General features: G+C 34.8%; 3 protein-coding genes, 1 long non-coding RNA gene and 2 other non-coding genes across 6 annotated transcripts; 5 read left to right on the top strand and 1 right to left on the bottom strand.

Moving 5' to 3' along the window:
- Positions 1 to 296: 296 nt before the first annotated feature.
- Positions 297 to 404, top strand: LOC112719284 (small nucleolar RNA R71). Its single transcript, XR_003161591.1, has one exon. It is a non-coding gene; the product is annotated as a small nucleolar RNA R71 (small nucleolar RNA).
- A 7,907-nt stretch (positions 405 to 8,311) lies between these two features.
- On the top strand, positions 8,312 to 11,665 carry LOC112715823 (protein CPR-5). Its single transcript, XM_025767643.3, has 5 exons — positions 8,312 to 8,769; positions 9,076 to 9,132; positions 9,428 to 9,463; positions 9,610 to 10,350; positions 10,811 to 11,665. Exons 1-5 carry the CDS (start codon positions 8,413 to 8,415, stop codon positions 11,339 to 11,341), a joined length of 1,722 nt encoding a protein of 573 aa, XP_025623428.1. The 5' UTR covers positions 8,312 to 8,412; the 3' UTR covers positions 11,342 to 11,665.
- Positions 11,666 to 20,118: 8,453 nt separating this feature from the next.
- Positions 20,119 to 21,456, bottom strand: LOC140175859 (uncharacterized). The gene is made up of 2 exons (XR_011866685.1): positions 20,609 to 21,456; positions 20,119 to 20,468 (listed from the first exon to the last, which is right to left on the bottom strand). It is a non-coding gene; the product is annotated as an uncharacterized lncRNA (long non-coding RNA).
- A 16,498-nt stretch (positions 21,457 to 37,954) lies between these two features.
- LOC112715821 (probable inactive receptor kinase At5g10020) lies at positions 37,955 to 43,426 on the top strand. The gene is given in 4 exon segments (XM_025767642.3): positions 37,955 to 38,745; positions 38,747 to 39,282; positions 40,105 to 41,706; positions 42,610 to 43,426. Coding segments are annotated over 4 exon segments (3,108 nt in total). The 5' UTR covers positions 37,955 to 38,353; the 3' UTR covers positions 43,188 to 43,426.
- A 4,813-nt stretch (positions 43,427 to 48,239) lies between these two features.
- Positions 48,240 to 50,111, top strand: LOC112715820 (LOB domain-containing protein 15). Its single transcript, XM_025767641.3, has 3 exons — positions 48,240 to 48,767; positions 48,843 to 49,095; positions 49,183 to 50,111. Exons 1-3 carry the CDS (start codon positions 48,754 to 48,756, stop codon positions 49,591 to 49,593), a joined length of 678 nt encoding a protein of 225 aa, XP_025623426.1. The 5' UTR covers positions 48,240 to 48,753; the 3' UTR covers positions 49,594 to 50,111.
- A 17,740-nt stretch (positions 50,112 to 67,851) lies between these two features.
- Positions 67,852 to 67,959, top strand: LOC112719556 (small nucleolar RNA R71). Its single transcript, XR_003161854.1, has one exon. It is a non-coding gene; the product is annotated as a small nucleolar RNA R71 (small nucleolar RNA).
- Positions 67,960 to 72,089: the final 4,130 nt, after the last annotated feature.

Here is a 72,089-nt window from a genome sequence, read left to right as displayed (position 1 = left end):
ATTCCAGACAGACTTTGAGAAATCATATTGACTTGTTGAGTCAATATTTTATTCTGAGCCAATATGGCATTCAGAGTGTCAATCTCAAGAATTCCTTTCTTCTGACTAGTCCCATTGTTCACAGGATTTCTTTTAGAAGTGTACATGAATTGGTTATTTGCAACCATTTCAATCAGTTCTTGAGCTTCAGTAGGCGTCTTCTTCAGATGAAGAGATCCTCCTACAGAGCTATCCAAAGACATCTTGGATAGTTCAGAGAGACCATCATAGAAAATACCTATGATGCTCCATTCAGAAAGCATATCAGAAGGACACTTTCTGATTAATTGTTTGTATCTTTCCCAAGCTTCATAGAGGGATTCTCCTTCCTTCTGTCTGAAGGTTTGGACTTCCACTCTAAGCTTACTCAATTTTTGAGGTGGAAAGAACTTTGCCAAGAAGGCATTGACTAGCTTTTCCCAAGAGTCCAGGCTTTCTTTAGGTTGAGAGTCCAACCATGTTCTAGCTCTGTCCCTTACAGCAAAAGGGAATAGCATAAGTCTATAGACCTCAGGGTCAACCCCATTAGTCTTGACAGTGTCACAGATTTGCAAGAACTCAGCTAAGAACTGATGAGGATCTTCCAATGGAAGTCCATGGAACTTGCAATTCTGTTGCATTAGAGAAACTAATTGAGGCTTAAGCTCAAAGTTGTTTGCTCCAATGGCAAGGATAGAGATGCTTCTCCCATAGAAATCGGGAGTAGGTGCAGTAAAGTCACCCAGCACCTTTCTTGCATTGTTGGCATTGTTGTTTTCGGCTGCCATGTGTTCTTCTTCTTTGAAGAATTCGGTCAGGTCCTCTAAAGAGAGTTGTGCTTTGGCTTCTCTTAGCTTTCTCTTCAAGGTCCTTTCAGGTTTAGGATCAGCCTCAACAAGAATGCCTTTGTCTTTGCTCCTGCTCATATGAAAGAGAAGAGAACAAGAAAGTGTGGAATCCTCTATGTCACAGTATAGAGATTCCTTAAAGTGTCAGAGGAAAAGAAGAGTAGAAGACAGAAGTAGAAAATTCGAACGTATCAAAGAAGATGGAGTTCGAATTTTGCATTAAGGGATAGTGTTAGTCCATAAATAGAAGGATGTGAGAAGGAGGGAAGTAATTTTCGAAAATTAAGTAAGAAATTTTGAAAACATTTTGAAAAACACTAATTAATTTTCGAAAACCAAGAGCGGGAAAGAGATCAAGTGATTTTTGAAAAAGATTTTGAAATTAGAAATCAAAAGGATTTGATTGAAAACTATTTTGAAAAAGATGTGGTTAAGAAAATATGATTAGTTTTAAAAAGATGTGATTGAGAAGATATGATTTGAAAAACATTTTAAAAAAAAAAGATTTGATTTTGAAAATTAAAAACTTGACTAACAAGAAAAGATATGATTCAAACATTAAACCTTCCTAAACAGAAAAGGCAACATACTTGAAATGTTGAATCAAATCATTAATTGATAGTAAGTCTCTTTGAAAATGGAAAGAAATTGATTTTGAAAACACATGATTGAAAAGATATGATTTGAAAAAGATTTGATTTTGAAAAACTTTGAAAACCTGAAAAAAAATTGCATTGAAAAACAGAATCTTCCCTCTTGTGCCATCCTGGCGTTAAACGCCCAGAATGGTGCACATTCTGGCATTTAACGCCCAAAATTATACCCTTTTGGGCGTTAAACGCCCAACCAGGTACCCTGGCTGGCGTTTAAACGCCAGTCTGTCCTTCTTCACTGGGCGTTTTGAACGCCCAGCTTTTCTGTGTAATTCCTCTGCTGTATGTTCTGAATCTTTAATTTCTCTGTAGTATTGACTTGAGAAGACACAAATAAAAAATATTTTTGGATTTTTAATAATAAGGAAAAATTAAAATGCAACAAGAATCAAATAACTATGCATGCAAGACACCAAACTTAGCAGTTTGTATACTACTGACACTAATGAGAATGCATATGAGACACATAAAACACCCAAGTCAAGAGAATTCAAAGATCAGAGTAAGAAATCATCAAGAATTATTTGAAGATCCTTAAGAACACATGAATGGATGCATGCAATTGACACCAAACTTAAGATGAGACACTAGACTCAAACAAGAAATTTTTGGATTTTATGAATTTTTTGATTTTTTTGTGTTTTTCGAAAATTAAGTGGAAAAAGATATCAAAATTCTTAATGAGAATTCCAGGAATCATGCAATGTTAGTCTAAAGCTTCAGTCTAAAGGAATTAGACATGGTCAGCCAAGCTTCAGCAGAACATTGCATTCAAGAGCTAAATTGATGAAGATCAATCAGCTTTGGTGATGATAAGAACATCACCTTGAAACACTAGAATTCATTCCTAAGAACTCTGAAGAAAAAATACCTAATCTAAGCAACAAGATGAACCGTCAGTTGTCCAAACTCAACAATCCCCGGCAACGGCGCCAAAAACTTGGTGCACGAAATTGTGATCAATACTTTTCATAAATCAAATAATCCCCGGTAATGATACCAAAAACTTGGTGTTCAATACCATGGCATAAACACAACTTCACACAACTAACCAGCAAGTGTACTGGGTCGTCCAAGTAATAAACCTTACGCGAGTAAGGGTCGATCCCACAGAGATTGTTGGTATGAAGCAAGCTATGGTCACCTTGTAAATCTTAGTCAGGCAAACTCAAATGGATATGGTGATGAACGCATAAAAACATAAAGATAAAGATAGAGGTACTTATGTAATTCATTGGTAGGAACTTCAGATAAGCGCATGAAGATGCCTTCCCTTCCGTCTCTCTGCTTTCCTACTGTCTTCATCCAATCCTTCTTACTCCTTTCCATGGCAAGCTTATGTAGGGTTTCACCGTTGTCAGTGGCTACCTCCCATCCTCTCAGTGAAAATGTTCCTATGCTCTGTCACAGCATGGCTAATCATCTGTCGGTTCTCGGTCAGGCCAGAATAGAATCCAGCGATTCTTTTGCGTCTGTCACTAACGCCCCGCCTGCTAGGAGTTTGAAGCACGTCACAGTCATTCAATCATTGAATCCTACTCAGAATACCACAGACAAGGTTAGACCTTCATTCTCTTGAATGCCGCCATCAGTTCTAGCCTATACCACGAAGACTCTGATCTCACGGAATGGTTGGCTCGGTTGTCAGGCGAGCACTCGGTTGTCAGGCGATCAACCATGCATCGTGCAATCAGGAATCCAAGAGATATTCACCTAATCGAAGGTAGAACGGAGGTGGTTGTCAGTCACACGTTCATAGGTGAGAATGATGATGAGTGTCACGGATCATCACATTCATCAAGTTGAAGAACAAGTGATATCTTAGAACAAGAACAAGCGGAATTGAATGGAAGAACAATAGTAATTGCATTAATACTCGAGGTACAGCAGAGCTCCACACCTTAATCTATGGTGTGTAGAAACTCCACCGTTGAAAATACATAAGAACAAGGTCTAGGCATGGCCATGAGGCCAGCCTCTCAATGATCTAAGATAGCATAACAATGAAGATAGCTACCCCTCGATGTCTCAATACAATAGTAAAAGGTCCTACTTATAGAAAACTAGTAGCCTAAGGTTTACAGAAATGAGTAAATGACATAAAAATCCACTTCCGGGCCCACCTGGTGTGTGCTTGGGCTGAGCAATGAAGCATTTTCATGTAGAGACCTCTCTTGGAGTTAAACGCCAGCTTTTATGCCAATTTGGGCGTTTAACTCCCATTTTGGTGCCAGTTCCAGCGTTTAACGCTGGGATTTCTGAGGGTGACTTTGAACGCCGGTTTGGACCATCAAATCTTGGGCAAAGTATGGACTATCATATATTGCTGGAAAGCCCAGGATGTCTACTTTCCAACGCCGTTGAGAGCGCGCCAATTGGGCTTCTGTAGCTCCAGAAAATCCGCTTCGAGTGCAGGGAGGTCAGAATCCAACAGCATCTGCAGTCCTTTTCAGTCTCTGAATCAGATTTTTGCTCAGGTCCCTCAATTTCAGCCAGAAAATACCTGAAATCGCAGAAAAATACACAAACTCATAGTAAAGTCCAGAAAAGTGAATTTTAACTAAAAACTAATAAAAATATACTAAAAACTAACTAGATCGTACTAAAAACATACTAAAAACAATGCCAAAAAGTGTACAAATTATCCGCTCATCAATCGACCAAAGTCAGGATGCTTGAGCACGACTTCCCCAAAGAGATCGAAGCTCTGAAAGCACGATCTCACGGAAAGGTCCGAACTCAAGCAGGGGCACTGTTCATACATTGGTTTGAGCTATAAAGGACCGGGTTGGCCGACCTCTTGGAAGGTTGACCCATGACCGACCTCTTCACAAAGAGCTCGGCCAAATCACCATAAGAGGCCCAAGCAGGCCCAAACAGAGGAATTCAGTCCAATCTAAAGACAACCAAAGCCTAGGAAGATAAAGGCGGTTCCCCTAAAAAGATAAGATGACTTCACTCAAAGATAAGATAAGATAACTATCTTATCTCCAGAAAGGTCACTCCACACTACTATAAATACACTGGAGCACCCAGGTATAACTCATACTCTGATTCTACAAAAAACCTGCCTAAAGCACATGCTAACTTAAGCATCGGAGTCTCTTGCAGGTGCCACCACCCTCCGATAATCAAGGATCAGCAGCTCCACCAGATCCAACAAGTCGGACAAGACAGCACCAACCACCACCGCAGATCTTGTCCGAGATCGACCTATAGTTTCAAGTAACCCTCGGAACAGTTTTGAACTCAATTTCATATGAAAAGAACTGTGTCTTAAGTTTGATTAAAGAATCCCATTTTTAGAAGTTTTGGTGAATTTACAGTATTTAATTAGATCGGTGAAGAACGATTATTTGGGTCTTTTAAAAATTATTGAACTTAAGAATGAAGTATACTTGTCTAGATAGATGCAGTGGTATGATTTCATTTGCTGTGGGATATAGTGAAGTATAATTGTCTAGGTAGATGCAGTGATGTTATTCTACTTGCTTCGGGATGTAGTAACCTAATAATGATAATGGATCTGAGTTTTAAATACACATGCCTGAGTAGACGTAGTAGAATGATAATGATATTGGATCTGAGTTTCAAATATACATACATTGCCATCAGCATCACCATGTTTACGTTCGTCACCACCGATTTATTCGCCACTACAAACACCCTGAGCCCCACCATTACTAGTAACACATAGTTCAGTTGCACATGAAACATGACTGTCACCAAGGAGCAGTACATCATTGGTTTCGTCACTTTCAAGAACACCCTCAATAAATACAACAAGGTGTTTGTTAAAAGCTCTATGATTTTTTTGAAGTTCATCCTGAGAAGATTTTTGGGGATGAATAGCATTATTTTGACACAAGAGAATTTATGGGGATGAATGGCATTGTTTTGACACTAATGATGAATTTAGGGATTGGTGTGAAAGTGAGGTTGTTAGAGAGGAATGGAATGGAAGGATTTTAGGAAAATAAAAAATAATACCAAAAGGTTGGAAGGATTTGAAAAAATTGAAATAAGAATAGAAAAATTGGGGGTAGAGGATTTGGAAAGGGAGTTGGGAGTTTGGGGGTGATAGTTAATAGAATGAGAGAATGAAAATAGGGTGATTAGGTTAGTTTAGAGGAATAATTTAAAAATTTTGATAGTTTTTTAAAGTTTGAATAGGTTTATCTATCAAAGTTTATCTTAAGTTAGTTTTAATTTTTTTTATGGTAAGATTTATCGGCATCAAAATTTTTTATGGTTAATTTTGGTACTTTACACTATTTTATTTAATAATAGGGGTATTTTATTAATTATTCTTGTTTCAGTCTCGATATTTAGCTTACACCAAACAAAATAAAAAGACACAACTCAGTCTTATACACTACAAATTAAATATAATACAGAAATTTAATGAAGTCTCTATCTCCTAGTCTCTATCTCTCAGTTTTAGTCTCCTTTCCAAACGCAATTTTAGGATCCAGACCTATCCAACCCATATGAAAAAGAAAGAGCAATTATTCAAATCAATCCCTGAGATTTTTAAAACCGGACATTTCAGTTCCAAAAATTTTAAAGCACATAAAATAATCTCCGAAGTTTACCTCTGTATGACAATATAGTCTCTCATCAATTTTTGCTATTAGTCAATAATCTTGACTGCTGACGTAAAAAGTTAACTTACATACGTGGCCATTAAGTATCCACGTGTGTAAAGTGGACAATTCAGTCATTGGACTTATTAACAAAACAATGTCATTTAAAATTCAATCCCATTCCTCTCTTTAAGCATGTTGCAAAGGAAAATGAGAAATCCTAATTCATCCCCTAAAGTTACTTTGTTTCAATGGCCAATAGTAGATAAAGATTAGTCAGTTCTAACTGCTCTAACTGCTGTAGAGGAAAGTCAGCCACAATATCACCAATAACAAGGGATTAAGTAAGGGACAATTTCTGAAGTGTTTTTGTGAGTTATATGTAATTATTGCCAAATCAAACACAAAAGAGAATCTCATAAAGTTATTCTTTGGAGTCTAATATATAAAATAATTAATTCTATTCTATTGTGATTTTACATATGATTTAAATATGTAATGTTTTTGAGTTTTATGTTGCTGCAGAAAAAATAACCTCATTGTAATTTCTTTGCTCGATTTAATACGGTCTTTGACATTAATATGAGAAAGGTACCATGGATGATGTTGTGATGTTGATTATTTGGATGGTGTGGTTGGTGGATTTAAAAAAAAAAATTGATTGAGTAGGAGAGGGTAGTTGTATTAAAACATTCACCAATTACACCATCCAATTAATTATCTTTTTAAGTATATACCCATTTTGGTTCTCAAAAATTTTTAAATTGGATACTTTAGTTTCCAACTAAAATTAATTACTCGATTGGTCCCTAACAATTAACTCCGTTAGTAACTTAGGTCCTTTACTCTATTAATTCTAACGGAGGACAAAATAATCTCTGACAACTTTAACAAGGGACAAAATGGTCCCTGATCTCCTCTATTCAGAAACGACACTGTTCTCTCTCAATTTTCATCATATCTCGCATAACACTAACAGTCTAACACTGTAACTTCAAACTACACAATGCACACTCTATAAATTTAATGTTCACAAGAAAAAAAAACCTCAACTTGTTCTCAACCAATTCATATTCAGAAACCAATGCCTATGTCTCTCAACTAGTTGTGGTCTTCGATAAATCCCATAAATCCAGACAACAAGTCTGATTTGTTAAGACTCATCGTCGTCGTTGCCACCTCCCTCCTCTTCTGCCCTAACATCTCCATGATCACATTGTCCACCACTCCAATCGTTTCTTTTAGCTTCTTCTTCGAACCAATGTTTAGTAATCGCTTCAGTTTCCATATGAGCGGCAACGGCAACATTGCTCGTTGTAATAGCTTGGATGCGAGGTCGAAACTGTCTGCCAACTTGGACTCCGGGAAAAAAGGAATGAAGTACTCGGTGTCTATTTCAAATGAAAATTTGCATATGATGTCGAAGGATAATCTTCTCATAATGTTCTAATGTCTAACAATCTATATTACTTGTCGGAGAGTGGAGAAAGGTGTGCCCTTGGAGTAGTTGTGGAACTTGATCTTGAGGATGTCGTAGACGTTGTCGGGGGTTGGAGGTGATGTTATCAAAGACGTGAAAGTGTATGCTTTTGGTGGGTGAAGTACAGAGGAAGTAGATGTACCCGTCACAAAGATTTAGGAAGTGTGTGGTCCATGACATGTTGAGATAGGTACGACACGTGTGACAATTACACCATGGCTTAATCTTGGAGTTAAAGAGGAAGAAGGAAAAGATGGAAAAGAAGACTGTGAATGTGAAGAATGAGAGTATGAATGTTAGGGTATGCGAGATATGATAAAAATTGGGGAAGAACATTGTCGTTTTTGAATAAAGGGGTCAGGGATCATTTTGTCTCTTGTTAGAGTTGTTAGGGATCATTTTGTCCCATATTAGAGTTTTCAGGGACCATTTTGTCTTCTGTTAGAGTGGATGGAGCCAAGGACCTAAGTGACTGACGGAATTAATTGTTAGGGACCAATCGAGTAATTAATTTTAGTTTGGGACTAAAATATTTTATTTAAAATTCTTTGAAGACCAAAATAGACAAATACTCTATCTTTTTTTATATATATGAATTTAATTTTTATGTATAGATAATATTTTATAAATTTATATAATTATAACTATCTATTTAAATAATTATTTACGTAGTTAATATAAAAATAATTAATTTTTATTAATATAACAAATTAACAATTACACATTATGTAATTGAATGTAGTGTCAAAATTAAATTCTATTTATATGCAGTAAGTTAATAACGTTGGAGCTTTTGAAATTTTAGCTGTTATTCCTGCGGCGTTTTGATGGACGCTCTTGCTTCTCCCCGCCACCGCTCCACAATTGAAATTCCCAGCGCAGAACACAATAGCGAGAATCAGAAGGACACCGATTGCTCGAGTCCTATGCCTGAGATCGTGAATTGCGCCTCGGAAGTAGCAGAACCGATTAACAGATGCGAGAACGGAACCCTAATGAAGAGAAGGGCCAGCCTTGGTGATTCCGAAGCGACGTCGTCGACGAGTTCCGTGCGGAAAACGAAACGCAAGGGGGTGGCGTTCAAACGACGGAACTCTAGAGTCGCCGTTGCTCGCCGGAAAAGGGGTAATGTGGACGAAATTGGCCTTCCTCTTGGAATGTCGTTTGCCGCCGTTATGGCTCAGGTGAATAATGAAATTCCCTTCAACCTTATTTCTGTTTTGAATCATTTTCAAGTACCTTGTTTCTCTTTGCTGATAAAAATGAAGACTTGTATTTCTGTTCAATTGTTACAAACTAAAAAGATCAAGTTTTTAATTCTCTGAGGTACTGCTTTTTTTTTCTCATATAATTATTTGTCTTCGGCAATTATTGTTTAATACCAACTCTTATAAATGTGCTTGTTTTCTTTCATAGTGCTTTAACTTCGTCAATTATTGATTAATCTTGTGCTTCTTTTCTTTTTCTCTTTTCTTTTCTTTTTGGTTTAGGTTCTGTATAGAAGAGATGCAGCAGCTGAAAGCATGTCGCCCACTCATCTTTCGTCGGTAATTTCCTCTCTCTATATCTATTTCTTGATGCAAACTTAAATAAAATTCAATTGGTATATGCGACCAGAGACTACGGTATATCATTTATAAAGGATTTCCAACAGATGAATCATTCAATTATCTGTTACAATTGTGATATCTTTGGAAAATTAAGTAATGGAATTTATATTACTGAAATCATGTAGGTGATGATGCATGTGTTTTTTATTGGCTAAACCTTACACGCTTTATTGGCATTGCTGATAACTTCATTTTCTGCCTTAACCAATTTCATTGTTCAATTACGTTGTAGATGTGCACCTCAGCTATCAGAGAATCGCTAGCCAATGTAAGCCAGGCAACAATTGCTGATTCATCCTTGATTGCGGTTTTTCTACGTTTCAATAGCAGTTCATATCAACAGTAAGCAAAGTCCATTTTGCTCAAGCGAATTTTTTGGGTCACTTGTTGTGACTATTGCATATTGTCCCACAGGTTTTCGGAGACAAGCTGGATGGCCTGACGAGGAATTTTGAGCAGTCTTTTGGTAGCACATTGAGTACACTTAGATTAATTTATGAATCATCTACAAACAATGAAGGGAATAAAGTTAATGATATGAAGAAGGAAATTCCAAATCCTAAATTGAGTCTTGACAAAAAGGATTTCTCAAGAGATATTGTCATTGAAGATGGAAATTCTGGGGCAGCATCTCCTACTGAATATGTTAATCGCAATGGGATGAAGGAGAACATTCATGTGGATTCAGTTAGTCGTCATATGGATCCAGTTGATCGTGGTCTGATTTTGCATGGGCAACAAAATCAGTTGATATCTTTTTCTCGAAGCTCTTCTGGGTCAGTAATTGATAATCCTATCGTCAGTGTTTTTGAGAAATCTATTGTAGAGCAGTCTCGTTCTAATGACCTCAAGGAAATAGAACTTGGCTTTACAATGAGAAAATTGAAATTGAAAGAGGCACAGTTGTCTCTCAACATGGATTCGAATAACCTAGAAAGATCTAAGTTAGCCATGGGAGCATCAAAGGTGTCTTTCAAAGTTGAAAAGTTTAAGAACCAGTTAGAAGATACAAAATATGGAGAGCTGAGTAAAAAGTGCATAGATTGTCTTATTGCTGGTCTGTTTCTTATGTCATCTTCACTGCTGTATGGTGCTTATGTATACTCCTATGAAAGGATTGTTGAGGTCACCGAATCATGTTCGCCATCAACTGAGGTACGCATAATCTTTCTTCTCAACATTTTGGTTCAGTGCGGTTGAAGCTACTTTGTCATGCTTTTTTCACGAAATGATGATAATCCTTTTCTTGTTTTAAGGACCAGATAGTAATTTTATGGATAATGGAATCTGAGAAATACTTTTTAACTAAATTTACAGAGTGAAAAATAACTGAAACTCCAATAGGAAGGATATCATTGAAAGTTTATTTACAAAAAAGGAAAAAAATCATCAAACTTTGTGATTAAGGTTTATGTGTCTAATTGCAAGTGCTTATGTCATTGCTTGGGGTTAAAAATTGATCATCATTTTCCTTGTTATAAGATTTAAGATTTAAGATGAGTAAAATAAAGGATGCAATCATGGCATTCCTACAGCAATCTAAGCTGTATACTATTCTAGCTCTGTCTTGGCTTAATTTGCAAATACTAATGCCACTTTTTCCTCCCAATTTTAGGACTCTTCCTCTTGGTGGACTCCCAAATCAGTGTCCTATTTCAATTCAAGGTTGAATATTTTGTGGTGTCAAGTTCAAGTTATGAGCCGAATGATATTTGGTGTCTTGATGATATTTGCAATTGCATATTTGCTCCTCATGAGGTCAACAACATCATCACAGAATATGCCAGTTACTTTCATCCTTTTGATGTTAGGAGTTGGTTGCGGATATTGTGGCAAGCTGTGTGTAGATACATTGGGAGGGAATGGTTATGTGTGGCTCTTATATTGGGAGACGCTGTGCTTGCTGCATTTCTTCTGTATTGGCTTCACATCCGTTTTCTACCAAGTCCTTTATGGACCCGTTACGCCAGCACAAACATTTAAGGAGAATCCCATTATCCGGTACTGGATTCGCCGATTTCTGTTCTATGCTACTTTGCTCGCGTTTCTTCCGTTGCTTTGTGGTCTCACGCCTTTTGCAAGCCTATCAGAATGGAAAGACCATTTATTATTGAAGGTGTCAGATTTTAGCGAAATCGATTCCTAAATCCTTCCTCTTTACACCTTGTGCCTTACTATGAGATGCCTATAGAATGTGGTAAACCAACAAGCCAAGCTCCATGTATTTATTGTATTTGTGTCCATATTTTACCTTTTTGCCTGAGTAATGAGTATGCTTTGCTTGTGGTAAGTGAACAAGCCAAGTCGTGTTATGCTAATTATTCCCCGTACAGTGTAATATTGTAAGTTATGCAATGAGTATTGCATTTGGCAGCCATGTTTTGAATTGGATAAATTGATCCTTGTTTTGTAATTTAAGTATAAGAATACAGGAATACGATATAGTACGGGTGTTGCAAGGTAGAACAAATAAGTATGCTTAATTGCATAAATCAAAATAGAAATATTTAAGTTAAATTTAAATTGTTCTACGGAATTATGAAGTTCTCAAATCATTTTTGGTATTAAGTTTACGTGAATCAATCATATGAAAAAGTGAAAATAATGGGAAAAAATAAAGTGATTAGGGAGTAGGACCTGTCGAAATATTATATTGACTAAATTTTTGAATTGGTCCTCAAATATGTTTTTGATTTGCCATTTTAATCTTTTAATTTGTTTTATACTTTATTAGTCGATTACTTTCTGATCTAGCTAGGAAAATATATCATTGCACCTTAAAGAATCAGTCTAAACATCCAAGGTTTGGTCGAAGTATTTTATGGAGTTGAAGTATTTTATGGAGTTGATGAGAAGCTGATGACCCGTCATTTTAAATAATTTTTAAAATTTTTTTCTATGTTTTTTTAGATTTTAATTAATTTTTTTATATTTTTAAGTAAAATTTTATAAATAATCAAGTATTTAGAATTATATTAATATTTTTGTGTTTTCAACAGTTTTTGTATCAAAATAACAAAAAATTAAAAGTCTTTTTAACAAACAAAAAAAAAAATACAAAACCAGTTCAAGAAGGTTCATCCGGACTTAAAACACATAAAAATCGGATGCCCAACGACTTATCTTGCAAGTCCGGCAGCTCTCTACGCCCAGCAGCCTTCCTCCAATTTGCACACAAGCCCGGCATCCTTGGTGCAAGTAGGCCCACGCCTAAATTTTCTCACTCCAAGTCTGGCGTTCAACTTCTCAACTCCCAAGATGCAACACTTAAAGCCAAAATTTAATTATACAATTTATAAGAAGCCTTAATCTCATCGGAAGATTCAAGATTCAAGATATTGGTTAGCATTAATTCCTTTTAGAAAAATAAAGATTCAGTTGTTAGGATTTATTTTTAGATTAGATTTAAATTGTTGTTAAGATTTGATTTGAATTTAAGTAGGTAATTATCTTATTTTCAGTTTTTAAATTTGAATTTAAATAGAACTTAGTATATAAATAAGTGAACAAGGTTCACAAGAGAGAAGAATCTTGAGAAGGATCTTCGGATCCCAATCCATCGGATCAAACATCTCTCTCATTATTAAAATTAATTTCTTTTTCTATCATGAGTCACTAAACCTCCCCTGTTGAAAGGTTAGGAATTCTGTTTGGTTTTAGGATTAATAATATAGGTATTTTCTTTATTTTAATTCATGCTTCTTTACTTTTTCAAGATTGAGTTTTTTTCTTCATCACTAAAGGTTAGAACTATTGGAAAATTTACTAATTTTGTCTTGAATTTTAATTTTACATTTAAAAATTTAATTTTAGAATTAGCTTAAAACTCATCTCACAATCTTCATTTATCTAGAGCTAGTTCGAATAAGTAATATATAATTCGGCTAGGGATAGTTATTGAAGATTGTATGGCTTAAAATCGATTTCGTTCTTCACCTCTTCCCTCGATTAGTTGACCAAGCGATTGACGATTAATTAAGTTTAGAGAAACTAAATCACCAAAAGATTGGGATTTGATTATAAATGATTTGCTTTGAAAAGATTTTTTGCATGAATTAAATAAGAAAGTAGAAGCATTGTTCTTCCAAGAATCAAACATCTTCGAAGTCTTCAACACTCTCATCTATTGATTTTCTTCCAACTTCAAGCATTCTCCCAAGTTTCTTCTTCTATTTCTTCTTTTATTAAATATCCACAATTCAAAATCTAAGGTTAGATTGATCTAATTAGATATTTAATTAGACGTTACTTGCCTTAATCCGTTAATCCTCGTGGGAATGATATCCACTCGTTGTGGTATTACTTAAACAATCCAGAGCACTTGCTAATATCTGTGAGTTTTAATTTTCGCTTATAAAGTTTTTGACGCCGTTGACGGGAATTAATTGAGATTGACAACATACGTCTAGTTAAATCCTAACTTAGATCTTGTTTATTTTATTTTCTGTTATGTTCTTTTATTTTATTTTCTTTTTTGTTTAAATTCTTCTCTTCTTTTTTTATTCTTTCTTTTATTCCACAAGATACGTTTGATCTTTTCTTCTTGTGTATTTAAGAAAATGTTAAATGCTATAGAGAAAATTCTATCAAACAATAAACTCATGATTCAACAACTTTTTTTACTCATAAAACAAGTGGAACAAACGTAGTATAAGCCATTAAGATATTTTTCAAAGCCAATAAATTACTCATCTAAATGGTAAAATCACCCCAATCTTGGTTGGAAAATCAAAGACAAGGAACTTTAACCCAATGCAATCCTACAATCCTCAAAACCTTCGTCTTTTGAGATTGTCGTAGAAAATTTGTGTCAAATCACCTCGTTTGTTTAAGAAGCTTCCGTCTCATCTCTTAAGAGTGTCGTGAAAAGACTGTCCCACACCACTGTCTTCTTCATGCAACAAACTCAAAGTTTGATGGAAAAAATAAGAGCAAATTTAAAAAATCAAGAAATTTTAATAAAGAATTTAGAGGTGTACGTGAAACATGTTGTCCAACAATTGGTAGAGAAACAAAAATATTTCCTCCAAAATAAAACAATGTTAAATCCCACGGAAGATTTTAAGAAAATCAATATAAGGGTCTATATCTCAGTAAAATAGAAGAAAGCACAAAGAGTAATTTGATTAATTCATTAAATCAAGAAGCCGTTAATAAAAGAGTCCTTAAGAAAAATTCACATTCAAAATTTAAAGAAAGGAAAGAGCCAAAAGATGAATTGGTGAAGAGAATAACTCTCACCATGTGCATGCACAAAATTTTACTGGAAGAAGATTCTAAACCTATGGTGCAATAAAAAGGCTTAATCCAACAATAAAAAAAATTGTTCACAAAGAGATAATAAAGTTGTAGAAGACAATCCAATTAATGAGTATTCTTTCCTTCTCTTTTTATTAAAGTGTTTTTTTTAATTAATTAGACAAAAAAATTGTCTTTTTCTTTTCTTTTTTATTTAAGCATCCTATAGTTGCATTTTTTTCAATTTTTTTGCATTTTTTATTATATATATATATATATATATATATATATATATATATATATTATTAGATTATGCTGTCTACTCATAACTTTTATTTATTGATTTTAATTTTTAAAACTAATTTTTAAAAATTTTTGTTTTATAACTACTATCATTATTTATCTTCTCAAAGACCACTCTGCATGCATATATATCAGCTTTCTCGATATTATTCTTCTTTATCTCTGTTGTCATATTTCACATGCAAACATGCATCCACGCACTACAGAATACACACATTCCACATTCACTTCATTACACGTTTATCTCTTTTTCTCTATCCACTTTTCACTTTACAACATATTTCACCCTCTCCTCACTTATACATCCGAACTTAGAGAATTAGTTAAATTCTATATTTGGTATTGAAAGTAGTTAGGAGAACTTATTTTGTATTTATTAAGATATTGTTTTAGGGAACTAATATGTCTCGATTTAAGAAAAAGACAATGAAAACAAATAAAAATGTGATAAATTTGAATTATATTTTTCTGATAGTTAGTTAGATATTTCTTTCTACTTTTTCTTTTCTTTATATATTTTATTTTCAAATTAATTTCCAAAAAAAGGGACGTCCAATCGTTTTCAAAATTTTAGTAATTCATCCTTTAATTTTTTTTACTTCCATCACATTATGTTTTCTTTAAAAATTTTCTCCTTGTTTTTCTTTTCTTTTCTATGGTATCAAATTTTTTTTAGTTGTTCCTTTGATCAGTTGTATATATTTTAATAAAAGAAATTGAATAATGAATTCAAAACAAAAGTGGTGGCGTTCAAAAGGATGCCGTTATATTTGATGAACTTAAGATATTTGAATCTTGTGAAAATAAAAGGGAAATCTCCAAAAATAAGACTCTGGAACAAATATTATAAGAATTTAAATCAATTTTTTGAAGTAGTGAAAAAAAAAGTCTAGAAAGATAAAAAATTAAAAGTTATAAGGCTTTAAACACCAATAATTAGAGCTCAATTATGTGTTTGTGATGTTTATGTTTCAGGGAAAGACTTGAGCAAGTAAATTCGATGGATGCCTTATGATTCGGTAACTTAGGCCAACTGACTTGAAATTATCGATTGAAAGCTCATATTCAAGAGTTGTCTTGAAATAAAATATTTAGAGTCCAAAAAGGTTCTAGACATCGATGTATAGATCAACAAATTCCTAGTTATGTGCTTGTAGTGTGATTGTACCAAGAAAAGACTTAGATAATTAGATTTGTAGGGTGCTTTATCACCCGATAACTTGGATCAACTGGTCCGAGATTATTGATTGAAAGTCCATTAAGAACTGCCTTGTGACAGATTACTTAGAGTCAAAAGTCTCAAAGATCTTTCCCTAAATTAAATGTGAAATAACTGCCTTCAAGTCATATAAGCCCAAAAAATTATTCATAATACAATTCGGATCTAAGGTCTTGAAAATTCTCAAGTATGCAAGATTAATTAAAGATAAGAGAAGCCGAATATAATCACAAGGATTATTATAAATCTCACTTTCATTTTTAAAAATAAAATAATTTTGTACCCTCTTCAATTCTTTTCACTTAAAATAAACTCTATCTACTTTTCTTTTTACTTGAGTACAAACAAAATTTTAAACTTGATATTGTGATGACATGGCATTTTAAGCAATTTTTAGGATTTCTTTTTATTTGTTTTCTTATATTTTTATCAAATTTCTTATATTTTTTAGTGAAATTTCATAAATAATCCAGTATTTAGAGTTGTGAAAGTATTTTTGTGTTTTCATGAGTTTTTATTCTAAAATAAACAAGAATTAAAACCCTTTTAACAAGAAATAAAAAACCAGTTGAAGAAGGCCCAACCAAATCCAAAAGGCATAAAAATTTGACACCCAACTTTTAGCATGGAGTCCCGATGGCCCACCTTGCAAGTCCAATGGCTAGCTCTCTATGCCCAGTGGCCCTCCTCCAATTTGCACGCAAGCCCGGCATCCAACCACACAAGCCCAGCATCCCTTGGTGCAAGTAGGCCCACGCCCAAATTTTTTCACTCCAAACCGGACGTTCAATACTTTTCAACTTTCAGGATGCAACACTTAAGGCTCAAATTCAATTATACAATTGATGAAAAGTCTTAATCTCATCTGAAGATTCAAGAGATTAGTTATCATTTACTCATTCTAAAAAAATAAATATTTGGTTGTTAAAATTTGTTTTTAAATTATATTTGAATTATTGTTAAGATTTGATTTGAATTTAAGTATATAATTATCTTATTTTTTCTAAAGATAAGATTATAGTTAGTTTTTGAATTTGAATTTTATATAGAACTTAAGATATAAATAAGTGAATAAGATTCACAAGAGAAAAAAATCTAGAAGAGAATCTTTGAATTCCAATCCATTAGATCGCACGTCTCTCTCATCATTAAGATTAGTTTCTTTTTTTATAATGAGTCACTAAACATCTCCTCTGTTAAAAGTTAAAAGCTCCATTTGATTTTAGGACTAATAATATAGGATCCGAATCTTCTAAAGTTGTATTGTCACTTTAGAGAAAAATGTATTTCATTAATCACCATTAAATTAAGATAGTGGAGCTCACAGATAATAAATGCTACAAATTCAAAATGATTAAAGTATCACTTTACTACTTTCCTAACATTGTCACTTTAGAGGATCTTTTTTCAATAATATAAGTATTTTTTTATTTTAATTCATGTTTCTTTATTTTTTTAAGATTAAGTTTTGTTCTTTATCACTAAAGGTTAGAACTATTGAAAAATATTCTAATTTTGTCTTAGATTCTGATTTTATATTTGAGAAAATTAATTTCAAAATTAGCTTAAAACTCATCTCACAATCTTCACTTATCTAGAGCTAGTTTAAATAAGTGACATATAATTCGACTAGTGATAGTTCTTGAAGATTCTGTAGCTTAAAATTGAAACCCTTCTTCACGTCGTCTCTTGATTAGTTGACCAAGGAATTGGCGATTAATTGAGTTTAGAAAAATTAAATCGCCAACGGATTAAGGTTTAATTATAACTGATTTGCTGTAAAAAGATTTTTTGCATAAATTAAATAAAAAAACATAAGTATTGTTCTTTTAAAAATCAAATATCTCCAAAACCTTCTACATTTTTATCTATTGATTTTTTTTCCAACTTTAAGTATTTTCTCAAGTCTCTTCTTTTATTTCTTCTTTTATTCAAGATTCACAATTTGATCGATCTAATTAGATATTTAATTAGACGTTGTTGCCCTTAATCCGTCAATTCTTATATACCGTAATATTATTTGAACGATCCAATACACTCAGCAGTACGTTTGAGTTTTAATTTTCGCTCATCATTCAAATAAGGCGGCAATTGTTTCCAATTTGTTGAATTGTGTCCCACATATGCCACATGAAAACTCTACCATGCTATACCATTATTCTTGACTCTCAAATACTCACTAAATGATCCTCATTCATGCACTGATGTTTGGTCCATCAATCAATGATTCAAATGGGTGTCCCCACGGATGGTCATAATCCCAGCATATCTTAGTAGTGGAAATATATGACACAATGATGACTGCATTACCCATTAAATGCAAATGTTACTAAAGTATTCATAGTTAAAAATTTGCAAGTTGAAGAAAAACTTTCTGAAATAGACTAATAGTTGATTTGTTAAGATGCTAGCCAATTGGCTAGCCACAGCTGTTATTTAACATGGTAGTAGTGATACTAATTCCTTAGTCATAACAATATGGGGTTTGATATTGTAACATAAATCATGGTGCAGCTTCCAACAAAACTACCTTGGAGGAAGAAGCTTTGCCTGAAAACTGATGTACCATAGATAAGAATTCACCAAAACGAAATTGCAGATTAATTTAAACGAAAGGTTTTTGTGTGTGCGTGTAAACGTACAAGTTTCATGTGCTGAAAGTGAAAAGTGAAAAGAACACCTAACTGCTGCTTCATCATTATGGACAGACAAAGACTATTGAATTCATAGTTTCACCGCCTCCAATATCTCTGTCTCCATCCTTCTTAATTTTTTCTGTTTGCTACTTCTGCCTTCTTGGTCCCTCTTCATCAATGCTAAAAACGATTTCTTCTTTAAAAATTTAGTATATTATTATGTCAATATATTTGAAAATAGACATACAGAATAATGCATATTAAATATTATTGGCATATATGGTATGGGAACCTAATAAGCCAAGAATAAGGATAGAAAGTGATAATTATACGTTGAGGAAATCCAGATTCACCAAACGGTAGGTGGCTGGCAATGTTCAAAAAGAAGGGCAGTTTATAGAGGTATACCACATGGGCATGTTCTGTTTACCCAGCTATGTCTCTACTCTCTAGGAATAAAGAATCTTCAATGTAGTAGTTTAACTATTTTGACTTTGGTCACTTCAATTTGGAGTTTTAATAGGGGTGGCCTGTGGCCTACTATTTTGTATATATAATCCACAATGATGGTCTCTGAAGTCAGTGATTTTGCAAGCTGAATATAGTTGTATAAATTGGATGAATATCAATTTCCAGAAGTATGTCGGCGACTGATTATGATAACTTTCTTATTTAATTTAAATTTTTTATATAGTACTAGTACTTCCGAGAAGACATGCAATATAATACAACAGTCAAAGCCAAAGGGACAAGTTCATTAATTCCAAGGTAACGATAATGTAATATAATGCAACTCTTTTTTTTTTTTTTTTGTGGACAATTATTGAACTCCTGAAGTTAGTAAAATAGAAATTCGCCAACTCGTTAAACTACGTTAGAATGGGAAATTACGAAGACATTCCGATACTTAATTTGTGTACAATATGTTTTATGATAACCAGATTTATCATTTTCGATAGTGTTTTCTCCCTCTTTTACCGGAATAACAGCTTTACACCTTAATATATGTTATCATTTCATTCATTTCACCGTTGTGCATACTCTTGAATATTTCAAGTAATGCTTACTGGCTCAGAATTATTTCCACGTGTATCCTTTGGTCTTAATTTGAGGGACTGAGGTATGAAGAATCCAAGGTTCAGTGGATCCTTAATCCCTTCTTCCTTTCTTGTGTCTTCACAAACTCATGTTCATAGCGATTCCTAGGCTTCTTTATGTCATTTACTCTTGAAATTGGACTTAATCCGAGAGAGAAAGCAGTTTTATTAAAATCTGGTCAGCACTTAACTAGCAAAAGAAAAGTAAGCAATCTTATACCATTAAATATAATCTTACACTATTAAAAATATTAAGGATGACTAATTGCCTCCTAACACTACTCTATACAGAATAGTGCTCCATACTGGATTTCCACTGAGCTTGGGCACTTCTCTTGATCAATAATCTTGTTTAAAGAGGAAAAATTTGGTTTGGATACCATGTTATACTAACGTGAGTTACAAATTTATGCATTGAGTAAAAATGTTGTCCAAGAAAACAGAATATGTATACACAAATTCTTAGCTAACTGCAATTTGCATTTTGAGAGAAGTGATAAACTTCACTTAATTTGAAAGACATTTTGCAGTGCTGCATATATAAGCTAAATAAACTTATTTATTATCCTTTACAATTACGAAAATGCTGAGATTCAGAAAAAAGCTGCAAGAGTACACAGTAGAACACAAGGACAACACAGTCAATGAACCAAAGTGTATTTATTATCCAACTTTTTAAGGTAAAGAGTTGGTGTAGACATAGTCTTCATTCTCCAAAATAGCATCTTGAGACCCATCATCATTTCCTTCCTTGCACTCAAGATCACAACCACCTCTTCTCTGCATCATAATGTAACAATTTATAATTCAGTCAACCATGAAAACTTTGAATCTGAACCAATCCAAATCCAATATTCACAAGTCAAAAACACTCCAAAGAAGTTTCAACAGATAAATAAACAGAGAAGGTTTAAACTCACAATAGTTGCAGAACCTCCAGAACCACTACCAACAACAACAACTTCACTGTTAACTGCTTCTTCACCTTGAACAACACAGATCATCCCATTCATGATGATCAAAATCAGAAAGAGAAACAAAGATGATTTGGAGGGCCTCATCAGTAAAGAACCAATATGAACTTTATATCAAAGAGTAGAGCACGGACTATATATATAATGTTATGTATTAATGTTAATTATGTGAAGTATATTATATATAGTTTTGAATTAGAGAGTGTTGAGGTTGATGCTTGACCTGTCCCCGGATTCCCAAGCAGAAAGCTCTTAAACCAAGAGCTAGGTTGGCCAATCTTGGAGGTTTCTCAATTGAAAAGCTTTGTTTATTAAAGAGAACCAAAAGAGAGGGACAAGAGTCTCAAGACTATACTAAATTACTAACTTGAAAGTTAGAACCCCTGCAGGTGCACACAGACACTATGATCCAAAATCCTCAAATAATATATTTTGTTGGTTTTTTTTTTTTTTTTTACAATTAATTGTATAGTATATCATATTAGAAGAGATGGTTACATACGCAACAGTGCAACACAACAATCTTTGCTATCTGGAGAAATTTATGATAAAATCCAAAATTATTATAATGAATATAATATAATATTAGAGAAGAATTTGTTGGAGTCTCCTTTGGTTAAAGTCTTAAACTCTTAAAAATTGAAAGCAAAGGTAATTCAATTATTTAGTTCACCAAGCAAATAAAGTTACTACTTATGCATAAACAGAGTATCTCCAAATAACAGTATAAAATCAAAGCACCCCCTGGCCCTAAGAGAAATCATGTGATGTTAAGCAAAAATAGTTGTCCGTCCTGTAGTCCCAAATGTGATGTTAACTCTTAAGCTAAAAAATCTGATTGCTGCAGCAGAAAATCCGCTCTACTATTTGGGCTTTTGTTGCCCATGGGCCTATAGTAAATTACTGGCTTATATTTTTGTACAATTAATTTATTTATTTAATAATAATGGAAGCAATTAATCGGAAGGAGCAAAGTACTAATGTCTAATTTTAATACAGTATTAGTAGTAAATGAGTATTGTGATGCATTGAATGAGAATGAGAATGGGATGAGTGATGATTTGAATAAAGTGGAGAAGCATAGGTCAAAACAAGATACCATGTATATGGGGTAGGGGGGTAAGTAATGAAGAAGAATGGGAACAAGAGCTTGTGATTTGAATTGAGATTATGCTGTTGCGTGGGCTGCACCATTCATTCATTCATTAATTCTTCCAAATTGCAGCCTCAGAGACATACTCTTCTTTTCATTCTCTGCTTGTCTACTCTGCTGCCTTACGCCCTACCTCTACTTCACGCCGTTTCCTTTCTTTCGTTGCTTTTACTCTCTCTCTCTCTCTCGCAAAATATAGATAAGTAGCTACTTCCATGTCAATGTTACAACTAACAAGAGTCTCTACATAAAACAATGATTATTAGAACGTGATAACTTCAATCAAATATATCACATCATATAATCATGTATTTATTCTTAATATTTTGAGTAATTACCCAAATCTTCCAAGAATGTTAGAATTGGACATTCTAGTTCTAAAAAAAATTAATACACAGATTAATTTCCAAGATTTTACTCCAGCTGATAAATCAGTCCTTAGTTCATTTTTCGGCCAGTCTCCAAAAATTTTAAAAACGAACATTTTAGTTCAAAAAAAAAACTAATTTACAAATCAATTCCCAACGTTTCTCTTTATTAGACATAATAGTTCTCTGTCCAAAATAAAATAAAATAAAATAATTATTATTATTATTATTAATTACAAAATAATAGTGTAATATAATTTTTGTATTTTTTAGACAAAAATAATAATAAATTTATTCATTAAATTCTTATATATATATATATATATAGTCACTCAATAATAATAATAATAATAATAATAATAATAATAATAATAATAATAATAATAATAATAAAATTATTAAAGATTATTTTACAAAAAATTTAAAATTAAAACCATTTGATATTTTTGTTTTTAATATAATTAAAAGATGTCCTATGTAAAAAAAAATATATGTTTGTATTAAAAAATATGTATTTAAAGAAAATATTTTAATTTGAATTTATATTAAATACATATTTTTTTTAATACAAACAAAAAATAATACATCATTTGATTATATTAAATACAAAAATATCAAATGGTTTTAATCTTAAATTTCGTGTAAAATAATCTCTAATAATTTTATTATTATTATTATTATTATTATTATTATTATTATTATTATTATTATTACATAATAACATTTTATTGTACCATAACTTTTTGTATTTTCTAGATAAAAATAATAATAAATTTATTCATTAGATTCTTATATATGTATTTATATATATAGTCACTTATTAATAATAATAATAATAATAATAATAATAATAATAATAATAACCTATAAAATAATTAGAGATTATTTTACAAAAAAATTAAGGTTAAAACTATTTGATATTTTTGTATTTAATATAATCAAAATATATACTATTTTAAAAAATATGTTTGTATTAAAAAAATATGTATTTAATATAAATTTAAATTAAAATATTTTCTTTTAGTATATATTTTTTAATACAAAAGTATCAAATGATTTTAATTTTAAATTTTTTGTAAAATAATCTCTAATAATTTTATTATTATTATTATTATTATTATTATTATTATTATTATTATTATTGAGTGACTATATATATATATATATATATATATATATATATATATATATATATATATATATATTTAAGATAATAAGAATCTAATGAATAAATTTATAATTATTTTTGTTTAAAAAATGAAAAAAATATAATACAATATAATAATAATAATAATAATAATAATAATAATAATTATTTTATTTTATTTTTAGACGGATGACTGTTATGTTCAATAGAGAAAAACGTTGGGGATTGATTTGTATATTAATTTTTTTGGACTAAAATATCTATTTTTAAAATCTTTAGAGACTGATCTGGGTAATTTCTTTGCCGAAAAATGAACTGGAGACTGATTTGTCTGTCAGAGTAAAATTTTGCGAATTAATCTGTGTATTAATTTTTTTTTTAAAAAAACTAAAATGTCCAACTTAAAATTCCTGAAGACTGATTTAAATAATTACTCTAAATATTTTTTTATGTATAGTACCTCGTGATCTCATCTTTAAAGGAAATTTATACACATACAAAAATACTCTAATGCTTAAATAAATTTTCAGGCTTGAATAAGCATATTATTGAAAAAGAAAAATATATCTCTTTTATTTTCTTTAGCTCCTTTTTATATGGCTAAGTCATAACGTTTATTGCTTTTACAAACTATTTATTGTGCATTATAAAATTACATAATTACAATGTTTAACCATGATCCTAGTTATTAATATTAATGTCCCAAGATTCTTTTTACGAATCTTTGAATCCTCACTTCACCGTCATCTATGGATTCATGGAATTAGACCTAGTACGAAAGTGTGCCCTAACTTGAATCTCCATCTTTTTTATGAGTGAAAAATTGAGTTATTGATCTATGCCCTAAGTCTTTTTATTTTTTACTGCGGTTTAGCGCTTAAAAAAATGTTCAGTTATCCTTTAATTTTAAAAAACTTTCCATCTTTTACTTATTTATAATTATTCGATTTTGCACATATTTCAATAACTGCAACTCTTTATTCGACTCATTTTTTTGGATATTGGTTAGGATTTGGTGTAATGCTTCATTATTAAATGTGATGGTATTTTACATATTTTTGGATACTAACAATCCGTAGAAAACTAATTGTTTTAGCTGAATTTTAAAAAAAAATAAAAAAATACAATACAAAGGATATATTATATTAGTTTAATATTAAATACATAATATAAGGGACTGTATTGAAAATACAAGAATAATGTATTGTCACGATGTAGGAGGTAGATTGACATTACATAGGGGACGTACTATATTTTTCAGATTAAAAAAATATACTTCGAGTATTATAAAAGGAAGAACGAATTTGTTGAGTGTAAGTGTGTTCTATTTTGTTGAGAGAATAAGAGAATAAAAGTGGAGAGAAGTATTAGTTTAAAAATATATTATATAATAGTCAAATCTTTTCACAAACATCTGAAGGTGTGAGTTTTGTATATGAAAATCTATATGATGTTATTTCTTTTGGAATAACATATGAAAAATTTAAAAGTATATTTTATCAGTGTGTTAATAATCAAATATTAAAGAGAATCACAAATATTCTTTATAAACAGACTGTGTTAATATTTAGTGGTTTTGTTCAATTTTAAATAATGTATGTGATTGACGATACAAGTATGCAAGAGATGCTTTTGATTTACCAGCAAATACGGACATAAGTGTCAGTTATCGAGTTATATGTTGAGTTCGAAAAATTAATTGAGGTTGATTTACCGAACCTAACATCGATTGGACGGTTTATAACGCTGAAAATGAAGAGGAATTCGAAGGCACTTATCATATTGTTGGTCCAGTTGAAAATGTCAACGAAGATGATATCATAGTTGAGTTTGACGTTGGAGATGTGACAAACACACTAACGAGCCAACATCCATCTAAAAAGCCTTCTTTTATACACGTTTTGGATTTAAACGCTATAAATACACCAAAATTTCTTAAGTTTATCAATGCAAGTAAGTAGTCTTCTTTTTTTATTGTTATTAGTATTATAATAATTATTAGCCTTTATTATAATACGCATATAATGTTATTATTTGTTGTTATTATTATTATGATTATTAATTTATTATTATTATTATTATTATTATTATTATTATTATTATTATTATTAGTAATAGTAAGAATTATTTTTTTTATTATTAGTGTAGACCCTGTTGTTGTTACAGATGGTGAATTTGTCATTAACATAGAGTTTAGTTCTAGAGAAACTGTGATTGCAGCAATTAAAGATTATACCATTTGTCGGAGTGTAGATTATCGAGTGTCTGAATCTGAGCCAACTACAATTTTTTATGTTAAGTGTGTACAATATGGAACAAAATTGTGATTGACTTATCAGGGCTAGTATTATTAAGAAAAAGTTTTGTTGGGTTATAAGGCGATACAATGGTAGTCACATATACACCAGGACAACAATTTCTCAAGATCATGCCAAGCTAAACTCAGACATGATTGTAGAGGCAATAAAGTCATTGGTTGAAGTTGATCCATCTTTAAAGGTGAAATTTGTAAATGCTAAAGTGCAATCGAAATTCAATTATACGATAAGTTACCGCAAAGCATGGTTGGCTAAGCAAAATACAATTACAAATATTTTTTGTGGTTGGGAAGCTTCTTATGAAGCTTTGCCGTTATGATTTGAAGAAATGGTACAAAAAGATCCTTCAGTAGCAGTCGAGATCGAAACTGCGCTAGCTTACCAAGAGGATGAGGTGGTCCAGGATATTAGGATACTAACATGTGTTTTGGAGCTTTTACCCTTGCATTAGAGCATTTAGGAACTGCAAACCAATCGTCCAAATAGATGGCACATATTTGTATGGCAAATACAAAGGAGCTCTCTTAGTTGCAGTTTCTCATGATGGCAATGGCAATATTGTGCCTCTTGCATTTGCCGTTGTTGAGGGTGAGACTTCTGATGCATGACACTTCTTTCTTACTCATTTGCGCACACATGTGGTGACTCGGGATGGTATTGGGCTTATCTCTGATCGACACGACTTTATTACCTCAACAATAGCATGCAGTAACAGATCATGGGAGCCTTCGAGAGCTCTCCGCATGTTTTGTGTTAGGCACATAGCATCCAACTTCATAAGGAATTTCAAGGCACCATATTTACAGAAGTTGATTGTAAATATAGGTACGTAAATTATAGTGAAATACTGATGTTAGTGTATGTGGTGATACTTATTATTTTTGTTTTCTTGTTTTCTTTACAGGTTATTGTAGGACTGTACGTGAATTTAACGTGCAGTATGCAAGATTACGCGAGCGTGGTGAGGCTTATGCTTAGTGGCTCAATCGGATCCCATGACAGTAATATGCTTTGGTGTTCGATAATGGATATCGCTGGAGTCATATGACCACAAACCTAGTAGAGTGCATCAATGGGATATTAAAGGGGGCGCGTAATCTTCCTATCACATCACTTATCAAGGCGATTTTTTACAGACAAAATAAGTTATTCACTAGGAAGATGGCTAAGGTTGAGGCTCGAAAGAATGCAGTATATGTATTCTCTGAATATGCAATCAACAAACTTCAATTAAATCAGTAGGCAGTGGGAAACATCCAAGTTAACTTGTTTGATAGGCAGAACGAGGTCTTTGAGGTGTGTGAGATGCCTAGCGTTATAGAGTATACGGTGAATCTCCGTCAACGATATTGTGATTGTAGTGAGTTTCAGACATATCGAATTCCTTGTCATCATGTCTTTGCGTGTTGTGCAAACCAACGACTTGATTGACATCAATATGTTCATGACATATATAGGATGGAGGAGATAAAAAAGGTGTATAGAGCAAGGCTTAAGCCATTAGCGAACCCAGCAACATGGACTGTGTATCAAAGACCAAGGCACATACTTAATCTGCACTTAAAGCGAGTATCCAAAGGGCGTCTCAAAATAACCCGCTTATTGAATGAAATGGATATGCGTGATATGCATAGTCCTAGGCGTTGTAGGCTTTGTAGAGGCTAGGGTCACAATCGAAGTAGATGCCGCCATCGTGTAGGGTAAGTTCTAGTGGCTCTGCTTATAATTCTTAGGGTTTTCGGCTTTTATTTACCCGTTGTATTGGATTATGTACTATGTTATGAATTAAATTAAATAATACATTATGAACTAGATCAATACTACATTTTGATATGAATTTATAAAAGCTACAATAGCAGTCTTACCACAATAGTTGTCTTATAACAATAAGTGAACAACAAATATAAAAATTACTTGCTAAATGTCTTTTTCACAAATTTAGTACATTTTTTACTGCTTTTTTTTTATTGTGGAAGAGGTATATCTAATTGCGCTCCTACATGTTGGGTCAATTCTCAAGTTATACCCCTTGCTATGTACATCGGAAGTATGGACACTTCTCGCACCTTTCGCCCCATCTATATCTTCCACCGCAGCTACATGGCATAAATAACCACAATAATAAATACACTAATCAAGTATTACGATTCATTAACAATATTAAATACAGTAATATTAAATACACTATTACCATCACTATCATCGTCGCTGTCGTCCTCACCATCACAATCAGCCGAAGTTGTTGGTGCTTGCACTTGGGAAAAATCAATAGTATTACTACAACCAATCCCTCTAGCGACTCTCTGGATCGAGTCAACATACCTTCTAGACCCCAAACATGGAGAGGGACTGCGACATCTTAGTCTCGAATCCACAGATGATCGACCCGGAGCAATTTGAGGTGATTACTGACTATGCTGTGGTGCATGCTCGTTAACTACAGGAGGTTGAGTTTGGGATTGATACACTTGTACGTGAGGGTCAAAGAATAATTCATTTACCCATTGAGATGTCTCTATTTCATCCACCCACTGATATAGCTGGCGATTTGATGATTGCGTAGCTGTATCTATATGCTGTGACATAGTAGGTTGATAATATGCCTGGTTGGGTGACATGTGTAGTGAGTATGAGTCGGAGAACAACTGACTGAAGAATGAGGGTCTAAGCTCAGGGTTTGGCTATGTGTATGGGTACTGGTATGGAAAGGAAGTTGGCAGTTGGTATGGTTGTATGATGGGCTGTGGTTATAGTTATGGTTGTGGCTGTCGCTGTGGAACATAACCAATTCAATCGTAGGTGCGCCCCATATGCTTCTGTATACCATTGCATATACCGATCAGATGCTTGATAGTGCAGTGCAGGATCACCAACCAGAACGGAACTAAAATGGTTTATCCATCTCATAATGTATACAGAATACTCAGTTCTCCAATCTTTGTTCTTTGGTCCAGTCAGAACCACGTTGTGCGATTCTGCAAGACGAGTAGCTTTTCCAGGAACTTCTTGTGCCAGACCGAATTGCGTCATCACCCTATCTGATAATAACAACAACAACAACAACAATAATAACAGATAAACAAACATAAAAATAATTAAATATAGTGGACGTTCAAGGTATTCAATAATGTGATTTTCAAGACACATAATGTCACGAACCATCTTCTGTTTGTATTTTTTCTAAAACAAAAGAACTATTATATTATATAAATTAGATCTAACATATATACAATATTTCTCTAAAATTAAATAAATAAATAAATAAAAGGTTAGCAATATTCTATAAGTTTTTCATTTAGAAAATTCATTTGTCATCGACAACTACATACATAGACTAACTTCTCAACTAATAACATTTTAGATTGATGGAATTAGTTCATCCAAAATCAATTATAACTATATATGTGAACACAGACTCTTGGCCATGATCTCCTTGTTGCAGCTCTTTTGATAATCAAAAAGAGAAGTTTTGTAGAAATCGGGTTAGGGGCGCTAAACATAACGGTGGTAAGAAATCTTGATTACAATGAAAAAGAATGATAATATTAAGGAATATTATGAGTCATTTTATAAATTTTGTATTTTCTTATTCTTAAATAAATTTTATTAGGTCTTGTATAAAAATTTTAGTTTAATTGGTCCTTTTGAATAATTAATATGTGCTAATGGTCCTTTATAATAATTTTCTCTTTAAATAATATTACATATAATATTTTCGGTTCTGTTTGAAATAAACAACATACCCCACTTTAACATTTATTCAACATAAATTTAATAATACATTAAATAAAATATATTCCACACATTTAAACAATATATGACATCAAATTTTATATTTTATATTCATATAAATAATATATGTAAATAATATATATTAACATATTATAGTAAATATGTTTAACTTATTCTTAAATATATAAAATATATATTTAAATAATATATAAAAATATATAAATAAAATAAATTTAATGTATTTTATCAACATACATTATAATGTACATATGTTCAAATTTAACATACAATTATATATATTGAAAATTTTAAATATGTTCATATGTATTGAAATATATATTTAAGTATTTAAATTCTTTTACAATAATATATAATATATAAAGTATGTTTAATATAGGGCAAAAAACAGAAATAAGCCAATGGAGCAAGATAATTACGTGAATCAGTCAAACTGAAAATTTCTTCACGAACCAGCCAAATGACACTTCTATGTAAATCGAACCAGGTTGGTTCGAACTCCATAATCAAATAATTCGAACCTAGTTGGTTTGAACTCCATGCATTATAATTTGAACCTAGTTGGTTCGAATTACCCTTTGTTCCACTTCCCACGTAATTCGAACCAAGTTGGTTCGAATTACTCACAAATTGCATCAAATAGTAATTCGAACCAGGCTGGTTCGAATTACTAAGCATGGGATCCTAAGTAATGGAAGTGTTTTGTTACCAGATTTTTAAACGAAATGTCTGTTGAATGGACACGGCAATTAATAAATCTACCATTTAGATTAATACGTGATGCGGAAATTAAATAATATCAAAACGCAAAGTAAAGATGTTTTCATAGTAAATGATAGACGATAAAGCAATAAGTAACACAGACATACATCAACTGATAAATACATAGACGAAGATATGTAACATACAACATGGCACACAAATCATCTAAATAGGTGCGACCCCGTGAAGCAACGACGTAGTACACGTGTCCTCTGACCTCTCCGGATAAGGGGCTCCTCGTCCTCGATCTCATCCTCATCCTCCTGCTGGGCTGCCTGTGCAGGCATCATAGGCTAGACATGTAATGGTCAGGATGAAGACGGCCCGGTAACTGAATGTGACCCAGCAGTATGTGGTGAGGCTGGGGTACTACCCAAAGCGAAATAGTCAGGAGGAGGCACGAAGGGAGGCTCATTAAGATCGACATCTAACGGTCCCTGTGTCCCCGTCGTCTGACTCCGGTGACAGGCAGCCTCATCCTCCTGCATGATGGCACTAATCTCATCGAGGAACTGTGGTCCACCAAAATCCACATCAAGACCAACACCGGCAAGGAAGTCTAAGAACGTGTTGCCCGGACTCACCGATGGCGTACTCTCCTGAAGTGGCTGGTCGTCACCGGGAACACCGACGAAGTAATCTTGGAGCGGCCCTTCCCCAAGTCCAGCCTCATCATGGGGACAAACAACCCCAACTGCAGCCCCTCCCCCACCGGCCACGTCACTAACATCACCATCGTTGTCCCCCGCAACATGCGCCCTCCGTCTGCCTCTACGCCCTCGTCCTCGACCACGACCCCGACCTGCATCATCAGCCTCCTGCATAGCCTGGTCTAGCCACCCCCACTCACGCTACCTCCGTCGTGTCCCGACTCGAGCTCTCCTCTCTATCCGACGCTTATCAGGGACGTCGTCAACAAGATCCATCTCAGAAACTAGCCCAGGACCCCTCTGTGACGCCTCGACAGGAATATGAATGTCCATCGGATCCCCCAAATACATCTCTGGTGACAAGAACCTCTTTCCATGCCGACTCCACCAATCTAGGTATGTGTGCGACGGTCCAGGGTCTGCAATAACATCGAACCGAAAGACGTGGTCCGCACGAGTCTCCCAATGAAGATGCCAATGCTGGAAAGCTGACGGGAACCAACGATCACCCCCTCTCCCGTCCTTCGACATCAGAAAGTCGATGTTCAGAGCGGGACGCGGTCGGGGCTGGACACCGCTGAACTGTGGTAGAACCCTATCTATATGATGCCACTCTATGACGGCAAAGTATATCAGTGACGTCACAGATCACCACAGCGCCATGTGTCGAGGCTCTAACGCCTCCGGATGCACAACATGCAGTAATTCGATAGAGCTATACGGCATCCAGATAAACTGCACAAAAGTTACAACATTGTTAAGCAAGCTACGTATACACAATATTAAAGTCTACTTATATAAATAAAAGTAACCGAAAGTATACTCACATCTTGAGGCTGTAACATGTCTATCTGCAGTCTCCACATCTGCACCCTAGGACCCTTCTCGCTAACAGAAGGGTTGTAACCTGACCACCTGCATCGGACATCCATGTTATTTCTAACTAAAAGTATGACATAATTGTAAAACAGCACAAGCGTACTACATCAATAGATAATTTAACTTGAAATATAAAAGTAGATTACCTCGATGCCAAAGGCCAGCTGCACGTATCATACCTAGCAGGCCTAAACCTAGGAAAGCGCCAAAAGATCCAGGACTGAAGTAGCTGAAGTGGGCCCGCTAACTTCACCACATGTCGGTTCACCACCCGGCACATGCACCGGTACAACCATACCAATGCTGCAGACCCCCAACTATATGAACCCATCTCCTCAAGCCTAGCTACGTACGGCAGCCATTTGATGTGAATGCGGTTGCCAGACTTGTTGGCAAACAGCTGAGTGCCCAACAACATCATGATATAAGCACGAGCATAGCGCCGAACGGTGTCCTCATCGGCTCCCTCGGGGTACTCTCCAAATGTCTCCTGGAACCAGCTGCAGTTTATTGCGAACTTCTGAACCTGGCTTGGAGGAGGAATCACTCCAAGCAACTCCTCGAACCACACCCAAGCAGGACGTCCACCCTCGATATATATATATATGGAAATCCGTACGGCAACCGCTGACATAACGGCCGTCCACTGCCAACCCTAACTGGTACGCCACATCCTAAAGCGTGATCGTGCACTCTCCGAAGGGCATATGGAAAGTGTGCGTCTCAGGATGCCACCGCTCCATGAAGGCACTGAGAAGGGACTCATCTATCCGGAACCATCTATCGTTTAGCCTCGCTAGATGGTATAACCCCGCCATCTGCAAGTACGGCACATACCGCTCATCGAGTCACATGCCCTGTTGCCGCTGCATGCTCCTGATGCATCTCTGTGGCTGGATATTACATGGACCACATTAGTAGATCGACATAGAAAACTAATAAAAAAATTAAGTAATAACATAAACCACTTATCGAAACCATTAACACAATATACATATGAAACCAATATAACAAACCGCTTACATAGGCATATAGTAAACCACTAATAAAAACTTATACATTGAACTGGCAAAAAAATCACTAGCTTAAACCGCTAACATAAACCGAATGCTATTCCACTATCGAAAACCACATGCAATTTCACTATCATAAACCTCACATAAAACCACTAATATAAACCGCTAACATAAACCACATACAAGACCTCTAAAAAAACCACTTGCAATACCACTACGATAAACCACTAACAAAAACCGCCACTAAAACCACATGCAAAACCACTAACTCAGATAAACTGAACGCAAAGAAGTGTTCTATCCACTAACCTCATCGTTGATCACCCCTGCTATATGAGCGACTCCATCCAACCGATATAGCCTTGCCGGATCGTCTCCCATCTGCATACTTTTCTGTTCGTATCTTTGTCGGATGGAATCTGGGTCGTTTTCTCTGGGATTTAGGTGGGGTATGGGGATGGAGAAGTTATTCGAATGAGGGTGATTCGAACTCCTTATATAGCCGAAAGCTTAGTAATTCGAACCAGCCTGGTTCAAATTACTATTTGATGCAATTTGTGAGTAATTCGAACCAACTCGGTTCGAATTACGTGAGGAGTGGAACAAAGGGTAATTCGAACCAACTAGGTTTGAATTATAATGCATGGAGTTTGAACCAACTAGGTTCGAATTATTTGATTATGGAGTTCGAACCAACCTGGTTCGAATTACACAGAAGTGTCCTTTGGCTGATTCGTGAAGAAATTTTCAGTTTGGCTGATTCACGTAATTATCCTGCTCCATTGGCTTATTTCTGTTTTTTGCCCTTTAATATATCTTAATAATATATTAATTACTGTTTTTGTTTACAAACTAAAAATATATTTTAGTACTACTTTAATCTAACTAAAATTGTAATCTTAACTAATACTAGGTTCAACACTATTATTACTAGCAATTAATTAATTAACATAAATTAATTTTTAGTAAGTAATCTAATTTATTTTTTATTTATAATAATTAAAATAATTTAACTAACTAAAAATATTATTACTAAAAAATATATTTGGTGATGTTGATGGAGATATAATTAAAAATGATGAGTCTGAAGATCAGGTTCTAGTATAGGGGAAATGGGCTGTTTTGAGTTATAGAAGAGGAAAAAAAGAATTGTTGAGTGGTATTTAGGAGAGACAGAGAGAACGAGATTTAAAAGTGAGAGGAAGAGAGAACGTAAGTATTGAAGAGGGACTAAGGGAGATTACGAGATTCACAGATTGAGGGGGCCATAGATACGTGTCGTGCATGCAGACAATACACGGGGGTGGATTATCAGTGCATTATGAACGAGGTGGAATGAGGATACGTCAGAACAGCGCCCCAATATCCTGTAAAATCTCGCTTTCCTCCATTTTAAAAGAAAACACGCTCTTTTCCGCCGATTATAAAATAAAAAATCTCCCTTATCCCTCCTCGTTTATATCTTGTCCCTTTTAAATTTTCATCAATCATTTCAATTTCATTCTCCCTCTTCACCTTTTTCATTATCTTTCTTCTTTTTCACAACTACTATGCAAACTCCAAAATCTCTTCATAATTCTTTAAACAAAATTCTCAAGCATGTTTCTTACTCAAGTCTTTTTTACTATTTTTCTACTTTTTGCACGTTTTCATCTTATCCATGCTTATTTTGTTCTTATTTTATCCGAGTAGATCTTTGTTTTGCTATTAAACCTCCCTTGCATGTTATGAAACCCCATGGAATGAATTTGCATACTTGAATTTAGAAAAAAAATTCTAGGTACACCTTTTTTTCTCTGAAAATGTGAAATATAGGTCTGCTGTTCCAGATCCTTTAGAGCGTTTGTGTTTTATGAATAACCTAGGTGGATTTTATCGAATTGGTTATGGGTTTACGATGTTCTTTTCACTAAATTAGGAGTTAAAATTTCTTTTGCTGACTTTCAACAAGAAATTCTATCCCAAAGTGCCTTAGCTATGTCCTAATTGCATCCCAATAATTAGGCTATAATTAGAGCTTTTGAGATAGTGTGTAATGCTCTCGAGATCTCGACCTCGAGCAATATGCGTGTGTTTTGTTTTTTCGATCTTACCATCTCTAATGTAGCAACCAACCAAGGTCGCGGCTTTCTGTCCTTCCGAGCTCATTTTGGTAAAAAAATCTTTGAGATTTATGAAGAATCATTTTCTAAGTTTGGAAAAATGTATTTCAAAATTCTAGTAGCCTCTTGTCACTCCTCTTTCTTCTTAACATTATAGGGAGAGAAAAAGATTTGACTTATATTAGAGACTTAACTTGAAATTTTCTAAGAATCTTCTTAGCCAACTTTCTTAGGATGAAAAAAATATTGTTAACATCTAAAAATTTGAGGCGACAAAAATTTAGATCTAAAAGTGGCGCTTAGCAATGAACATACAGTCAAGGATGTCATTGGTTATTAAATTTTTGTATTTAATTTAACGTTCGTTTCTCGTAAAATATAATATTTAAAATATTTTACAGTTGAGATGGCTGATACGTTTGTGACTTTGGTTCAACTAAGGCACAAGATTTTGTCAGAGCCCGTGACACAAAGTGAATCCAAAATTCAGGATGTCGAGTCTTCGGCCACTCCTATCGTGAAATTAATTGCTCAAAACTTTTGTGAAAAGGAAAAATCACCAAAGCTGCAAGAGTTGCATTCTCCCATCTCATGAACCCAAGAAAAGAAAGAGGTACAAAAAAGGAAAGGAAGTTAGCATGTCGAAAATATGCTGGCGAAAAATTTAAATTTTATTCCCTTTATTGACCAGTATCTTATTACCCTTAATACAGAAAAAATTGAGGCTATTCCTATTAATGAAAGCATTGTTCGTGTTCAAAAGATGCTTCTAAGGGTAGCCACTTATTGCCGTGATATTCAAAGGAAAACTACTTAAATCTTGACATTGTGTGAATTGATTAAAGAAAAGAATATAAGTATCATCTCTATGTCGGCTCAATGTAAAGATCTTAAAAAAATGAATGATAAAAAAGATGAAATAGAGAAGCTTGAGAAAGAGAAAAAAAAGAAATTTCTTCCAATGTTAAAAATTTGAGAAAAGAAAGGAGTGATTAAAAAAGGTTAGTAGCTAAATTAGCGGTATTCTTGAAGTCTACTGAAAAGCAGCTAAAGACCTTAGAATTAGAAAATAGCTATGTAGAGAAAGCTGTTTTGGATGGAGTTTCTATAATCGAGAAGAACATGTTTGACTAATTCAAATTGGTAGTCCCTGAAGCGGATGTTTCTGAGTTAGGGACTTATCGCTATGTAAAAGATGAAAAAAGTGTAGATTTTTCTGAAGTTTTAATTTAGTTTTTAAATGTATAAACTTTGATACTTTGGTTTTATATTGACATGGTCTTTATGTAGACATTTTTAACGTTATTACTATAATCTGAAATCGTTATATTCGTGGCCAAGGATGACAATAGTGTGTTGCACATTAACCTTATGTAATCCAGCATTAATTTGATTATTCTATAGATTGTTATGTCCTACACTATATAAATTTATAATTTGCAGGAGAACTTGTAGATTTTTCTGCCCAAGAGCCTTGCATCGCCCTTATTTACATTAGCTGCAGTTTATAATATGATTCAAGACAAGATTCTCACAGAAAAAAAGTAGATTAAACTTATAGAATAACACAAAATCTCGTGATTTTATTTTTAAGCATGTGTATACCTATAAAGACACTCCAATACCTAAATGAGTCTTTAGTTTTGAATAAACAAGAGAAAAAAATATATCCCGTTATTTTTTAGCTCATTTTTATATGACTAAGTCGTAAAATAACGTTTATAGAATATTGGAATAACATTTACTGCTTTTACAAATTATTTATCGTGCATTATAATATTACAACATTACAATATTTAACTATGATCCTAGTTATTAGCATTAATGTTAGATTCCTTTTACGAACTTTAAATCCTCACTTAACCGTGATCTAAGTTCATGGATTTAGACTTAGGCTCAGTTTGGATAAACAGTTTAATTAAGGTACTTTTAAAAAAAATAACTTAAACAAAAAATGGACTATATTAAAAGTAATTTATAAATAAGTTATTTTGTGTTTGAGTTTTTAGTTCTAAAAGTGCTTATTTTATAGAAATGTGATAAAAATAGTAGTATTATGAGAGAATTCATTTTCTTAACTTCTCTATAAGCTTTTAAATAAATTCTTAAAAAATTGCAATTTGATTTTGAAAATTGCACCAGACATTTATACTACTACTTTTTATAAGTCAAAAGTTTAAAAAAAATTACTTTTAAAACTTCTCAAAGATCCTCGGTACCGATTAATTATAAATTAAAATTTAATTTAATAAAAAATAAATATAAAAAATCTGAAGTTATACCACCAACGAACTTTAAAAAAATAAAATTCCTCAATTAAGAAAATCTAGATTTAAACATGAGAAGAGTTGAGAAATTTCAACTCCTTGGATATTTTAAATGAAACAACTAGAAAAATAAGTCTTATCCAAATATGATGATGAGAAAATGAATCATTTTTTATCCATGTAATTTTGAAACAAGAGAAGTTCTAGTGTCTTTTTTTTATTAATGGAAGGTGTTTTGGGGGTGACAATCTGGCGATAATTGGCTGTGATAATGGGCTGCAGAAGTCACGGCGTAACGGATCGATGATTAACTTGCGTGCAAATGCTAACTGCGATACGACAAAGAGAAAGACTGAAAGAGGGAGAAAAGAAAATGTAAAAAATAAAAACAGTGACAACCGCGTAAAAGATAAAAATATTATACTATCTATGGTGTCTATCATACACTGGGTGCGACTTGCGAGAGGAGATAGCAGATCCATCGTCTATGTGGATTGATTCCATTTTAGTTTTATACCCATCCCCCATGCAATAAAATGTAAAATAAATGATAAATAAAGTAAGCCTACACAATACCTAATCTGCCATATACAAAAGTAATAATCGAATGTGCTATTTTGTGTGGATTAATTAATTAACTTATGAATAATAATAATAATAATAATAATAATAATAATAAGAGTCCAAGTAATTAAATAATTTCGTGGGAAGGCAGATACAGAGAGGAAGTTGAACCTGGGTAGAAGGAAGAGAAATAATTAAAGTGGGGGAAGACGGTGACGGCGTTAGAGGCATGTGCGTGTAGTGCTGGACCCTACTCACAGACAGAAAGAGAAAGAGAAAGAGAAAGAGAAAGAGAAAGAGTGAACACAAGAACAGCACACAACACAACTCTCCGATTCCTCCCTCATTCTCTCTCTCTCTCTCCACACCCGCAACTCACACAAGACTAAGAGAGAAATCGAATTGAATGGAACGTGAGAAGGAGAAGAAGAATGAAGAGAGAGGAAGCACACAACACAGGCATGAACAACAAGAGCAGCTAGTTGCCCTTTACAGAGTGTAGTTACTCGCTCCCACCAACCAACACTCTCCACCGGTTCTCCATTTCCCTTCCCCCCCACCTAAATTATATATATAAAACCCTACTTTCTCTTTCTCTTTCTCTTTCTCTCTCTCTTACCCACACACACAGCACAGCAAAGAACCACACTCCCCAATCCAATGCTAAACTTCTCTACCTAGGGTTCCCCTTTCTCTCCCCCTTTATCTCTCTCCGATGAATCCCTTCCTCTCAATTCTCTCTCTCTTCCTGCTATTCCACACCGCCTCCTCCGCCTCCTTCCTCGAGCTCCGATCCCTCCTTGAATTCAAGAAAGGCATAACCGCAGATCCCCTCCGCCGCGTCCTCGACTCATGGAACCCCTCTGCCGTCTCCGCCTCCGTCGACTCCTCCAACTGCCCTACCTGGGAGGGGGTCGTCTGCGACGAGGTCTCCGGAAACGTAACCGCCATCGTCCTCGACCGCCTGTCCCTCGGCGGCGAGCTCAAGTTCCACACTCTCACTGACCTCAAGATGCTCCGCAACCTCAGCCTCTCTGGTAACCAATTCACCGGTCGCCTCCCTCCCTCCCTCTTCACTCTCACCTCACTCCACCACCTTGATCTCTCACAACGCCTTCTACGGCCCTATCCCCGCGCGGATCAACGACCTATGGGGCCTCGTCCACCTCAACCTCTCCCTTAACCGCTTCAAGGGTGGCTTCCCCAGCGCCCTCCAAAACCTTCAGCAACTCAGGGTCCTCGATTTACACTCTAATGAGCTTTGGGCTGACGTAGCTGACGTCCTTGCTGCCCTTCGCAGCGTAGAGCACGTTGATTTGAGCGCAAACCAGTTCTACGGCGGCCTCTCCCTTTCCGCCGAGAATGCCTCCTCTATTGCCAACACCCTGCATTTCTTGAACCTCAGCGGTAACGTTCTCAACGGTCCTTTCTTCAGTGGGGAATCGATTAAGCTATTTCGGAACTTGGAAGTGTTGGATTTGGGCGATAACTCCATCACAGGGGAGCTTCCCTCTTTTGGACCGTTGCCGAGCCTCCGGGTCCTGAGGCTCCGCCGGAACCAGCTGTTCGGGTCTGTCCCGGAAGAGTTGCTTGAGAGCTCTGTTTCGTTGGAAGAATTGGATCTTAGCGGCAATGGCTTCACTGGTAAATGGTTTCTGTTTCTGTTTCAGTTTCCCTCTTACATAGTAGGTATTTTGCTGTTCCTATTATTCTGTTTGAATCGCATTGTAGAAGGTTCTGTTGAATTAAGGGTAAACTGAGTGCGGTTCAATTGAGGTCGCGAACAATATGCTGAGGGTTGTTAACTAGTAGAACATTCTTGTTGTTCACTGTTCAAAGCTTTAGTTATGGTAACTCAATTTTTGGAGTGGACTTGTTGTATGTTAGTTCAATTTTTAATACCCATGATTGAAATGTAGGTATAACATTTATTTGATATTTCATATTTCTTGTTTCAAAAAAAAAAAAAAAAGCATTTATATGCATTTGTGAATGTTTGCGTGCACGTGTATTTTAGTAATATTAGGCATAGCAAATGTGCATTTCCGAAAACCAGGGACTGTTGTTTTGTAGTGTATTGATGGCCTTATATCTTTTCCTTCAAGATGTTACTAATGCCAGCTTAACCTTGTAGTGTGTGTTTGTTTACAGTTGGTATGGTCAAACTCACATATGACTGAAGGGGCTTCTCTCTTTCGTTTATATAAATGATCCTTGGGGATAGGATTATTTCTAGTTTATGATGGGGAAATCTTATTGGATTATTTTGTTTCTTGCAGTATAAACTGTTTGCTTTAATCATTTTGTGGTGGTTTTTTTCTATTCACTATGAGCATGTGTGGTTTACTCCCAAAATTAAATTTGCACAGTTACTAGAGTTGTTTGGTGTAAACTCTAGTTGGTCAAACTTAAAGCCAGCAAACTCAATCACACTTCAATTAAGCTACAAATGTTTCTTGTGGGCAGGCTCAATTGCTGTAATCAACTCTACAACTCTGAATATTTTGAATCTTTCATCGAACAGTTTATCAGGCTCTTTGCCAACGTCTTTGAGAAGATGTACTATCATGGACTTGAGCAGGAACAATTTTTCTGGTGACATTTCTGTTGTCAAGACCTGGGAAGCCTCATTGGAGGTTGTTGTTCTGAGTTCAAACAAGCTGTCTGGATCGTTGCCTCCTATTTTAGGGGGCCCTTCTTCAAAATTGTCTACAGTTGACATAAGTTTAAATTTGCTTAAAGGACCCATTCCGGGTAGTTTAGTTAATTTTCCATCATTGACGAAGCTTAATCTTTCTGGGAATCAACTTACAGGGTCACTTCCACTTCAAGGTTCAGGGGCAAGTGAACTATTACTCATGCCACCTCAGCAGCAGATGCAATATCTTGATGTGTCTAATAATTCCTTAGAAGGCGACTTGCCTTCTGATATAGGTAAGATGGGAGGGCTCAAACTGCTGAATCTAGCTAGAAATGGCTTTTCTGGCCAGCTGCCAAATGAATTGAGCAAACTTGCTTATTTAGAAGACCTAGATTTATCTAATAACAAATTTACTGGAAAGATTCCCGATAAGCTTTCATCCAACTTAAATGCATTTAATGTGTCCAACAATGACCTGTCTGGTCGTGTTCCTGAAAATTTATCGAAGTTTCCAACTTCATCCTTCCGGCCTGGAAATGAAAAGTTAGTGTTACCGAAGAATTCTCCTGAGACTTCTTCAGTGCCTAATAATATTCCAGACAATGGAAGACATCATAGTTCAAAGGGTAATATCAGGATAGCAATTATTCTTGCCTCTGTGGGTGCTGCTGTGATGATTGTGTTTGTTTTAGTGGCTTATCATCGAGCACAACTGAAAGAATTTCACGGAAGAAATGAGTTCCCTGGTCAAAATACTGGAAGAGATGTCAATGTCAAATTAGGAAGACTTACAAGGCCTTCGCTTTTCAAGTTCAATACAAGTGTTCAACCTCCTTCAACTTCAATGAGCTTTTCACACGATCACTTGCTGACTTCTAATTCAAGGACCCACTCTGGACAATCAGAATGTATCACTGAAATTTCTGAGCAGGGCTTACCTCAGGGAACGGTAGCAACTAGCTCATCATCTATACCTAATTTGATGGATAGTCCTCCCACATCATCTGGAAGGAAGTCATCCCCTGGTTCCCCACTGTCATCGTCTCCCCGTTTCATAGAAGAAAAGCCGGCAATGTTGGACGTTTACTCGCCAGATCGGCTGGCTGGAGAGTTGTCCTTCCTGGATTCTTCCTTAGCATTCACTGCAGAGGAATTATCTCGAGCACCAGCTGAAGTTCTTGGCAGAAGTAGTCATGGCACTTTATATAAAGCTACTCTGGACAATGGTCATATGTTGACTGTTAAATGGTTAAGGGTGGGGTTGGTCAAACATAAAAAGGAATTTGCAAGAGAAGTTAAAAGGATCGGTTCTATGAGGCATCCAAACATTGTTCCATTAAGAGCATACTATTGGGGTCCTAGGGAACAAGAGAGGCTTCTTTTAGCTGACTATATACATGGGGACAGCTTGGCCTTACATCTTTACGGTAATAGTTAACTATTCCTTTGCCACATTCTCTCTCTCTCTCTCTCTCTCTCTCTCTCTCTCTCTATATATATATATATATATATATATATATATATATATATATATATATACACGGTTTTCATTTAGTGTCATAATCTTTATTGTACCGTACCTTTTAATCACAAACAAGGAACTGTAGCTGCCTGGGAATTCTTTGATAAAGAATTGACTGTGCTTTGAACAATATTTTTAGCCTTAAATAGCTTTTCAGTTTTGTAAAGACGTTTCATTCATAAAGGCATTTCATCTGTTTCTAATCCCATCTTTCTAGGTTTGTCTCTCTGTTCACTTCCATCATGTGTTTATGCTCAGAAAGAATGCTGAAGGGGGAGGGTTTGAGATTGCTTTTCTAGAATACCTTTTCAACCTTCGCTACCAGAGATAAATTTCTATATCAACCCCGATAACTTTCCCGATGCTTATAGTTGTATTGCATGGTTGAGTCCTTCACATACATTGGCTGTTAAAGGGAGGGTAGTGTGAGGTCAATCTTCTCCTGTTTACAATAGATTTGACTCTTAGAATTTAAGGTAAACTAGCTGGTGTCTGTCACTCAGTTTTTGATGGCTTCCTTCCAAAAGCTGGCCGACAAGGAGTCATCTCCATTAAGGGTGTTTGTAACTTTTGCAGACTTGCAGTTGTACAAGTTGCATAGGTATGACCAGTACTATAGTAGAGTTTGAGGGTCTGTGACTGTCCAAAATTTGGATATATGTTTTGTAGTAATCATACGTACATCCTGTCAGAGAAGTTCATTTAAAATATTTTCAAGCTCATGAAATTCTCTACTTACGACTCCTTGACTTGTTCATCTATGATTTTTGTGTTAGTTGAGCATAATATCAATGTGTCTATTCTGCAGAGACCACCCCCCGGAGGCACTCCCCATTGTCATTCAGCCAGCGAATAAGAGTCGCCGTTGATGTTGCTCGATGTCTATTATACCTTCATGATCGAGGGCTTCCGCATGGAAATCTAAAGCCAACAAATATTTTGCTACCAGCCCCAGATTACAGTGCGCGTCTTACTGACTATGGTTTGCATCGGCTAATGACACCTGCTGGAATTGCAGAGCAGATACTTAATCTAGGAGCACTTGGGTACCGTGCTCCAGAACTAACAACCACATCCAAACCAGTACCGTCATTCAAGGCTGATGTATATGCACTTGGTGTGGTCCTGATGGAACTGTTAACAAGAAAAAGTGCAGGTGACATAATATCGGGTCAGTCAGGCGCTGTCGATCTTACTGATTGGGTTAGGCTGTGCGAGCAAGAAGGGCGGGTAATAGACTGTATTGACAGAGACATAGCAGGTGGGGAAGAATCCTCCAAAGAGATGGAAGAACTGCTTGCAATATCTCTGAGGTGTATTCTCCCTGTAAATGAGAGGCCTAACATCAGACAAGTTTTTGAAGATCTCTGTTCTATATCAGTTTGAATTTTTTGTATATGTGTCTGCCAATTAGTTTTTTTATTTTATTTTTTTGGTTCCTCGACCAATCGTTATTTTCTGATTCTTTGTACCATCTTAGCTTCTTAATTGGTTTCGGGCCTCATTTTGGGCTAATCATATTCTTTTCTTCCATTCTCTTTTTTTGTTTTGGAAAAAAGAAAATCGATATTTCTTGTAAAGTGACAATCGTTGATTAATCAACAGTGTTTGTGTTTGATTTGAAACCCACGTGTTTTAACATTGAATTTCAATGTTTACCATTTATCTAGTAGTTTTTTTCGGTTTTCATATAGAATATCTCCCTGAAATCTTCATAGTAAATATTACCAAATCCTAAACCAATCCAGCTTATCGGATTGGAATCAACCGTGTTTGGGAAACACAAGAAAAAGGTTCCCCGCCAGTACACACTTTAGTTTTTCTGAGGAGGAAAAGAATCCTGATAGCTGATAGGTTCATTCTTTATGGAAACAGCTTATAGCATTTTTCCGTGAATTTCAAGTTATTTAAGCGTCAGAAAAGCTAAAGCTCATTATTTTAGCATTATTTAGAAAAAAAAAAAACAATTCACATAATACAGGATGTTATATTTTCATTAAGTTGACCCTAGTTATGTTATATCTATATAAGGAAAGGAATTAGTGGACTACACGATTGATTTTTAGCCATAAATAATTCAGCAGGACATATACCCCTAAAATTTCCAATTTTACAAGCATTTTCAAACACGCTGTCACTCATTTGGGCTAATCTGATTGGACAAATCACATGTGAATCGTAAAAAGGTGACTGAGATGGGGATAAGAAAATATGTATTCAATTGTTTTTAATTACAAGTTAGTTTAGAAGCCAACTAAAGTGTCCCCAGAATGGTTGTCCACATTAACTGGTTGATCTTCGTATATACTATACTATATAGGACATGCAAAAGCTGGAGTCCTTTGTGGAGTCACATTCTTATATATGCTTTACTATATTAGTACTTGACAGATGGTTCCGGCTACCTAATTACTTGATCAACGATGTCCACTAGACCACTACCGCTGACACTAGGATGTGCCTCACACATATTGTCAAAAGCCCCAGCTCTGGTTCCATTTGCCAACTGGTTGAATCACTCCAAGTGGTACCCTTGAATTTGCTTTTGAGCAATGCTAGGGGCAGCAATTTTTGTGATTGTTAGTCATCAACTAACCATTAATGATGATTTGATGGTGTGAGATTGGTGTGAGATTTCATCCAATGACTCACCTTCTTCTGCTGGTTACATGCTGGCCAAAATTCAATAAAACTGCTGGCCCCTTAGACTTTTCCTTTGCTTTTTGTCTCTCTTTACATTATATTATATGACAACTAGGGTATACATTACCCGGACCGGTCTGAAAACTCGGTCCAGACCCAAATACTTTGAGATTAATTTGGTGTGATTTTACCGAGTTTACGGTTGGATAAGGATATCAAAAATAGATTCGATCATTATTTAGAGAGTTGGGTCTGGGTCAAGGCGAACCCGACTTCATCCGGTCCATGTGCACCCTAGGGGACAAAAAAAGTTATATATATTTTAAATTAATTCTAATATTATGTTATATTAATTATAAACTTATTATTTTATTTTTAATCACATTTGTTGAATTAGTAAATAGATCAAAGAAACATGAAATTAGAATTTATGAACAGATTCAAGTTCAAGTCAACTTCTTGTAATAAGTATGTTTTTTCCTTCTTCTCGTAACAAATATATTTTTTTCTTCTTTATAAATAAGTGTATCATAATTTTTTGACATAAAATTTATTAAGATCCGAACTTCATTCGATATAGACCCGGTTTTAGTGTGGCCCAAAAATAGTATGATTTCACTGGGACTAAGAACGGGTAAGAATCTCAAAAATAGACTCGGTCATTTTTTAAGATCGAATCTCAGTCAAGGCAAACCCAACTTCAACTGTCTCCATCTGCACCCTAATGACAACCAATTGACACAGCCACTAATTCACTGAAGAATTTGGATTCTCTAAATTTTGAATTTTCACTTTAGAAGATAAAGTATAATCTCTCATCCTTGAATAGTTTCTTTTTCATATTTTCTCTTAGTCCTACCTATGAAATAAATAATAAGAGATGACATCTTATTCTCTAAATTGAAATTCAAAGTTTAGAAGATTCAAGAAAGAAAGCTCTAATACATGGTCGGATCATAAGTTCGGCCAGGTATCTCTTTTTTGGACAGGGCCAAGAACCCGTTGGACTCATCAATAACAGGGTATCTTATTAGAAGGCCAACCAAATACTGAATTGTTTTAAAAGTTTAAAAAAGAGGAAGAAAGGATTTCACATGAATCCGTAGGGACCCAAAAGTAAAAAGGGCTCCATCCCTAACGCAGCTCATAAACCCATCTAATCTACGGTTAGTAGCTTAATATTATAATACAAAAAAAAAGCTTAATATTAACTTAAGAGTACCTCCTATACATGGTTGATGGCGTAGCAGATACTTCTTATTTAATATTTATAGAACTCAGATTCTCGAGTAGAAATGTGTTGAATAAAAGAAAAAACAAAAATCCTTATGGCTTCAAATACAGAGTACTAATGCAAAACAGAAGTCTTCTATCTATATCTTTCTTGCTGAGGACCTAATACTTTTGTATATGGATGAGGAAAGTAGGACCAAAGAGGATGATGGATGAATCATATCATGTATATGTTTGTACAGGTGCCATGGGATCAAATGGTCTTTCTGCATATCACTTTTAAATAGAATAGAATCTTTATATTTCATCTTGTCCAATATTGGCCAATATTTTTTTCATTACATGACAGCATATAATTAAATATTTACACAAAAACTTTATAGTAGTGGTGACATGCCTTATCAAAATTAGATCATATTTATAGACGGATGCTATACCCCATTATATTCTAAACAAAAGTTGATGTGATAATATTCTTAATTCATCCAACGGAGAGGGAGAGAGATATCACACAATTGTGGAGTTGAATATCCTCGGATATGATTTGTCGACAGTGATAGTATAGAAAGTAAGAAGACCAAAGTTTAGGGTTTTCCTTTGATGACAATATATGTGGGTTGACCCTTTTAGATTTGAATTTTAAACGAATGTTCTATATTTGTGAGTACTTAACATGTAAATTGTAAATATAACAATTTGTTTAGTAGAATGGACGTGGTTTGTTCTAGGTTTTGGTGAACACAGAAGATGGAGTAGTTTTTTAAAGAAAAAAAAGTTGGGGTTTGGGGGATAGAGAAGACAAAGGGGCGAATAGTAAGGCTCAAAATACGGGTCAAACAAGAATGGATGGTGCCACTCCCACCTCCCTTAGAGTCTACGTATTCCTTCTTACGTTATTTCATTCAATTTTTATTCATTTATTTATTACCACCCCTAGCTACCTCTCTTTCACCACCCAATTTGATAGGGAACACTTCTATAAATAATTGTACTAGGATTGAAATATTTTGGAAGATATGAGCTTATAGAATTTGGAGATAAAAATATATATTTTAAATTACATAAAATGTTTTGGATATATTCAAAAAATAAGTGAAGGATTAGAGACGAAAAAATAAAAGCTAAAGATTGATGCTAAAGAGCTATTTTTTAGTTAACTTTTGAAAATTATTTTATTTATTTTAATTTTTAAACTGTAATTATAAACTTTTAATCTTAAATTCTAAATTATAAATCTTAAATCCCTGTAAAACAAGAAATTTTAAAATCAAAATAAAAAAATGAACTAAATTAATTAAGTGAAAGTTAATTTTTTCTAGTTTCTAGAACCAATATAAAAGATTAGATAGTTTCTTACTGAACACATAGCCAATAGGATCATTTTATTCCAACAAATTAGATATGGAGAGATACTACTAATTGATTTGTGCCAACCTTAATTTGTTTGGACTAAATCTCTGCATAAATCTAGTTTAGGTCCTTTACTGAGATATAAACTAAAAGATTAATCTCTCACTGCTAGGTGGATATATACATATATTATTGTTAATTCCATAACACATCATATCATATATATGGATGTGCAATTTTAATTTTGAAAGGTGAGGTTTTGGTTTCTTTGTATTATGTTAAGGTGTGCTTTAAGGGAAAATGCTATTCATTTGGGTGAAGACAAATTATATATAGTTAAGAAGTTAACTGTCTTAGTCACTTGCACTGAATTTATAAAAAAAAAATTGGAGAATTCATCTGATCAGAGTTGTTGAAATCAAACAACTGTTTTGGTTATATAGATTCTTATAAATTCGAAATGATATCTTCTTCACATGGCATGAGCTAGGGTGAGATGTCCCAAATCACCATACATACCTCTACCAATCAATATAAATTATACATCATCATCACATACAAGAGTCATTTTCTGCTTATAGCACATTATCTACTTATCTTGGAAGGTGTCCAATCTTTTTCCCTATTTCACTGATAAATAAGAAGGAATCACTTTCAACTGCCTTAATACCTGTTGAACGTTAAGTGGCCATTGTGAGAGTATAATAGACTTATTTGTTTTTGAGAAACACTACTTTAATTTTTAAGCTAGATAAGATAATTAACATCAAGAAGTAATAAATTATTTAGTTTTTTTATGGTATTTTTTGACCGGTTAAAGATTAATCTTCACAAATCTAAATTCTATTAAAAAATTTGTGACTAAAACTAATGAATTGCTGTAGGCAAGATTCAAATTTCGAACTATTGTTTTTAAACTGTAATTCAATGTACATATTATCTTCAATCCAATTTAAAATTTGCCAAGACAGAATCATATAATGCTTGCATTGCCACGGCCAACATTTTCAGTGATGTTGATCACTGAATACTCTAAACGCTGATCCCAGTGAGTGAACTTAATTAATTGCCTTGGTCATAATCTTATATTAGTTAACTGTTCTTCAAAAGAAGCTAGACTCAAATTAAAAAATAGCATTTTAATAAATTGTGAAAGTACAACTGGTTTTACACCTGTTTACATATGGTATTGATTAATTACATTCTGAATTTGTTGATATATAATATTTATACATATATGTAAGAGAGCTTAGCTAGCTAGGTAGAAAGAGAGTCAAATATGGGGAAGACCTGGCCAGAATAAGAAGCAAGGATCCACATGCATGGCGGCAATAGAGTCAGAAAGTTGATTAAGAAAGTCAAAGCCACATTTAACGCACACGTGAGCATTTCACTCATAGAGCTGGCACACTTACACCATCACTAATTTATATATCTTCTCTTACAAGTGCTTGCTTCACTTTCATCTCAACTTGCCTTGCTAGCTAGCTACTCATTTATATAATTATTCCTTAAATCTTCAATTTAACTAACAAACACAAATACCTTCTTCTCTCACGCTTTCATATAATAATTACATAAAACATAGGTGGATGTGTAAACCTTGATTGCCTTTTAAGCACACTGTACTACTCATATTTTTCTTCTCTTCCCTTTCCTTCCGAGTTCCGACTCTCTCTCGGTATTCTCTTCCTCTATCTATCACATACTCAGAGAGCATGCCTGAATGTCCAGAGAAAGGTAATAATACAAATCTTGTCGACTATCTAATTAATTAAGTTGAATTAGCCCTATTTTAATTTGATTTGGTGGTAGGGAGAGATTTGAGGAGATAGGGAAGAAGATAAAGAGGGAAGGAGATAATGTTTCAAGTCAAATGGGAAGAAGACACATGTTAGGGCCACCAGGAACCCTAAACACAATTACACCATGTGCAGCATGCAAGCTACTGCGACGAAGATGCGCACAAGAATGCCCCTTCTCTCCATATTTCTCACCTCATGAGCCCCAAAAGTTCGCTTCTGTCCACAAAGTCTTTGGTGCCAGCAACGTCTCCAAGATGCTCATGGTATTTCTTCAAAAAATATAATTATTTTTTATAGGCTTCCAACTGGAAAGACAATTTAATTACTCTTTATTTATTAATATTTATTAGGAGGTACCGGAGTGCCAAAGAGCTGATGCAGCGAATAGTCTAGTTTATGAGGCTAATGTGAGGCTAAGAGATCCAGTTTATGGATGCATGGGTGCAATTTCAACATTGCAGCATCAAGTTCAATCTTTACAAGCTGAACTCAATGCAGTGAGGTCAGAAATACTTAAATACAAACTCAGAGAAGCTAATAACAATATCATTATTCCCTCCTCCCACCATCATCTTCCTATGCTCCCTTCATCCGGGGCTGCTGTTTCCGTCGCTGCTCCTCCTCCTCCGCCACCACCACTTCCTCCTAATTCTCTCCCTCCCATTTCTTCCTCTTCTTCCTCCATGTACATCCAACAACAACAGAGGCCTCCCACCAACTATAGCAGAATTCCAAGTGACAATATTTCTTATTTTGGTTAAATTTGGAGACTTCATAATAATAATAATAATAATAAATTATTCCATTTATTTCTCTCTTTGATATGGGATCAAGGGTGGAATAAATTGTTACGGTAATTAGTAAACAAAATGGGAATGAAGTATTAATTTATACTACCTTGATGATGATGTTGTTAATTGCTATAAGCTGTGGCTGTATGCTTTAATTAATTAATCTTGTTATTATTGTCTTAGTCCAAATGATCAATGCCAAATTTTTACTTAGATATTGGTGACTATATATATATATATATATATATATGAAGGTTAGTTTTCTTCATTCCATTACTCAATCCTTTCATCTAAAGTTGCTATAATACCATATTGGAATCATTGCACCTTAGCTTGGTCTGTGATTATTAATATCTACATTTCTTCCATAGCAATAATTGATGTAGACACCATGCCTAATTGGTTTAGTATACACATAGCAAGTTCCTCTTAGCTTGTTCATTTTATGAAGCAAAAGGAATTGAAGAGGAAAAGACTTTTGAATTGTATTTAATAGTGGATGCTATTTTTCAATTTGGTGGTTTAATTTGTGAAATATTATTGTTGCAATAGTGGGAGGAGGAGGAGGGTGAATAATGATATTGTTGTTTGGTTAAATTAATTTGGCACGTGACAGCTGTGGTTCTTTGAAACGTGTTAATCTGTGCCACTGAAGCTTCTGAGTTTGCTGTCTCAAATTGCGGGAGACAAAAGGTATGCTTTGTGAATCTTCGCCATGTTAATTCACTCAGAAATTAAATGTAATGTCTACTGTGTAACAAAACACAAATACAGTGAAACAATTAATTAGTGTTCATTAGAGGAGAAGCATGTATAATCTTCTGTGGTTGAGATCAGATTTTCATTTGCTTTTCTTGCGGTTTTGCTTTTCATATGAGTTTCTTCATCAGTAGTAATGAGTCCCTTATTCCTCATATATGAATATGAGTTCGTTTCTTTGAATGTTTTTTAACTTACTATATACTATATTTGTAGTTTCTTCTAAAGTTTTCTCTTAATTGCAATAATTAGAACTAGACCCACATGAAATTAATGTGTGTGTGTGTAGAACGTACCCATCTTTGGAGTTATGGGAAAGCCTTTATCAAGTGTTTTTTTCTTAGATAAATAAAAATAAACGGCATCTTTAGATCAAGGAATATAATTGATGAATTAAACACTTCTCAGTTACATATTGGTTTTTATAATTTTATTTTCCCTCTTCTATTCTATGCTGCATGCCACATTATTAATTCTCTAGAAACTCTACAATAGCATCTTTTGATGCCTACATATTTATATATAAAATATAAATTTGATTTGATTTGATTCCATCAGAGTACATCATCAATCAAAGATAAAGAATATATATATTCCTAAACAATTATGTTAGTTCTGATGAGTAGTTATCACTATAAAATATATATTAAAAATAAATTAAAATTATATATATTTATATATAAATACATAACTAATTGATTTTGTTTGTACATATAACATTTTCTATTCTTAAAACATATATCTAATGTGCTATTGAAAACCGAAATTTTTACATATAATTTTCTAAGGATTAGGATATAGCTCAGATTAATGTGTGTAACATATTTGTTGGATGGTCATACTCCAATGAAAGCTATTTGGTTTCCTTGGCGTGAGGATTTCAGCTTAGTCTCTATGACTAACAAGGAGGTGCTAAGGGGGAAGTGTCAATCGTATAAGCAATAAATATGAAGATAAAGACTTGCACTTTCTTCTATTTTTGTTTTAGAATTCTCCAATTCAATTTCTTTCTCTTTAGGGTGCACACATATCCAAACTAAGCTTAATGTTATTGTTTATAAATCTTCTAGTTGAAAACTTAGAACCCTAATATATCTATATAGATGTGACATGAATTATTGGTCCCATGTCATGATTGCTTCAAGTCTTGGCATCTAATTCCTGGTGTTGACACCACCCAACCATCATTCCTTGTATTTGAACAAATTTGTGAACCTAATTTTACTTTTGTGACACCTATATATATCATTTTAAAATAATTATTCATTGATTTTTTATACATTAAAAAATTAATATACTTAAATTTATTTTACATCTAACTATCTATAAAATAAGAAAAACAAATATTTATTTAAAAAAATAAGCGTAGAAAATTAACGGTTAATTAATAAATTTTTTTATTCAGAATTTAGAATTTAAAATTTAAAATAAATAATATAATTTAAAAAAAATAGTTTATATTGATTGAAATAAAATTCACTTCCTAGTTGAATCCTTCTAAAAATACAAAGAGAACTACACTTTTGGCATAGTGTTTCATTTAGAAAAAAATATTAATTAAAACACTAGTCTATATTAAAAGTTAATATATAGTGATAGGTGCACTGTTTTTTTTTCCCTTTTAGTGAGTAGTTATCTATCAATGATAAAAAAAATTACATAAACTTTTGAATAGTTTTAATTTTAATTGAGGTATTGATATTATATCAACTTTTATACAATATTAATTTTAATTGATGTATTATAATTTTGTGTAACATAAAAAATTTAATTAAAAATAAAAATATGAATTATAACCTTTTATATTTATATTTTTTAATAAAAATGGATGTTGGAAAAAAAAAGAAAAACAAAAACACACCTACTTTTTAGTACATGCTATGTTACATTGTTACCTACTTCTTTAGTACATGCTATGTTATTATTTAATAAATATTTTTTTTATAAATGAAATATTACGTTTAAGGTATAATGTTTTAGTGTTTTTTGCAATTTTGATATATGAAACAGTACGATTTTTGTTAAGAACGCGATATTTCTGTCTGTCGTTTAGCAAAGCATTCAAGTGTTTTATTCAACACAAACTCTAAATCATCACACTTTTGTAACTTATTTTAAAGTATTATACATTATTAAAACACATTCTTATTTTTATTAGGATAAAATATTATTTTGGTATTCAATATTTTGATCGAATTTTAATTTAATTTTTAATATTTTAAATTTTTATTTTAATTTTAAAATTTTTTAAAATGTCCTATTTCAATTTTAAAAAAGTTTTAAGCGGATTAATATTATTTTATTATTAAATTTAACACAAATAATTCATATATTGAAGAGCCAATAATATTCGATTTTAGTATGTAAGTTAAATCGATCCACGAATGATTATTAATATAATTTTTTTTTATTTTGAAACGCTGATGATTCATTATTAGAATTTAGAGTTTTGTACAAAAAAAAATTGAGGAGAAGAAGTATTACAAGAAGATTTTGGTTATATTTTTTTAACACATAAAAAAATATAACTTAACTAGTAACGTTATTAATGTCTACCCCATTAATTTTATTAAAAATTAGTATCAAATTTAATAGTAAAATCACATTGAATTAATTTAAAATTTTTTGAGACAGAAATAAAATAGTTAAAATATTAAAAACAAAATTATTAAAATTTGACCTAAATATTGAAGATCAAAATATAATTTTATCCTTTTTATTATAGTGGAAATTTTTTTTGAAATAATGCATAGAATAATATTATCAAAAACGAGAGTGACGATATATTTATGTAATTTAATAAATATATAAATTGGATTGAATGTTGAATTTACAAGTTGAGTTTGATCCTGGTTAAGTATGGGTTCCCTGTATCATTTATTTCTGAGTGCTCTCGAACTCATAACCGATGCATGTGACAGAGTAAGAGAATGCAAGATCACTAAGCTATTCACTACTATATAAGACTTGGATCTCACTCAACCATCTTTGCATTTGCCAACATATATATATATATATATATATATATATATATATATATATATATTATTAATTTGATTTTATCAATATGATTCAGCAACCCCCTGAAGTTTACTCAAATCGTTGCATAAAATAAAGCTAGATTTGGATTATTTTTTCTTTCTATAAGAAGATGCCCTGTAAAGAGAATAAGAGAAAAGAACCTAGCTATATGTCCCAACCTGTGTTTGATTTTTGTTATTTGTTTTTTGCTTTTATTTTACACAAAGCTATGATAGAATTTTCAACCAAATTGAATAATGTATCATATTGTATGTGTTGTGTTGTTAAAATAACAACACTTGGTTAGTAGAATATCGTTAACCCATGAATTTAACGCATTGACTCAATGACTCCATACATGATTAAGTGAGAAGATTCGAAAATACGCTAAAGATAGCTAAGCAAAAAATTCCGTACCCTAAACACATGCAATGTTTAGGTTTAAGGCTATAGCCACATACAGATTTATATCATACATAAGATACAAAAATTCTATTGTGGCACCCATTAAGAAAAAAAAATACCCACAAAATATGTATTCTTGGTCTCTCTTTATATTTTTGAACTCTTTTACGCTGTATCAGAGTGTCTTCCTTAGGTTAAATACATGGATTGCAAATCCATATATATATGGCTGTGAGTTATTACAATATAAATTTTAATCGGTTTATTCATAGTGACGATCACTACTGGTCTCGACATTTGTTGATATGAGATTCCAAATCTCTCTCTCTCTCTCTCTCTCTTTTTTTTTAAATTACTACAATTAGGTATCAAGTTTCTCAGTGATGATCGATCTCTTTCAACAAGTTAGTAATAGTAAGTTGAAGCTCAAAATCATTTTGAAAAGTTCAACAAAATGTTGGCTGATTTTTTCTGATTATGACACATAAATTAAAGCACACAACATGATGAATAAAAAATAAAGTTATCTGTGCTATAAAATATGAAAAATGATTTGAACTCTTAAACTATTTTTTAATTATTTTCTTAATTTTAAATAAAAATTGAATTTTTATATTATAATTTTAAAAAAATGAACATATATTTAAAAATAAAAATTTGAACAAAATAGTTAGAAAAATAAGTTAAAAGTATAATAGTTATTTGTAAAATATTCACTCACAATATTTTATAAGTGGTAAATAGCTTTGTATTTGCAAATAATCTGTGCATTTAATTTGAATTTTTGTAGGGAGATTTGAATAACTATTTAGAAGGTGAATATACAAAATTGGAATAAAATTCGATTTGTAGACACTTTTTTATTTTTTTTTTTTAAATTTGGTCACTCACAATGAAAAATTCATTTGACATAAAATCACCAAATTATAAAATAAAAAAGTTTTATTGTTTTAATAATATTTGTAAAAAATTATATCAAAATTGTAAGATCTGAAAAATTTACTAACTAATTATATAATTAAAATTAAGTTAAGAGGGTATGAGTTAAAAAAAATTAAATTTCATAATTTGAAAATTTACAGATAGAATTTAAGCTTAGAAAATTATTCGGAGCGCGAAAATACAATTAATTATGGAATAACGCGTACCTGCGTTGTAAATAACTGTACACATTTAGTCTGTCCGGTACTACGTATGAAAAAAATAAAAATGTAAAAAAAATAACTAGAAAAATACTTAGAATACAAATTGAAAACTTATCTTTAAAATTTGGCTCTAAGTAATGAGCGAAAGGACAAAAATGCCTACTATAAAAAAAAACTCTAAGTACCGTCGGATTTACCGTCGAATTTAGCGTCGCAGAGTAGCGGCGGAATTACTATTGGTAACGGCGCCGAATTCGTAAAGTTATATAATTACGGACGGATTTAAGTTTCCGACGGCCATTCGCTGGTAATATTTGGAGGGAAACAAAAATATATTGCGTGTCTTTTAGCGTTTTGGATTTATCGTAAGATTTTTTTAACGGTAAAGCAACTTTGTGAAACAATATGTTTTGGTTACCCGCAATGGTTTACCATCGGATTTTTCTGACGGTAAATCCGATGGTAACTAGGACGTAAATTAAAAGTGCGAACCCTCTTCCCCTCATTCAAATTTCACCCTTTTCTCTCACTTCTTTTACTATCCCTATCATTGTCGCCAATACCACAAACATCACAGCCCCTTCCCCGTCGCCATCAACCCACTGTCGCCCCCACCATCATTGTGTCACTGCTACCCTGCTTTGCCGCGAGTCCAACCTGCAGTGCAACAAAAAAACAAGGAAGCTCCTGTCCCAGTCTTCAAGCGAGTTTTCCAGCCTTTGGCAACCACTTTTATATCACTTCTAGCTTCGACAACATCATAGTGCTGCTGCATCTTCACCTCTTCTCTGTTCTCTCCTTGTTCTGCATTCCAGGTTTCTCTAACCTTTGTTTTTCTTTCTTCTTCAACTTCTGTTTGTGTTAGGTTGTTTTATTAGTCTAATTTTAGTTAATTAATTTAGTTAGAGCAAATTTTCTGATTTTAGTGGATTTTAGGTGGTTAAGATATGTTACTTTTAGGATTATTAGTTTGTGTTATATTACTGAAAGTATTAGAAACCGACTGAATTGATGGATAATGCTGATAACTTTGTGTTGAACATGCTGAATTTGTGTGAAAATTGATGTTAAAAGACTATTTGTTTTGTTGAAAAATTGCTGAAATTTGGTTGAATAGCATTGACTTGAATTTGAATTGTCAACTGTTACTTAGTTGCGTTGATTTTTCATCTTTGATGTATGTGCAGACCAAGTGTTCGTTTATATGCCTGTATGTCTATTGTTTGTTTTAAATTTCATGTTATAGCTACCATGTGATTTAGGATGTTTGATTTTTTCTTGGCATAGTTAATTAAATCTTTTTGTGATAAACGATTGTAATGGTTGAAATGGTTGTGTTCTAAGATACTTGTTATTTAGATTATCCAATGTTGCACTTATAGTTGTGGTGTTAGTTATAAGAATTACATTGGTATTATTATAATGTATTGCTGTTTTGTTGTTCTGAATTTCTGTTAACTGGTATCTATTTGCAGACATGACGACATGTGGAGGTTCAGCAGATTAGGCTACTAGTCGTGGACGTGGTCATGGTCGTGGTAGAGGGTCATAGTAGGAAATCCTCGAAAATTCTGGATCCTCTCCCTCTACTATGGCTACCCTGGTGACATCACAGGTTGCAGGTTTAGCGGACCAGCCATTCATTATGGTCCCTAACCCCCAACTACATTCCTCTATCTACGGCGATGATGCTGCCTCCAACCGCTCAGCAGCCTACTTCCACGACGATGCCGCCTCTAGCAATGGAAGCCGCGGCCCCGGAATCCTCTTAGGGAAATGAGGTAGCTGATGCCTCGCCACCACCTTCCATCGTACGGTTGATGATTTGGCTTGATGGCGGTACGGGGTAAGTATCACTTTAAGTATAATATATTTCCTGATTATTGAATTGGTGAAAGTGTATGATTATTGGTTTTAGTTTAGCGGATATTGGGCTATAGGTTTGAATAGCTGAAAGTGTTTCATGTTTTCTGATTATTAAATTGCTGAAAGTGTCTGACTATTGATTCTAGTTTAGTGGATTTATGGTTGTAGGTTTGAATAGCTGAAAGTGTGTCATGTTTCCTGATTATTGAATTACCGAAAGTGTCTTGATTTTTTATTATAGTTTAGTGGATTTAGGGCTGTAGGTTTGAATGGATGAAAGTATTTCAGGTTTCCTGATTATTGAATTGCTGAAAGTGTCTGATTATTGATTCTAGTTTAGTGGATTTATGGATGTTGATTCTTGTTTATTGTTTGTTGTTCATTGATTGTTGATATTTGGTGTTGTTTAAATTAATTGTTGATGGAACGAGTTTGTGGTGCATTTCAGTTATAGATGAAACTTTGCCAAAATTTCTATAAAAATCCCTATATATTATTGTTATTTGCTTTTGAAGTTTTAATTTATATTACCATATTGATTTATTTGTGGATTGTTGATAGGTTCACACCGAAAAAAATGTATGAACTCATGAGATGATCAACGTCATCAAGCTAATGTATGACCATTTCTGCCCCAGCTACAAGAAGATCCCCGCTGAGACCAGAGAGCTATGGTTTTAGAAATAGGCGGTAATTATTTTTTTTAGTTTTAAACCTTTTTAGTGAGTTTATATACTCTGTTTTGATTAACTAATTTTAAAGTTTCTTTGTGTAGCTACACTTTATATGGGACGCCTCGCACGATGCCCTCATTAGGAAGATCTACGACCATCGAATGGGTTGGCGGCTGCAGTAGATGCTGGAGCCTGGAGGATGTTCGTGAGTGATGGGATGATGCCAGGGCATCTTGGCTAGTTTTACTAGCCATTTTTTGTATGCTTTAGGTTGGTTTCATGCATTTTCTTAGGAAATAAGCAAGTATTTAGTTGAAAATGCAATCATACCATGATTCAAGTAAACATTGTGAATTTTGAATGATTTCATGAGAATTATGCATAAATTGAATGATAAATTGGATGATGCATGATCCCATGATTAAGAGCAAGACTTTGATGCACTTTGTTTGATTAATTTCAGGCCAAAAGAAGAAGAGAAGAGCCACGTTAGGGGTTACGTTAGTTACACTAACGTGGGCACTAACGTGAAAGAAAGGAAAGCCCTAACGTTAGTGAGAAATGTTAGTGGCATTAACTTTGAAGAAGGAGAGCATGGAACGTTAGCAAGGAAGACCCACGTTAAGAGTCATGTTAGCCATATTAACGTGAACTCTAACGTAGAGAAAAAAGGCACCAAGCAACGTTAATGGGAAAGGTGAGTCCCAATAACACTTGCGAAAGGAGTATATGCCAACGTTAGTGGAAAAAGTGAGTGCCACTAACGTTGGCGAAGCAAAAAGACCCACGTTAACAGCCATGTTAACTAAGTTAACGTGGTAGTTAACGTGGAAGGAAAGGGAGATGCCAACGTTAATGGAAAAAGTGAGTGCCACTAACGTTGGCGAGACAAAAAAAGACCCACGTTAACTTCCACGTTAACTAAGTTAACGTGGAAGTTAACGTAGGCAAAAGTCCCACCTGGCAGCCTGACCATGCCTTCTTCAAACACGCATAACTTGAGTCACAAAGCTCCAAATGAAGTGATTCTAGTGGCATTGGAAAGTAGGATTCTAGAGCTTTCCAAGCATATATGGCACTACATGATTGACACTAAATTGGAGGGAGAAAACCTGCCCCAAAAGTGCAAAGATGAACATGGTATCAACCTGTAGTAAGGCCAACTGACCTCTTCACCTTCCAAGAAGTGTAACTCGAGTTTTAGAGCTCCAAATGATGCGCTTCCAAAGGCGTTGGAAAGTAGACATCTAGAGATTTCCAAAAATATATAATAGTATGGGGTGGACATTAATTTTGAGCTCCAGAACTTGGAAATAATAAGCCCCTAGTCGCTAGCGTTATCGGGACTCACGTTTTCCATTAACGCTAGCGACTATGCCAGCGACCATGTCCACTTCAAAGGAGTATAACTTGAGTTACAGAGATCCAATTGAGGTGATTTCAGTTGCGTTAGAAAGCTGACATTCAGAGATTTCCAAAGATATATAATAGTCTATAGTGGGCATGAAATTGAAGCACAAACAAGAGGCATCTTTTAAGCCCCAAACACACCAACTAGGCAGCATTTCACCATGGGCTTCAATTTGATCACTTCTCTTTCAAGGACCACCCAACCTCAAGGAAGCAAGCCCACAAGTGTCAACCAATTAAGGCCACAAGAAGCATCTAGAATAAGAATTTTCATTTAATTGTAATTTGCTTTTAATTTCATTTTGTAATTTAGGAGAGCCTATATAAAGGCCTTAGTTTGTACATTCAGAAAAAGGCTGGACTGAGGCTGGAAAATTGGGGATTGAAGTAGGGTCTTCGGACTCCCTCCCCTCACACAATTTTCCTTCTTTTTTTTTCTTTGTACCTTCCATTTATGAATTTTGAAGTTTCAATTTCAGTTTAATCTTTATCTTTATTTTTCTGCACTTTCTTTCTTTTCTATTTTGGTAGAGCAATGATTAACTAACTCTTTTCATTGGGTTAGAGAGCTCTATTGTGATTCAATGGATCAATTGTAGTTCTTATTCTTCTTCTTCTTTCTTTTCTCTTGATTTTACTAGAGAGCTTTCGATCTTAATTCAATTGGGTAATTGTCTTGGAAGAGAAATTGCTCATACTTGAATTTCCTCTGAACCTTGGAAGAGGAATGAGGAAATCATGCTAGAAATGCTCTCTCACATTGGATTAGGTTGGGGGTTGGATGGATATTGTGACATGTAATCCTACCAATACTTTGATCTATGAATGTGTGTGGTATAATCAGTGACCAAACTTCATCTCTTCCCATGAGCAATTAAATCAAGGAATTGGCAATTGTTCAAGCTTAGAGAAATTGGATTGCCAAGGAATTGGGATCCAATCACTTAAGATTGCCAAGGAGATCAATGAATGCATTGATTGAGGAAGAGATGAGAATGAACTAGATCTGGAGGATTGCAATATCTCTTGATCCCAATGTTCATTTTATTTTTAGTTCTTGCATTTACTTTTCTTGCCATTTTACTCTTCTGCACTTTATAGCTTTTCTTTACTTTTATGCCATTTACATTTCCTTGTTACTTATCACTCCAATATGATTCGTCTAACTAGGATAATCAATTAATCATTGTTTGCTTAATCCGTTAATCTCTGTGGGATTCGACCTCACTCTATTGTGAGTTATTACTTGACGACAATTCGGTATACTTGCCGAAGGAAAATTTGTTGAGAGACAAGTTTTCATGCATCATGGGACCACCTAACAACTTAGCTCCAACCAAAAATAAAGAAGGCTTTGTTAGTTATCTAGGAGATCAATGAAGGGTTCAGGCATTGGCGTCTCACCAATAGAGCTAATAGGGCATCGGCCAAGTCGTCTAAGTATACCGGCGGCTCAGTGACCTTCATGAAGACAAAGGCCAGGCTGGTATGTAGTGTCTTTAATTTTGTTATTAACTTATAGTTATATTCTTTTACATATCATTACTAAGCATCCTAATCATATTACTTCAATGCAACATGTGTAGTCGAAGTTGTTAGATTGTGAGGCGATATTGGCAGAGATGTTCAAGTACACCCACACGTTGAAGGAGAACAAAGCGAGATTTGGTGATCAGCAATCTCAGGATCATGACATGAGTAAACATACATCTGATCTTCTGATATAAAATTAGAGATTAAATGTATAGCTGTCATACTAATCACAATAACATGTATTACACAGGAGTCCTACACACAGACACTAGAGGTAGCGATTCAGCAATCTCAGTAAAGTGGGGAGGAGACCGCCAATGGATCTGCTGCTTCAGTCGTCGATCCCGATGCGGTTTGTCATGAGATCGGCTTAGCACCGTACAAAAACTGCATATACAAGCTTCATTCTTTGCTAGCAGCCTCCGCACCTTCACATTGAGGACAACGTCCGGCTCTACCACCATTCGAGCCGTCAAGCTTGAGGAAGGCATGGATTTTAGGATACAGGTGCAGGACCTCACCCGAAGCCTTCACCAGCAGGCTCAGAAGTTGAACGATTATTGGAAAGGATATCATGAGATCCTCATATGCGTGATAGACACCGATGACCTCAGGATAGAGTGGAGGGAGCAGCTAGAGCGGCTTCAGCGGATGGAGGCTTAGATGGAGGTGTACGATGCTCAGATGCATGCCACTGGCATTAACCCTGCTAGTGGCGCACAGACATCACTACCCTTTTCACCGCCTCATCAGGGCCATAGGAACGACAACGATGGGGAGGACTACCTGGATCTCTAGTTATTAATGTTTCATTTTATTGTTTCATTGTGTTTATTTGATGTATTTGACTTTTAATTTATTTGAATATTTTATTATTTATTTTAAATAATAGGTTTCTATTATTTATAAATTGTTATATGATTCTGTGAAAAATAAATTTAAAAAAACTTAAAATTGACCGTTTGTTTCATAATTTCTTTTTTAAAAAAATTAACATTAACGTCAGATTTATCGAGGGAATAATCCGATGGTAACAGTGTGGGAAACAACATATTGTAGCGCCAATATTACTGTCGAAAAAATGGTAACTAAATAATTTTTCGAATCTATCACAGAATCCAAAAGTAATTACCGTCAGACAAAAAATTTTTGACAGTAAAGATTTACTAGCGAGGTTTATATCGTCTGATTCCTTCTGACGGTAACTTAATTACCGTCCAATTTTTGTTTGTTTTTTCTACGAAAAATCCAACGATATTCAGTATTTTTCTTGTAGTAGCCCCTCACTTATAACAGCCTTAAACGTGACTACAGCCCATTTTTCATTCATTTTCACCAATTGAGAGAGAGGCTCGAACATGAGACAAGAGAAGAATGGAAAAACCTAAATACTATTCACTCTTCACCTTCAAATCGACGTTTCTCACAAACCGGAGCTCTGATTGATGATCCGTTGGTGGCTACACGTCATTGTCATTTCCCTCTACGTTTCTATACTACTTTTACAGTAAGTAATCACAAGAATCATACCCCATTTTTATATTTCTTGTAATTTTGCTTTTTTAGGTATGTGGGTGTTGAAATTAGTGATTTTGATACTTTAGGGGAAGCTCAAGTTTAATTTCTAGTATGAACCAAGGGGAATTCGGATATTATTAGATTGAATAGATTTGATTGAGTGCTTGGCTTGGTTGGTGTTGATTAAAGCTTGCATTAATTGACGGCTTGGATTGGTTAGAGAGAAAGGTTCAAGAGGTTGGAACCCCGTTAACTATGGTGCGGGTTTCGGTTTCAAATAATCACTATGTAATGCTATGTGAAATCCTAGACTAGTTGACCTTAAGATATTTTTGGTGTAAGACCCCAAATTTTTTAAAATTAAAATATTGAGTTATTTATACTTTATTATATTTGTTTAAGATTTTATTTTCAGAAAATTATTTTACTAAAAATTATTAAATCAAATTGATGATCCTTTAAGTTTAAAAATTATTTTGAACTCATAAATTTCATCATAATTAGATATTTTCTAATATTTAAAGTTTACGAGTTTTAGTAATTTGAAAATAACGAAGATTTGATTTAATTTGAATAATTGAGATTTGAGATTTAATCATTTGATTTTATGAATTAAAAGAAATTAATTAGATTATCTCTAATTTTAAATTAGACTACTTATTTGAGACAAATTAATAAGTTGATAAATAAATAATATTTTTAAAATAATTATATTGGAATATACTTGGTTTTTGTTCATACCCTGACCCGAGAACAAGGTCTGTGCCGACAAAAGGCAAAAGGGCCGACTTTTGAAGAAGGCCCTCCTACATCCACCGACCTCTTAACGTTGACCTACAAGCCCAAAAAGAGGCCCAATACAGCAAGGTCACTGCCCACTGGAAGGCGGTAACCAAAGATAAGATCCTACCAATAGATATAAGATAAGATAAAGATCCTCCTCCCAAAGGAGGTAATCAATTCTACTATAAATACACTGGAGCCCCCAGATATAACTCATACTCTGATTCTACTAAGGAGCCTGCTTAAAGCCCTTGATAACTTAGGCATCGGAGTCTCTTGCAGGTACCACCACCCAACCCCTCACGAGGAGCTCGGATAGGTGGCACCTCAACACCAATAGGTCGGACATCGACACTCGAAAAGGACCCGGACCTCACGTCCAGCCCGGATTCAACATTTCAGGTAACCATTGGAACATTGGCGCTGTTGTCGGGGAACCTGGAAGTCAACCCACACCCATGGCGAACAACTAAGGAGAAGACTGACACATTGCATCCGAATTAGGGGAAGGGGCACAGACAGATGACCATAACGTCGTGTTCCCCCCACCACCGTCGCACCACAGAAAAATTACCCATGAAAACTCCAATCCGAAGAAAAACCACTTGGATGCACGACACCCTGAAGGAGAAAAACACCCCCAACTACATATATACTAGATATGGTTCACGGGTAGCAAGATCATTTAAACCAGCTCGAGCACGAGGCCGAGCGCCAACGGGAAACCGAACAAGACCTAAAAAGAGAAGTGAGATGACTTAGGGAGCTAGAGGAAAAGCTCCAAAAGCTCAAAACCGATCTCCGAACACGTACCGCATGAGCAGATTGTGAAGCCAGCTCCCTAAGAGAACATGACCCATTCACAGAAGAAATCACGAAAACAAAAGTCCCTAAGAACTTCAAGCCACCGGACATGGATCTATACGACGTGACATCCGACCTGAGCCACCACCTCAGCAACTTTTAGAAGCCGGATGTACATGACTAAGGCCTCCGACACAACCCGTTGCAAAGCCTTTCCCACCACCCTCACTAAAACGGCAATAAATGGTTTGACAGCCTACCCCCCAGGTCGGTTGTCAGCTTCGACGACCTCGCTATGAAATTTCTAACTAGGTTCTCCATTCAAAAAGACAAAACCAAACACCCCAAGCCTACTAGGGATCAAACGAGGAGATAGGGATAATCTCCGGGACTACATGGAAAGATTTAATAAAGCTTGCCTAGAAATTCAGAGCCTCCCTACTGAAGTGGCCATCATGGGACTAATCAATGGCCTGAGGGAAGGGCCATTCAGCCAGTCCATATCGAAGAGACACCCAGCCTCTTTGAATGAGGTGCAGGAGTGGGCAGAAAAATACATTAACATGGAAGAAAACTCTCGATTAGGGGAGCCCTCGAAAACTAACTTCTCCTACTCATCCCAAGACAGAGAACGAGAATCTAAGAAAAAGAAGGAACCAAGTGCCGAGAAGTCCAGAAAATACCACAACTACACCCCTCTTCGGGTCTCCCTGGTAGATATTTATAAGGAGATATGCCATACAGAAAAATTCCACCAGCTCGTCTGATCAAGCACAAAAAAGCAGGAAGTGGGACAGAGTCTTGCGAATACCATAAGCTCTATGGACACCCTACCAACGAATGCTACAACCTAAAAAACATCATAGAAAAGTTGGTTAGGGAAGGACGACTCGATCGGTACCTCGCCGATAGATCGGACGACCCGAGAAAGAGAAGACGGGATAAAGAGGGAGGTCAGCCAGAACGTCCTCCCCACACCCCAGAACGACACATCCACATGATAAATGGAGGATTCGCAGGAGGGGGAGTCTCAAAATCATCCTGCAAAAGACACCTCAAAGAGGTGTACCATGTCAGAGAAAACAGTCAACCACCTAACTTATCTACAATCTCCTTCACCAAGGAAGACGCCCAGGGGATAGCACCGGGACACGATGACCCAGTGGTAATTACCATCATTCTAGCAAACGCAACCTACACCGGACCTTGGTCGACCAGGGAAGCTTGGCCGACATCCTATTCAGACCTGCTTTCGACAAACTCGGGCTCAAAGAAAAAGAACTAAAAGCATATCCCAACAGTCTGTTCGGACTAGGGGACACCCCGATTCAGCCCCTAGGATACATCTCACTATATACCACCTTCGGTAAAGGCACCCGGTTGAGGACATTAAGTGTCGACTACATCGTAGTAAACTTAGCATACAACGCCCTTATAGGGCGTACGACCCTGAACCGACTCGCTGCAGTTATCTCTACTCTACACCTCTGTATGAAATTGCCCACCACTGAAGGAATAGCTACTGTAAAGGGGGATAAAAAACTCACAAGAAGATGCTACAACGAAAGCTTGAGCTTGAAAGACGGCCCCGGAGGGAAAGGGGTCAACACTATCGAGCTCGGAGGGGCCCGAATTCACGACGAGCTGCGCCTTCGGCCCGAATCCGAAACTGCGGAGATCCAGGTCGGAAACACCCCCGAGAAGATGACAAGCATAGGAGAAAACTTAGAGGAAGGCTTAAAGAAGTAACTGATCGAACTATTAAGAAAAAACTCTGACTTCTTTGCCTGGAAAGTCGCTGACATGAATACCTCGGATCATGACCTATTAAACAAAGGCACAAGAAGCTCGGCCCCGAAAGGGTCCAGGCCGTGGAGGAACAAGTACAAGCCTTGTTAGGGGCAGGATTCATAAGGGAAGTCAAGTACCCACTTTGGCTAGCCAATGTCGTATTAGTGAAAAAGCCAAATGGAAAGTGGAGAATGTGCATTGACTACACCGACCACTACGTGCCAAAGGCAAACTACTACTACGTGGTAATGCCTTTTGGACTAAAAAACGCGGGAGCTACATACCAACGGCTAATGAACAAAGTGTTCTCTGACCACATAGGTGATGGTGTGGAAATTAGATTTCCACACAAAACTCACCGGCAAGTGTACCGGGTCACATCAAGTAGTAATTATTCACATGAGTGAGGTCGATCTCACAGGAATTGATGGATTGAGCAATTTTAGTTAGGTGGTTGATTTAGTCAAGCAAACAAGTGTAGATTTGAGTGATTTGTATTCAACAGAAGCTAAATTGCATGAAATTTAACGCCAGCCAGACACCAGATACATTTTTCTGGCGTTAAACGCTAGTCTGTCTACCCATTCTGCTGTTTAACGCCCAGAATACTGCTATTTTGGGCGTTAAACGCCCATTTTGCTATCTTTTCTGGAGTTTAAACGCAGTAAGCTCGTCCTCCAAGGTGTGCTATTTTTGATGCTATTTTTTTATTCCTGCTTTAATTCTGCAACTGTTTTAGTGACTCCATATGATCATCAACCTAAAAAAAACATAAACTAATAATAGAAAATAAAATGAAGAAGTAATTCACATAGATAAATAAGATTGGGTTGCCTCCCAATAAGTGCTTCTTTAATGTCAATAGCTTGACAGGAAGCTCTTACAGAGCTTCACAGATACTCAGAGCATGATTGTGGCCTCCCAACACCAAACTTAGAGTTTTAATGTGGGGGCTCTGCTTGACTCTGTATGGAGAGAATTGGATGAAGCTTTTCATGCTTCTTCTCCATGTTTACAGAAGAAGATCCTTGAGCCTTAAAAATAAGGTAGTCCTCATTCAATTGAAGGACTAACTCTCCTCTGTCCACATCAATCACAACCTTTGCTGTGGCTAGGAAGGGTCTTCTAAGGATGATGGATTCATCCTCATCCTTCCCAGTGTTTAGGATTATAAAGTCAGCAGGGATGTAGAGGCCTTCAACCTTCACTAAGACATCCTCTACAAGTCTATAAGTCATTTTCATTGATTTGTCTGCAATCTCTAGTAAGATTCTTACAGCTTGTACCTCAAAGATTCCTAGTTTCTCCATTATAGAGAGGTTTATACCTGACCCCAGGTCACACAGAGCCTTCTCAAAGATCATGGTGCCTATGGTACAAGGTATTAAGAACCTTTCGGGATCCGATTTCTTTTGAGGTAATGTCTGCTGAACCCAGGCATTCAGTTCATTGATGAGCAATGGAGGTTCATCCTCCCAAGTCTCATTACCAAATAACTTGGCATTTAGCTTCATAATTGCTCCTAGATACCGAGCAACTTGCTCTTCAACAATATCTTCATCTTCTTCAGAGGAAGAATACTCATCAGAGCTCATGAATGGTAATAGAAAGTTCAGTGGAATCTCTATGGTCTCTGTATGAGGGTCAGATTCCTTTGGTTCCCCATTATGGAATGTCTTAGTGGTCAGTGGGTGTCCAGTGAGGTCTTTCTCACTGGAAATCACTGCCTCTTCCTCCTCTGTAGGTTCGGCCATTTTGGTTATATTGATGGCCTTGCACTCTCTCTTTGGGTTCTCTTCTATATTGCTTGGGAGAGTACTAGGAGGAGTTTCAGTAACTCTTTTACTCAGCTGACCCACTTGTGCCTCCAAGTTTCTGATGGAGGACCTTGTTTCAGTCATAAAACTGAGAGTGGCCTTAGATAGATCAGAGACTATGTTTGCTAAGTCAGAGGGGCTCTGCTCAGAATTCTCTGTCTGTTGCTGAGAAGATGATGGAAAAGGCTTGCTATTGCGAAACCTATTTCTGCCACCATTATTATTATTGAAGCCTTGTTGAGGCTTCTATTGATCCTTCTATGAGAAATTTGGATGATTTCTCCATGAAGGATTATAGGTGTTTCCATAGGATTCTCCCAGGTAATTCACCTCTTCCATTGCAGGATTCTCAGGGTCATAAGCTTCTCCTTTAGAGGAGGCTTCTTTAGTACTGCCGGATGCAGCTTGCAATCCAGTTAGATTCTGAGAAACCATATTGACTTGCTGAGTCAATATCTTGTTCTGAGCCAATATGGCATTCAGAGTATCAATTTCAAGAACTCTTTTCTTCTAAGTCATCCCATTATTCACAGGATTTCTTTCAGAAGTGTACATGAACTGGTTCTTTGCAACCATCTCAATGAGTTTCTGAGCTTCTGTAGGTGTTTTCAGATAAAGAGATCCACCAGCAGAATGGTCCAATGACATCTTGGACAATTCAGATAGACCATAATAGAATATACGTATGATGCTCCATTCTGGAAGCATGTCAGAAGGACACCTTTTGGTTAATTGCTTGTATCTTTCTCAAGCTTCATAGAGGGATTCACCTTCATTCTATTTGAAGGTTTGGACTTCAACTCTAAGCTTGCTCATCTTTTGAGGTGGAAAGAATTTGGTCAAGAAAGTACTGACTAACTTGTCCCAAGAGTTCAGGCTTTTTCTAGGTTATGAGTCCAACCATATCCTAGCTCTGTCTCTTACAGCAAAGGAAAAAAGCATAAGTCTGTAGACCTCAGGATCAACCCCATTGGTTTTAACAGTATCACAGATCTACAAGAATTCAGCTAAGAACTGATGAGGATCTTCCGATGGAAGTCCATAAAACTTGCAATTCTGCTGCATTAGAGAAACTAATTGAGGCTTAAGCTCAAAGTTATTTGCTCCAATGGCAGGAATTGAGATGCTTCTTCCATAGAAGTTGGAAGTTGGTGCAGTATAGTCACCAAGCATCTTCCTTGCATCTCTGGCATTGTTGTTGAGTTCGGCTGCCATGTCTACTTCTTTTTCAAAATTTTTGGTAAGGTCCTCTCCGGAATGTTGTGCTTTAGCTTCTCTTAGCTTCCTCTTCAGATCTTTTTAGGTTCAGAATTGGCTTCAACAAGAATGTTTTTATCCCTGTTTCTGCTCATATGAAAAAGAAGAGAACAAAGGGAGTAGTGGAATCCTCTATGTCACAGTATAGAGATTTCTTGAGGTGTCAGAAGAAAAAAAGAATAGAGGAATGAGGTAGAGAGAGAATAAGAAGAATTCAAACACAGAAGGAGAGATATGGTTCGAATTATAAGTAGCAGAGAAGTGTTAGCAAATATATAGAAAGAGATGAGAGAGAGTATTCGAAAATTAAAACTAAAACAATTAGTTAATTAAAAAGATTTTTGAAAAAGTGGTTAGTGAAATTCGAAAATTGGAGGTGGAAAAGTGGTTAGGTGGTTTTGAAAAAGATAAGAAATAGTAGTTAGTTGAAAAAGATTTGAAAATAATTTTGAAAAGATAAGAAGTTAGAAAAAGATTTTGAAATGAAAATTTTAAAAAGGTATGATTGAAATTTATTTTGAAAAAAAGAGTTCAAAAGATTTGATTTTTAAAATTAAAGTTGATGACTTGACTAACAAGAAACTAAAAGATATGATTCTAAAATTCAAAGATTGAGCATTTCTTAACAAGAAAGTAACAAACTTAAATTTTTGAATAAAAAACATTAATTGTTAGCAAGGATTTTCAAAAATATGAAATAAGGTTAAGAAAAAAATTTTTGAAAAATTAGTTTGAAAATTTTCCAAAAACGTAAAAAAATTGAAAGATGAACATTTAAAATATGTTTGATGCAAAAAGTTATGAATTAAAACATGAAAAATTTAGAAAATTCGGATTGGAAACAAAATTACCTCCCTTGTGTCATCCTGGCGTTAAACGCCCATAATGGTATCTATTCTGGCATTTAATGCCCACTTGGCTTCCTCTTTGGGCGTTTAACGCCCAGCCAGATACCATGTTTAGCGTTAAACGCCAGGAATCCTTCTTTACTGGGGGTTTTTCTAAACGCCCAGAATGTTGCCCATTCTGGCGTTTAACGCCCAGAATGATACCTTTACTGGCGTTAAACACTTAGAATGATAGCCATTCTGCCGTTTAACGCCCAAAATGTCTCATTACTAGCATTTTAACGCTAGTGAACTCTTTTCTCTGTGATTCCTCTGCTTTATTTTCTGATCTTTCATTTCTCTGTATTATTTACTGAAAAGATATATAAAATATATTTTTTTGAATTTTTGAAAATTTGACTTGACTAACAAGAAACAACTAAATTTTAAAATTTTTTGACCAAGTCAACTCAAAATTTCAAAAATTATGAAAAGAAAAAGGGAAAATATATTTCTTTGACTTTTGAATTTTTAATGAGGAGAGAGAAAAACAACAAAATGAAACAAAACATAAAATTTTAAGATCAAAACAAATAATGCATGCAAGAACACTTTGAATGTCAAGATGAACACCAAGAACACTTTGAAGATCATGATGAACATCAAGAACATATTTTTGAAAATTTTTAAGAAAAGAAAGACATGCAAGACACCAAACTTAAAAGTTTTTAATGTTTAGACACCCTGAATTCGAAAATGCACAAGAAAAACAAGAAAAGATACAAAACAAGAAAATTTAAAGATCAAACAAGGAAAATCATCAAGAACAACTTGAAGATCCAAGAAGAACACAATACATGAATTTTTGAAAATCTAAGAAAAATTAAAAAAAGATGCAGTTGACACCAAACTTAAAATTTGACACTAGACTCAAACAAGAAACACAAAATTTTTTTTTGGTTTTTATAATTTTATTAATTTTTTGTATTTTTCAAAAATAAAAATAAAAAGCTTAAACATAAAATAAAATTACCAAATCTAAACAACAAGATGAACCGTCAGTTGTCCAAACTCGAACAATCCCCGGCAACGGCGCCAAAAACTAGGTGCATGGTGCGCGAAATTGTGAACAATACTTTTCACAACTCTCATAATCCCCGGTCATGAACCCCAAAGACTTGGTAGCTCAATACCATGGCATTACACAACTTCGCACAACTAACCAGCAAGTGCACTGGGTCGTCCAAGTAATAAACCATACGTGAGTAAGGGTCGATCCCACGGAGATTGTTAGTATGAAGCAAGCTATGGTCATCTTGTAAATCTTAGTCTGGCAAACTCATATGGATATGGTGACGAACGAAAATAACACAAAGGTAAAGATAGAGATACTTATGTAATTCATTGGTAGGAACTTCAGATAAGCGCATGAAGATGCCTTCCCTTCCGTCTCTCTGCTTTCCTACTGTCTTCATCCAATCCTTCTTACTCCTTTCCATGGCAAGCTTATGTAGGGTTTCACCGTTGTCAATGGCTACCTCCCATCCTCTCAGTGAAAACGTTGCCTATGCTCTGTCACAGCATGGGTAATCATCTGTCGGTTCTCGGTCGGGCCGGAATAGAATCCATCGATTCTTTTGCGTCTGTCACTAACGCCCCGCCTGCTAGGAGTTTGAAGCACGTCACAGTCATTCAATCATTGAATCCTACTCAGAATACCACAGACAAGGTTAGACCTTCCGGATTCTCTTGAATGCCGCCATCAGTTCTCGCCTATACCACAAAGACTCTGATCTCACGGAATGGCTGGCTCGTTTGTCAGACGAGCACTCGGTTGTTAGGCGATCAACCATGCATCGTGCAATCAGGAATCCAAGAGATATTCACTCAATCGAAGGTAGAACGGAGGTGGTTGTCAGTCACACGTTCATAAGTGAGAATGATGATGAGTGTCACGGATCATCACATTCATCAAGTTGAAGAACAAGTGATATCTTAGAATAAGAACAAGCGGAATTGAATGGAAGAACAATAGTAATTGTATTAAAACTCGAGGTACAGCAGAGCTCCACACCTTAATCTATGGTGTGTAGAAACTCCACCGTTGAAAATACATAAGAACAAAAGTGATCATTGGTTTTGGCCCCAGAGAGGGAGCCAGAAGAACCAAGATATGATCTAAGAACTAGATGTCCAAAGATGAAAATACAATAGTAAAAGGTCCTATATATAGAGAACTAGTAGCCTAAGGTGTACAGAGATGAGTAAAAGACATAAAAATCCACTTCCGGGCCCACTTGGTGTGTGCTTGGGCTGAGCAATGAAGCTTTTTTCGTGTAGAGACTCTTCCTGGAGTTAAACGCCAGCTTTAGTGCCAGTTTGGGCGTTTAACTCCCATTTTGGTGCCAGTTCCAGCGTTTAACGATGGGATTTCTGAGGGTGACTTTGAACGCCGGTTTGGGCCATCAAATCTTGGGCAAAGTATGGACTATCATATATTGGTGGAAAGCCCAGGATGTCTACTTTCCAACGCCGTTGAGAGCGCGCCAATTGGGCTTCTGTAGCTCCAGAAAATCCACTTCGAGTGCAGGGAGGTCAGAATCCAACAGCATCTGCAGTCCTTTTTAGTCTCTGAATCAGATTTTTGCTCAGGTCCCTCAATTTCAGCCAGAAAATACCTGAAATCACAGAAAAACACACAAACTCATAGTAAAGTCCAGAAAAGTGAATTTTAACTAAAAACTAATAAAAATATACTAAAAACTAACTAGATCATACTAAAAACATACTAAAAACAATGCCAAAAAGCGTACAAATTATCCGCTCATCACAACACCAAACTTAAATTGTTGCTTG

Source organism: Arachis hypogaea, chromosome 10 (assembly GCF_003086295.3).
Source record: "Arachis hypogaea cultivar Tifrunner chromosome 10, arahy.Tifrunner.gnm2.J5K5, whole genome shotgun sequence".
Lineage (NCBI taxonomy): Eukaryota > Viridiplantae > Streptophyta > Magnoliopsida > Fabales > Fabaceae > Arachis > Arachis hypogaea.
Note: the sequence above shows the minus strand (reverse complement) of the source record. Positions and strands in the feature narration are given on the sequence as shown.

Coding starts and splice junctions, on each gene's coding strand:
- LOC112715823 (XM_025767643.3), top strand. CDS start 8,413: ATGGACGCTCTTGCTTCTCCCCGCCACCGCTCCACAATTGAAATTCCC. Junction 9,133..9,427: donor CGCCCACTCATCTTTCGTCG/GTAATTTCCTCT, acceptor ATTACGTTGTAG/ATGTGCACCTCAGCTATCAG. Junction 9,464..9,609: donor TCAGAGAATCGCTAGCCAAT/GTAAGCCAGGCA, acceptor ATTGTCCCACAG/GTTTTCGGAGACAAGCTGGA.
- LOC112715820 (XM_025767641.3), top strand. Junction 49,096..49,182: donor ACGTCTCCAAGATGCTCATG/GTATTTCTTCAA, acceptor AATATTTATTAG/GAGGTACCGGAGTGCCAAAG.